The 72,089-nt window shown below is 39.6% G+C and overlaps 2 protein-coding genes across 2 annotated transcripts; one reads left to right on the top strand and one right to left on the bottom strand.

Annotated features, from left to right (window-relative positions):
• Nucleotides 1–34,517: 34,517 nt before the first annotated feature.
• On the bottom strand, nt 34,518–39,791 carry LOC139394407 (zinc finger protein ZFP2-like). The gene is made up of 2 exons (XM_071142464.1): nt 39,308–39,791; nt 34,518–35,590 (listed from the first exon to the last, which is right to left on the bottom strand). Exons 1-2 carry the CDS (start codon nt 39,687–39,689, stop codon nt 34,518–34,520), a joined length of 1,455 nt encoding a protein of 484 aa, XP_070998565.1. The 5' UTR covers nt 39,690–39,791.
• A 5,129-nt stretch (nt 39,792–44,920) lies between these two features.
• On the top strand, nt 44,921–65,649 carry LOC139394403 (zinc finger protein ZFP2-like). Its single transcript, XM_071142459.1, has 6 exons — nt 44,921–45,524; nt 52,077–52,173; nt 52,258–52,835; nt 52,920–53,243; nt 58,833–58,942; nt 65,497–65,649. The coding sequence occupies exons 1-6, from the start codon at nt 45,107–45,109 to the stop codon at nt 65,647–65,649; spliced, it is 1,680 nt and encodes a 559-aa protein (XP_070998560.1). The 5' UTR covers nt 44,921–45,106.
• Nucleotides 65,650–72,089: the final 6,440 nt, after the last annotated feature.

The raw sequence follows: 72,089 nt of genomic DNA, 5'->3' as shown, positions 1-72,089 counted from the left end.
AGATCTAGGTGATCGGTCATAATATATTAGAAAGAGTAGATCAAGCTGGTCTGTCATAATATAATTGATACATTAGATCTAGCTGGTATGTCGTAATATAATAGAGTCAGTAGATCTACCTGGTCTGTCATAATATAGCAGAGACAGTAGATCTAGCTGGTCTGTCATAATGTAATAGGGACAGTAGATCTAGCTGGTCTGTCATAATATAATAGAAACAGTAGATCTAGGTGGTCTGTCATAATATAATAGAAACAGTAGATCTAGCTGGTCTGTCATAATATAATAGATACATTAGATCTAGCTGGTCTGTCATAATATAGTAGAAACAGTAGATCTAGCTGGTCTGTCATAATGTATTAGAAACAGTAGATCTAGCTGATCTGTCATAATATAGTAGAGAGAGTAGATCTAGCTGGTCTGTCATAATATAATAGATACAGTAGATCTAGCTGGTCTGTCATAATATAGAATAGACAGTAGATCTAGCTGGTCTGTCATAATATAATAGAGATAGTAGATCTCGCTGGTCTGTCATAATATAGAAGAGACAGTAGACATAGCTGGTCTGTCATAATGTATTGTAAACAGTAGATCTAGCTGGTCTGCCATAATATAGTAGGGACTGTAGATCTAGCTTGTCTGTCATAATATAATATATACAGTAGATCTAGCAGGTCCGTCATAATATAATAGGGACATTAGATCTAGCTGGTCTGTCATAATATAGTAGAGACTGTAGATCTAGCTGGTCTGTCAAAAAATATTAGAAACAGTAGATCTAGCTGGTCTGTCATAATATAATAGAGACAGTAGATCTAGGTGGTCTGTCATAATATAATAGAAACAGTAGATCTAGCTGGTCTGTCATAATATCATAGAAACAGTAGATCTAGCTGGTCTGTCATAATATAATAGAAACAGTAGATCTAGCTGGTCTGTCATAATATAATAGATACAGTAGATCTAGCTGGTCTGTCATAATATAATATATACAGTAGATCTAGCAGGTCCGTCATAATATAATAGGGACATTAGATCTAGCTGGTCTGTCATAATATAGTAGAGACTGTAGATCTAGCTGGTCTGTCAAAAAATATTAGAAACAGTAGATCTAGCTGGTCTGTCATAATATAATAGAGACAGTAGATCTAGCTGGTCTGTCATAATATAATAGATACAGTAGATCTAGCAGGTCTGTCATAATATAATAGGGACATTAGATCTAGCTGGTCTGTCATAATATAGTAGAGACAGTAGATCTAGCCGGTCTGTCATAATATAGTAGAGACAGTACATCTAGCTGGTCTGTCATAATATAATAGAGATAGTAGATCTAGCTGGTCTGTCATAATATAATAGGGACAGTAGATCTAGCTGGTCTGTCATAATATAACAGAAACAGTAGATCTAGCTAGTCTGTCATAATATAATAGAAACAGTAGATCTAGCTGGTCTGTCATAATATTTTAGATACAGTAGATCTAGCTGGTCTGTCATAAAATAATATATACAGTAGATCTAGCAGGTCTGTCATAATATAATAGGGACAATAGATCTAGCTGGTCTGTCATAATATAGTAGAGACTGTAGATCTAGGTGGTCTGTCATAATATAATAGAAACAGTAGATCTAGCTGGTCTGTCATAATATAATAGAGATAGTAGATCTAGGTGGTCTGTCATAATATAATAGAGACATTAGATCTAGCTGGTCTGTCATAATATAGTAGAGACAGTAGATCTAGCTGGTCTTTCATAATGTATTAGAAACAGTAGATCTAACTGATCTGTCATAATATAGTAGAGACAGTAGATCTAGCTGGTCTGTCATAATATAATAGATACAGTAGATCTAGCTGGTCTGTCATAATATAATAGAGATAGTAGATCTAGCTGGTCTGTCATAATATAATAGGGACAGTAGATCTAGCTGGTCTGTCATAATATAATAGAAACAGTAGATCTAGCTGGTCTGTCATAATATAATATATACAGTAGATCTAGGAGGTCCGTCATAATATAATAGGGACATTAGATCTAGCTGGTCTGTCATAATATAGTAGAGACTGTAGATCTAGGTGGTCTGTCATAATATAATAGAAACAGTAGATCTAGCTGGTCTGTCATAATATCATAGAAACAGTAGATCTAGCTGGTCTGTCATAATATAATAGAAACAGTAGATCTAGCTGGTCTGTCATAATATAATAGATACAGTAGATCTAGCTGGTCTGTCATAATATAATATATACAGTAGATCTAGCAGGTCCGTCATAATATAATAGGGACATTAGATCTAGCTGGTCTGTCATAATATAGTAGAGACTGTAGATCTAGCTGGTCTGTCAAAAAATATTAGAAACAGTAGATCTAGCTGGTCTGTCATAATATAATAGAGACAGTAGATCTAGGTGGTCTGTCATAATATAATAGAAACAGTAGATCTAGCTGGTCTGTCATAATATCATAGAAACAGTAGATCTAGCTGGTCTGTCATAATATAATAGAAACAGTAGATCTAGCTGGTCTGTCATAATATAATAGATACAGTAGATCTAGCAGGTCTGTCATAATATAATAGGGACATTAGATCTAGCTGGTCTGTCATAATATAGTAGAGACAGTAGATCTAGCCGGTCTGTCATAATATAGTAGAGACAGTACATCTAGCTGGTCTGTCATAATATAATAGAGATAGTAGATCTAGCTGGTCTGTCATAATATAATAGGGACAGTAGATCTAGCTGGTCTGTCATAATATAATAGAAACAGTAGATCTAGCTAGTCTGTCATAATATAATAGAAACAGTAGATCTAGCTGGTCTGTCATAATATAATAGATACAGTAGATCTAGCAGGTCTTTCATAATATAATAGGGACATTAGATCTAGCTGGTCTGTCATAATATAGTAGAGACTGTAGATCTAGCTGGTCTGTCAAAAAATATTAGAAACAGTAGATCTAGCTGGTCTGTCATAATATAGTAGAGACAGTAGATCTAGCCGGTCTGTCATAATATAGTAGAGACAGTACATCTTGCAGGTCTGTCATAATATAATAGAGATAGTAGATCTAGCTGGTCTGTCATAATATAATAGGGACAGTAGATCTAGCTGGTCTGTCATAATATAATAGAAACAGTAGATCTAGCTAGTCTGTCATAATATAATAGAAACAGTAGATCTAGCTGGTCTGTCATAATATAATAGATACAGTAGATCTATCTGGTCTGTCATAATATAGTAGAGACAGTAGATCTAGCTGGTCTTTCATAATGTATTAGAAACAGTAGATCTAACTGATCTGTCATAATATAGTAGAGACAGTAGATCTAGCTGGTCTGTCATAATATAATAGATACAGTAGATCTAGCTGGTCTGTCATAATATAATAGAGATAGTAGATCTAACTGATCTGTCATAATATAGTAGAAACAGTAGATCTAGCTGGTCTGTCATAATATAATAGAGACAGTAGATCTAGGTGGTCTGTCATAATATAATAGAAACAGTAGATCTAGCTGGTCTGTCATAATATCATAGAAACAGTAGATCTAGCTGGTCTGTCATAATATAATAGAAACAGTAGATCTAGCTGGTCTGTCATAATATAATAGATACAGTAGATCTAGCAGGTCTGTCATAATATAATAGGGACATTAGATCTAGCTGGTCTGTCATAATATAGTAGAGACAGTAGATCTAGCCGGTCTGTCATAATATAGTAGAGACAGTACATCTAGCTGGTCTGTCATAATATAATAGAGATAGTAGATCTAGCTGGTCTGTCATAATATAATAGGGACAGTAGATCTAGCTGGTCTGTCATAATATAATAGAAACAGTAGATCTAGCTAGTCTGTCATAATATAATAGAAACAGTAGATCTAGCTGGTCTGTCATAATATAATAGATACAGTAGATCTAGCAGGTCTTTCATAATATAATAGGGACATTAGATCTAGCTGGTCTGTCATAATATAGTAGAGACTGTAGATCTAGCTGGTCTGTCAAAAAATATTAGAAACAGTAGATCTAGCTGGTCTGTCATAATATAGTAGAGACAGTAGATCTAGCCGGTCTGTCATAATATAGTAGAGACAGTACATCTTGCAGGTCTGTCATAATATAATAGAGATAGTAGATCTAGCTGGTCTGTCATAATATAATAGGGACAGTAGATCTAGCTGGTCTGTCATAATATAATAGAAACAGTAGATCTAGCTAGTCTGTCATAATATAATAGAAACAGTAGATCTAGCTGGTCTGTCATAATATAATAGATACAGTAGATCTATCTGGTCTGTCATAATATAGTAGAGACAGTAGATCTAGCTGGTCTTTCATAATGTATTAGAAACAGTAGATCTAACTGATCTGTCATAATATAGTAGAGACAGTAGATCTAGCTGGTCTGTCATAATATAATAGATACAGTAGATCTAGCTGGTCTGTCATAATATAATAGAGATAGTAGATCTAGCTGGTCTGTCATAATATAATAGGGACAGTAGATCTAGCTGGTCTGTCATAATATAATAGAAACAGTAGATCTAGCTGGTCTGTCATAATATAATATATACAGTAGATCTAGCAGGTCCGTCATAATATAATAGGGACATTAGATCTAGCTGGTCTGTCATAATATAGTAGAGACTGTAGATCTAGGTGGTCTGTCATAATATAATAGAAACAGTAGATCTAGCTGGTCTGTCATAATATCATAGAAACAGTAGATCTAGCTGGTCTGTCATAATATAATAGATACAGTAGATCTAGCTGGTCTGTCATAATATAATATATACAGTAGATCTAGCAGGTCCGTCATAATATAATAGGGACATTAGATCTAGCTGGTCTGTCATAATATAGTAGAGACTGTAGATCTAGCTGGTCTGTCAAAAAATATTAGAAACAGTAGATCTAGCTGGTCTGTCATAATATAATAGAGACAGTAGATCTAGGTGGTCTGTCATAATATAATAGAAACAGTAGATCTAGCTGGTCTGTCATAATATCATAGAAACAGTAGATCTAGCTGGTCTGTCATAATATAATAGAAACAGTAGATCTAGCTGGTCTGTCATAATATAATAGATACAGTAGATCTAGCAGGTCTGTCATAATATAATAGGGACATTAGATCTAGCTGGTCTGTCATAATATAGTAGAGACAGTAGATCTAGCCGGTCTGTCATAATATAGTAGAGACAGTACATCTAGCTGGTCTGTCATAATATAATAGAGATAGTAGATCTAGCTGGTCTGTCATAATATAATAGGGACAGTAGATCTAGCTGGTCTGTCATAATATAATAGAAACAGTAGATCTAGCTAGTCTGTCATAATATAATAGAAACAGTAGATCTAGCTGGTCTGTCATAATATAATAGATACAGTAGATCTATCTGGTCTGTCATAATATAATATATACAGTAGATCTAGCAGGTCTTTCATAATATAATAGGGACATTAGATCTAGCTGGTCTGTCATAATATAGTAGAGACTGTAGATCTAGCTGGTCTGTCAAAAAATATTAGAAACAGTAGATCTAGCTGGTCTGTCATAATATAGTAGAGACAGTAGATCTAGCCGGTCTTTCATAATATAGTAGAGACAGTACATCTTGCAGGTCTGTCATAATATAATAGAGATAGTAGATCTAGCTGGTCTGTCATAATATAATAGGGACAGTAGATCTAGCTGGTCTGTCATAATATAATAGAAACAGTAGATCTAGCTAGTCTGTCATAATATAATAGAAACAGTAGATCTAGCTGGTCTGTCATAATATAATAGATACAGTAGATCTATCTGGTCTGTCATAATATAATATATACAGTAGATCTAGCAGGTCTTTCATAATATAATAGGGACATTAGATCTAGCTGGTCTGTCATAATATAGTAGAGACTGTAGATCTAGCTGGTCTGTCAAAAAATATTAGAAACAGTAGATCTAGCTGGTCTGTCATAATATAGTAGAGACAGTAGATCTAGCCGGTCTGTCATAATATAGTAGAGACAGTACATCTTGCAGGTCTGTCATAATATAATAGAGACAGTAGATCTCGCTGGTCTGTCATAATATAATAGAGATAGTAGATCTAGCTGGTCTGTCATAATATAGTAGAGACAGTAGATCTAGCTGGTCTATCAACATATAATATGTACAGTAGATCTATCTGGTCTGTCATAATATAATAGATACAGTAGATCTAGCTGGTCTGTCATAATATAATAGAGACAGTAGACCTAGCTGGTCTGTCATAACATAATAGATACCGTAGATCTAGCTGGTCTGTCAACATATAATAGGTACAGTAGATCTATCTGGTCTGTCATAATACAATAGATACAGTCGATCTAGCTGGTCTGTCATAATATAATAGAGACTGTAGATCTAGCTGGTCTGTCATAATATAGAAGGGATAGTAGATCTAGCTGCTCTTTCATAATATAGTAGAGAAGGTAGATAAGGCTGGTCTTACATAATATAATAGGGACAGTAGATCTAGCTGGTCTGTTATAATATAATAGAGACAGTAGATCTAGGTGGTCTGTCATAATATAATAGAAACAGTAGATCTAGCTGGTCTGTCATAATATAATAGAAACAGTAGATCTAGCTGGTCTGTCATAATATAATAGAAACAGTAGATCTAGCTGGTCTGTCATAATATAATAGAAACAGTAGATCTAGCTGGTCTGTCATAATATAGTAGAGACAGTAGATCTAGCTGGTCTGTCATAATATAGTAGAGACTGTAGATCTAGCTGGTCTGTCAAAAAATATTAGAAACAGTAGATCTAGCTGGTCTGTCATAATATAGTATAGACAGTAGATCTAGCCGGTCTGTCATAATATAGTAGAGACAGTACATCTTGCAGGTCTGTCATAATATAATAGATACAGTAGATCTAGCTGGTCTGTCATAATATAATAGTGACAGTAGATCTAGCTGCTCTTTCATAATATAGTAGAGAAGGTAGATTAGGCTGGTCTGTCATAATGAAGTAGAGACTGTAGATCTAGGTGATCGGTCATAATATATTAGAATCAGTAGATCAAGCTGGTCTGTCATAATATAATTGATACATTAGATCTAGCTGGTCTGTCGTAATATAATAAAGTCAGTAGATCTACATGGTCTGTCATAATATAGCAGAGACAGTAGATCTAGCTTGTCTGTCATAATATAATAGGGACAGTAGATCTAGCTGGTCTGTCATAATATAATAGAAACAGTAGATCTAGGTGGTCTGTCATAATATAATAGAAACAGTCGATCTAGCTGGTCTGTCATAATATAATAGAGACATTAGATCTAGCTGGTCTGTCATAATATAGTAGAGACAGTAGATCTAGCTGGTCTGTCATAATGTATTAGAAACAGTAGATCTAGCTGATCTGTCATAATATAGTAGAGAGAGTAGATCTAGCTGGTCTGTCATAATATAGTAGAGACATTAGATCTAGCTGGTCTGTCATAATATAGTAGATACAGTAGATCTAGCTGGTCTGTCATAATATAATAGAGATAGTAGATCTAGCTGGTCTGTCATAATATAATAGAGATAGTAGATCTAGCTGGTCTGTCATAATATAATAGATACAGTAGATCTAGCTGGTCTGTCATAATATAATAGAGACATTAGATCTAGCTGGTCTGTCATAATATAGTAGAGACAGTAGATCTTGCTGGTCTGTCATAATGTATTAGAAACAGTAGATCTAGCTGATCTGTCATAATATAGTAGAGACAGTAGATCTAGCTGGTCTGTCATAATATAATATATACAGTAGATCTAGCTGGTCTGTCATAATATAATAGAGATAGTAGATCTAGCTGGTCTGTCATAATATAATAGAGACAGGAGATCTAGGTGGTCTGTCATAATATAATAGAAACAGTAGATCTAGCTGGTCTGTCATAATATAATAGATACAGTAGATCTAGCTGGTCTGTCATAAAATAATAGAGACATTAGATCTAGCTGGTCTGTCATAATATAGTAGAAACAGTAGATCGAGCTGGTCTGTCATAATATAGTAGAGACAGTAGATCTAGCTGGTCTGTCATAATATAATAGAGACAGTAGATCTAGCTGGTCTGTCAAAATATAGTAGAGACATTAGATCTAGCTGGTCTGTCATAATATAGTAGATACAGTAGATCTAGCTGGTCTGTCATAATATAATAGAAACAGTAGATCTGGCTGGTCTGTCATAATATTTTAGATACAGTAGATCTAGCTGGTCTGTCATAATATAATATATACAGTAGATCTAGCAGGTCTGTCATAATATAATAGATACAGTAGATCTAGCTGGTCTGTCATAATATAATAGAGACTGTAGATCTAGCTGGTCTGTCATAATATAGAAGGGATAGTAGATCTAGCTGCTCTTTCATAATATAGTAGAGAAGGTAGATAAGGCTGGTCTTACATAATATAATAGGGACAGTAGATCTAGCTGGTCTGTTATAATATAATAGAGACAGTAGATCTAGGTGGTCTGTCATAATATAATAGAAACAGTAGATCTAGCTGGTCTGTCATAATATAATAGAAACAGTAGATCTAGCTGGTCTGTCATAATATAATAGAAACAGTAGATCTAGCTGGTCTGTCATAATATAATAGAAACAGTAGATCTAGCTGGTCGGTCATAATATAGTAGAGACAGTAGATCTAGCTGGTCTGTCATAATATAGTAGAGACTGTAGATCTAGCTGGTCTGTCAAAAAATATTAGAAACAGTAGATCTAGCTGGTCTGTCATAATATAGTATAGACAGTAGATCTAGCCGGTCTGTCATAATATAGTAGAGACAGTACATCTTGCAGGTCTGTCATAATATAATAGATACAGTAGATCTAGCTGGTCTGTCATAATATAATAGTGACAGTAGATCTAGCTGCTCTTTCATAATATAGTAGAGAAGGTAGATTAGGCTGGTCTGTCATAATGAAGTAGAGACTGTAGATCTAGGTGATCGGTCATAATATATTAGAATCAGTAGATCAAGCTGGTCTGTCATAATATAATTGATACATTAGATCTAGCTGGTCTGTCGTAATATAATAAAGTCAGTAGATCTACCTGGTCTGTCATAATATAGCAGAGACAGTAGATCTAGCTTGTCTGTCATAATATAATAGGGACAGTAGATCTAGCTGGTCTGTCATAATATAATAGAAACAGTAGATCTAGGTGGTCTGTCATAATATAATAGAAACAGTCGATCTAGCTGGTCTGTCATAATATAATAGAGACATTAGATCTAGCTGGTCTGTCATAATATAGTAGAGACAGTAGATCTAGCTGGTCTGTCATAATGTATTAGAAACAGTAGATCTAGCTGATCTGTCATAATATAGTAGAGAGAGTAGATCTAGCTGGTCTGTCATAATATAGTAGAGACATTAGATCTAGCTGGTCTGTCATAATATAGTAGATACAGTAGATCTAGCTGGTCTGTCATAATATAATAGAGATAGTAGATCTAGCTGGTCTGTCATAATATAATAGAGATAGTAGATCTAGCTGGTCTGTCATAATATAATAGATACAGTAGATCTAGCTGGTCTGTCATAATATAATAGAGACATTAGATCTAGCTGGTCTGTCATAATATAGTAGAGACAGTAGATCTTGCTGGTCTGTCATAATGTATTAGAAACAGTAGATCTAGCTGATCTGTCATAATATAGTAGAGACAGTAGATCTAGCTGGTCTGTCATAATATAATATATACAGTAGATCTAGCTGGTCTGTCATAATATAATAGAGATAGTAGATCTAGCTGGTCTGTCATAATATAATAGAGACAGGTGATCTAGGTGGTCTGTCATAATATAATAGAAACAGTAGATCTAGCTGGTCTGTCATAATATAATAGATACAGTAGATCTAGCTGGTCTGTCATAAAATAATAGAGACATTAGATCTAGCTGGTCTGTCATAATATAGTAGATACAGTAGATCGAGCTGGTCTGTCATAATATAGTAGAGACAGTAGATCTAGCTGGTCTGTCATAATATAATAGAGACAGTAGATCTAGCTGGTCTGTCAAAATATAGTAGAGACATTAGATCTATCTGGTCTGTCATAATATAGTAGATACAGTAGATCTAGCTGGTCTGTCATAATATAATAGAAACAGTAGATCTGGCTGGTCTGTCATAATATTTTAGATACAGTAGATCTAGCTGGTCTGTCATAATATAATATATACAGTAGATCTAGCAGGTCTGTCATAATATAATAGGGACATTAGATCTAGCTGGTCTGTCATAATATAGTAGAGACTGTAGATCTAGCTGGTTTGTCAAAAAATATTAGAAACAGTAGATCTAGCTGGTCTGTCATAATATAGTAGATACAGTATATCTAGCTGGTCTGTCATAATATAATAGAAACAGTAGATCTAGCTGGTCTGTCATAATATTTTAGATACAGTAGATCTAGCTGGTCTGTCATAATATAATATATACAGTAGATCTAGCAGGTCTGTCATAATATAATAGGGACATTAGATCTAGCTGGTCTGTCATAATATAGTAGAGACTGTAGATCTAGCTGGTCTGTCAAAAAATATTAGAAACAGTAGATCTAGCTGGTCTGTCATAATATAGTAGAGACAGTAGATCTAGGTGGTCTGTCATAATATAATAGAAACAGTAGATCTAGCTGGTCTGTCATAATATAATAGAGACAGTAGATCTAGCTGGTCTGTCATAATATAATAGGGACAGTAGATCTAGCTGGTCTGTCATAATATAATAGAGACAGTAGATCTAGGTGGTCTGTCATAATATAATAGAAACAGTAGATCTAGCTGGTCTGTCATAATATAATAGAAACAGTAGATCTAGCTGATCTGTCATAATATAATAGATACAGTAGATCTAGCTGGTCTGTCAAAATATAGTAGAGAGAGTAGATTTAGCTGGTCTGCCATAATATAGTAGGGACTGTAGATCTAGCTGGTCTGACATAATATATTAGAGACAGCAGATCTATCTGGTAAGTCATAAAATAATAGGGACAGTAGATCTATCTGGTCTGTCATAATATAATAGAGACAGTAGATCTATCTGGTCTGTCATAATATAATAGAGACAGTAGATCTAGCTGGTCTGTCATAATGTAATAGAGAGAGTAGATCTTGCTGGTCTGTCATAATATAATAGATACAGTAGATCAAGCTGGTCTGTCATAATATAGTACAGACAGTAGATCTAGCTGGTCTTGCATAATATAATAGAGACAGTAGATATAGCTGGTCTGTCATAGTATAATAGTGACAGTAGATCTAGCTGCTCTTTCATAATATAGTAGAGAAGGTAGATTAGGCTGGTCTGTCATAATGAAGTAGAGACTGTAGATCTAGGTGATCGGTCATAATATATTAGAATCAGTAGATCAAGCTGGTCTGTCATAATATAATTGATACATTAGATCTAGCTGGTCTGTCGTAATATAATAAAGTCAGTAGATCTACCTGGTCTGTCATAATATAGCAGAGACAGTAGATCTAGCTTGTCTGTCATAATATAATAGGGACAGTAGATCTAGCTGGTCTGTCATAATATAATAGAAACAGTAGATCTAGGTGGTCTGTCATAATATAATAGAAACAGTAGATCTAGCTGGTCTGTCATAATATAATAGAGACATTAGATCTAGCTGGTCTGTCATAATATAGTAGAGACAGTAGATCTAGCTGGTCTGTCATAATGTATTAGAAACAGTAGATCTAGCTGATCTGTCATAATATAGTAGAGAGAGTAGATCTAGCTGGTCTGTCATAATATAGTAGAGACATTAGATCTAGCTGGTCTGTCATAATATAGTAGATACAGTAGATCTAGCTGGTCTGTCATAATATAATAGAGATAGTAGATCTAGCTTGTCTGTCATAATATAATAGAGATAGTAGATCTAGCTGGTCTGTCATAATATAATAGATACAGTAGATCTAGCTGGTCTGTCATAATATAATAGAGACATTAGATCTAGCTGGTCTGTCATAATATAGTAGAGACAGTAGATCTTGCTGGTCTGTCATAATGTATTAGAAACAGTAGATCTAGCTGATCTGTCATAATATAGTAGAGACAGTAGATCTAGCTGGTCTGTCATAATATAATATATACAGTAGATCTAGCTGGTCTGTCATAATATAATAGAGATAGTAGATCTAGCTGGTCTGTCATAATATAATAGAGACAGGTGATCTAGGTGGTCTGTCATAATATAATAGAAACAGTAGATCTAGCTGGTCTGTCATAATATAATAGATACAGTAGATCTAGCTGGTCTGTCATAAAATAATAGAGACATTAGATCTAGCTGGTCTGTCATAATATAGTAGATACAGTAGATCGAGCTGGTCTGTCATAATATAGTAGAGACAGTAGATCTAGCTGGTCTGTCATAATATAATAGAGACAGTAGATCTAGCTGGTCTGTCAAAATATAGTAGAGACATTAGATCTAGCTGGTCTGTCATAATATAGTAGATACAGTAGATCTAGCTGGTCTGTCATAATATAATAGAAACAGTAGATCTGGCTGGTCTGTCATAATATTTTAGATACAGTAGATCTAGCTGGTCTGTCATAATATAATATATACAGTAGATCTAGCAGGTCTGTCATAATATAATAGGGACATTAGATCTAGCTGGTCTGTCATAATATAGTAGAGACTGTAGATCTAGCTGGTTTGTCAAAAAATATTAGAAACAGTAGATCTAGCTGGTCTGTCATAATATAGTAGATACAGTATATCTAGCTGGTCTGTCATAATATAATAGAAACAGTAGATCTAGCTGGTCTGTCATAATATTTTAGATACAGTAGATCTAGCTGGTCTGTCATAATATAATATATACAGTAGATCTAGCAGGTCTGTCATAATATAATAGGGACATTAGATCTAGCTGGTCTGTCATAATATAGTAGAGACTGTAGATCTAGCTGGTCTGTCAAAAAATATTAGAAACAGTAGATCTAGCTGGTCTGTCATAATATAGTAGAGACAGTAGATCTAGGTGGTCTGTCATAATATAATAGAAACAGTAGATCTAGCTGGTCTGTCATAATATAATAGAGACAGTAGATCTAGCTGGTCTGTCATAATATAATAGGGACAGTAGATCTAGCTGGTCTGTCATAATATAATAGAGACAGTAGATCTAGGTGGTCTGTCATAATATAATAGAAACAGTAGATCTAGCTGGTCTGTCATAATATAATAGAAACAGTAGATCTAGCTGATCTGTCATAATATAATAGATACAGTAGATCTAGCTGGTCTGTCAAAATATAGTAGAGAGAGTAGATTTAGCTGGTCTGCCATAATATAGTAGGGACTGTAGATCTAGCTGGTCTGACATAATATATTAGAGACAGCAGATCTATCTGGTAAGTCATAAAATAATAGGGACAGTAGATCTAGCTGGTCTGTCATAATATAATAGAGACAGTAGATCTATCTGGTCTGTCATAATATAATAGAGACAGTAGATCTAGCTGGTCTGTCATAATGTAATAGAGAGAGTAGATCTTGCTGGTCTGTCATAATATAATAGATACAGTAGATCAAGCTGGTCTGTCATAATATAGTACAGACAGTAGATCTAGCTGGTCTTGCATAATATAATAGAGACAGTAGATATAGCTGGTCTGTCATAGTATAATAGATAGAGTAGATCTTGCTGGTCTGTCATAATATAATATATACAGTAAATCTAGCTGGTCTGTCATAATATAATAGGGACAGTAGATCTATCTGGTCTGTCATAATATAATAGAGACAGTAGATCTAGCTGGTCTGTCATAATGTAATAGAGAGAGTAGATCTTGCTGGTCTGTCATAATATAATAGATACAGTATATCAAGCTGGTCTGTCATAATATAGTAGAGACCGTAGATCTGGCTGGTCTGTCATAATATATTAGAGAGAGTAGATCTAGCTGGTCTGTTAAAATATAGTAGAGAGTGTAGATCTAGTTGCTCTGTCATATTATAGTAGAGACAGTAGATCTAGCTGGTCTGTCATAATATAATAGGGACAGTAGATCTATCTGGTCTGTCATAATATAATAGAGACATTAGATCTAGCTGGTCTGTCATAATATAATAGATACAGTAGATCTAGCTGGTCTGTCATAATATAATAGATACAGTAAATCTAGCTGGTCTGTCATAATATAGAATAGACAGTAGATCTAGCTGGTCTGTCATAATATAATAGAGATAGTAGATCTCGCTGGTCTGTCATAATATAGAAGAGACAGTAGACATAGCTGGTCTGTCATAATGTATTGTAAACAGTAGATCTAGCTGGTCTGCCATAATATAGTAGGGACTGTAGATCTAGCTTGTCTGTCATAATATAATAGAGACAGTAGATCTAGCTGGTTAGTCATAATATAGTAGAGACAGTAGATCTAGCTGGTCTGCCATAGTAGAGTAGAGACAGTAGATCTAGCTTGTCTGTCATAATATAATATAGACATTAGATCTAGCTGGTCTGTCATAATGTAATAAAGATAGTAGATCTAGCTGGTCTTTCATAATATAGTAGAGAAAGTAGATCTAGCTGGTCTCGCATAATATAATAAAGACAGTATATCTAGCTCGTCTGTCAAAATATAGTATAGGCAGTAGATTTGGCTGGTCTGTCGAAATATAACATAGACAGTAGATCTGTCTGGTCTGTCGTAATATAGTACAGACAGTAGATCTAACTGGTCTGTAATAATATAATAGAGACAGTAGTTCTAGCTGGTCTGTCATAATATAGTAGAGAAAGTAGATCTAGCTGGTTTGTCATAATATAGTACAGACAGTAGATCTAGCTGGTCTGTCATAATATAATAGATACAGTAGATATAGCTGGTCTTTCATAGTAAATAGATAGAATAGATATTGCTGGTCTGTCATAGTAGAGTAGAGACTGTAGATTTGGCTGGTCTGTCATAATTTAGTAGAGACAGTAGATCTAGCTGGTCTGTCATAATATAATAGATACAGTAGATCTAGCTGGTCTGTCAAAATATAGTAGAGAGAGTAGATTTAGCTGGTCTGCCATAATATAGTAGGGACTGTAGATCTAGCTGGTCTGACATAATATATTAGAGACAGCATATCTAGCTGGTAAGTCATAAAATAATAGGGACAGTAGATCTATCTGGTCTGGCATAATATAATAGATACAGTAGATATTGCTGGTCTGTCATAATATAATAGAGACATTAGATATTGCTGGTCTGTCATAATATAATAGAGACAGTAGATCTAGCTGGTCTGTCATAATATAATAACGACAGTAAATCTAGCTCGTCTGTCAAAATATAGTACAGACTGTAGATCTAGCTGGTCTGTCATAATGTAATAGAGACATTAGATCTAGCTGGTCTGTGATACTATAGAACAAACAGTAGATCTTGCTGCTCTGTCATAATGTAATAGAGACATTAGATCTAGCTGGTCTGTGATACTATAGAACAAACAGTAGATCTTGCTGCTCTGTCATAATATAGTACAGACAGTAGATCTAGCTGGTCTGTCATAATATAGTAGAGACAGTAGATCTATCTTGTCTGTCATAATATAATAGGGACAGTAGATATATCTGTTCTGTCATAATATAATAGATACAGTAGATCTAGCTGGTCTGTCATCATATAGTAGAAACAGTAGATCTAGCTGGTCTGTCATCATATAGTAGAGACCGTAGATCTGGCTGGTCTGTCATAATATATTAGAGAGAGTAGATGTAGCTGGTCTGTCATCATATAATAGAGACAGCAGATCTAGCTGGTCTGTCATAATATATTAGAGACAGTAGATCTATCTTGTCTGTCATAATATAATAGGGACAGTAGATATATCTGGTCTGTCATAATATAATAGAAACAGTAGATCTAGCTGGTCTGTCATATTATAGTAGAGACAGTAGATCTAGCTGGTCTGTCATCATATAGTAGAGACCGTAGATCTGGCTGGTCTGTCATAATATATTAGAGAGAGTAGATGTAGCTGGTCTGTTAAAATATAGTAGAGACAGTAGATCTATCTGGTCTGTCATAATATAATAGAGACACTAGATCTAGCTGGTCTGTCATAATATAATAGATACAGTAGATCTAGCTGGTCTGTCATAATTTAATAGACACAGTAGATCTAGCTGGTCTGTCATAATATATTAGAGAGAGTAGATCTAGCTGGTCTGTTAAAATATAGTAGAGACAGTAGATCTAGTTGCTCTGTCATAATATAGCAGAGACAGTAGATCTAGCTGATCTGTCATAATATAATAGGGACAGTAGATCTTTCTGGTCTGTCATAATATAATAGAGACAGTAGATCTAGCTGTTCTGTCATAATGTAATAGAGACAGTAGATCTTGCTGGTCTGTCATAATATAGTAGAGACACTAGATTTAGCTGGTCTGTCATAATGTAATAGATACAGTAGATCTAGCTGGTCTGTCATAATATAGTACAGACAGTAGATCTAGCTGGTCTTGCATAATATAATAGAGACAGTAGATCTAGCTTGTCTGTCATAAAATAGAAGAGACAGCAGATCTAGCTGCTCTATCGTAATATAGTAGAGAAGGTAGATCTATCTGGTCTATCATAACATAGTAGAGAAGGTAGATCTAGCTGGTCTCGCATGAAATGATAAAGACAGTAAATCTAGCTCGTCTGTCAAAATATAGTGCAGACAGTAGATCTAGCAGGTCTGTCATAATGTAATAGAGACATTAGATCTAGCTGGTCTGTGATACTATAGAACGCACAGTAGATCTAGCTGGTCTGTCATAAATTAGTAGAGACAGTATATCTAGCTGGTCTGTCATAATGTAATAGAGACAGTAGTTCTAGCTGGTTTGTCATAATATAGTAGAGAATGTAGATCTAGCTGGTCTGTTCTAATACAATAGAGACAGTAAATCTAGCTGGTCTGTCATACTATAGTAGAGACAGTAGATCTAGCTGGTCTGTCATAATATAGTAGAGACAATAGCTCTAGCTGGTCTGTCATAGTATAATAGATAGAGTAGATCTTGCTGGTCTGTCATAGTAGAGTAGAGAATGTAGATCTGGCTTTTCTGTCATAATATAGTAGAGACATTAGATCTAGCTGGTCTGTGATACTATAGAACGCACAGTAGATCTAGCTGGTCTGTCATAAATTAGTAGAGACAGTATATCTAACTGGTATTTAATAATATAATAGAGACAGTAGTTCTAATTGGTCTGTCATAATATAGTAGAGAATGTAGATCTAGCTGGTCTGTTCTAATACAATAGAGACAGTAGATCTAGCTGGTCTGTCATAATATAGTAGAGACAGTAGATCTAGCAGGTCTTTCATAATATAATAGAGACAGTAGATCTAGCTGGTCTGTCATAATGTAGTAGAGACAGTAGCTCTAGCTGGTCTGTCATAGTATAATAGATAGAGTAGATATTACTGGTCTGTCATAGTGGAGTAGAGACTGTAGATCTGGCTGGTCTGTCATAATATAGTAGAGACTGTAGATCTAGCTGGTCTGTCATAATATAATAGATACAGTAGATCTAGCGAGTATGTCATAATATAGTAGAGACAGTAGCTCTAGCTGGTCTGTCATAATTTAATAGATACAGTATATCTAGCTGGTCTGGCATAATATAGTAGAGACAGTAGATCTATCTGGTCTGTCATAATATATTAGAGACAGTAGATCTAGCTAGTCTGTCATAATTTATTAGATACAGTAGATCTAGCTGGTCTGTCATAATATAGTAGAGACACTTGATCTAGCTGGTCTGTCATAATATAATAGAGACAGTAGATCTAGCTGGTCTGTTCTAATACAATAGAGACAGTAGATCTAGCCGGTCTGTCATAATATAGTAGAGAGAGTAGATCTAGCTGGTCTGTTCTAATACAATAGAGACACTAGATCTAGCCGGTCTGTCATAATATAGTAGAGACAGTAGATCTAGCTGGTCTGTCATAATATAATATATACAGTAGATCTAGCTGGTCTGTCATAATATAATAGGGACAGTAGATCTATCTGGTCTGTCATAATATAATAGAGACAGTATATCTAGCTGGTCTGTCATAATGTAATAGAGACTTTAGATCTTGCTGGTCTGTCATAATATAGTAGAGACACTAGATTTAGCTGGTCTGTCATAATATAATAGATACAGTAGATCTAGCTGGTCTGTCATAATATAGTACAGACAGTAGATCTAGCTGGTCTTGCATAATATAATAGAGACAGTAGATCTAGCTGGTCTGTCATAAAATAGAAGAGACAGTAGATCTAGCTGCTCTATCGTAATATAGTAGAGAAGGGAGATCTATCTGGTCTATCATAACATAGTAGAGAAGGTAGATCTAGCTGGTCTCGCATAAAATGATAAAGACAGTAAATCTAGCTCGTCTGTCAAAATATAGTGCAGACAGTAGATCTAGCAGGTCTGTCATAATGTAATAGAGACATTAGATCTAGCTGGTCTGTGATACTATAGAATGCACAGTAGATCTAGCTGGTCTGTCATAAATTAGTAGAGACAGTAGTTCTAGCTGGTTTGTCATAATAAAGTAGAGAATGTAGATCTAGCTGGTCTGTTCTAATACAATAGAGACAGTAAATCTAGCTGGTCTGTCATACTATAGTAGAGACAGTAGATCTAGCAGGTCTGTCATAATATAACAGATACAGTAGATCTAGCTGGTCTGTCATAATATAGTAGAGACAGTAGCTCTAGCTGTTCTGTCATAGTATAATAGATAGTGTAGATCTTGCTGGTCTGTCATAGTAGAGTAGAGAATGTAGATCTGGCTTTTCCGGCATTATATAGTAGAGACATTAGATCTAGCTGGTCTGTGATACTATAGAACGCACAGTAGATCTAGCTGGTCTGTCATAAATTAGTAGAGACAGTATATCTAACTGGTATGTAATAATATAATAGAGACAGTAGTTCTAGCTGGTCTGTCATAATATAGTAGAGTATATAGATCTAGCTGGTCTGTTCTAATACAATAGAGACAGTAGATCTAGCTGGTCTGTCATAATATAGTAGAGACAGTAGATCTAGCAGATCTGTCATAATATAATAAAGACAGTAGATCTAGCTGGTCTGTCATAATATAGTAGAGACAATAGCTCTAGCTGGTCTGTCATAGTATAATAGATAGAGTAGATCTTGATGGTCTGTCATAGTGGAGTAGAGACTGTAGATCTGGCTGGTCTGTCATAATATAGTAGAGACTGTAGATCTAGCTGGTCTGTCATAATATAATAGATACAGTAGATCTAGCTGGTCTGTCATAATATAGTAGAGACAGTAGCTCTAGCTGGTCTGTCATAATATAGTAGAGACTGTAGATCTAGCTGGTCTGTCATAATATAATAGGGACAGTAGATCTATCTGGTCTGTCGTAATATATTAGAGACAGTAGATCTAGCTTGTCTTTCATAATTTAATAGATACAGTATATCTAGCTGGTCTGGCATAATATAGTAGAGACAGTAGATCTATCTGGTCTGTCATAATATATTAGAGACAGTAGATCTAGCTGGTCTGTCATAATTTATTAGATACAGTAGATCTAGCTGGTCTGTCATAATATAGTAGAGACACTTGATCTAGCTGGTCTGTCATAATATAATAGAGACAGTAGATCTAGCTGGTCTGTTCTAATACAATAGAGACAGTAGATCTAGCCGGTCTGTCATAATATAGTAGAGAGAGTAGATCTAGCTGGTCTGTTCTAATACAATAGAGACAGTAGATCTAGCTGGTCTGTCATAATATAGTAGAGACAGTAGATCTAGCTGGTCTGTCATAATATAATATATACAGTAGATCTAGCTGGTCTGTCATAATATAACAGGGACAGTAGATCTATCTGGTCTGTCATAATATAATAGAGACAGTAGATCTAGCTGGTCTGTCATAATGTAATAGAGACAGTATATCTAGCTGGTCTGTCATAATATAATAGAGACAGTAGTTCTAGCTGGTTTGTCATAATATAGTAGAGAATGTAGATCTAGCTGGTCTCGCATAAAATGATAAAGACAGTAAATCTAGCTCGTCTGTCAAAATATAGTGCAGACAGTAGCTCTAGCAGGTCTGTCATAATGTAATAGAGACATTAGATCTAGCTGGTCTGTGATACTATAGAACGCACAGTAGATCTAGCTGGTCTGTCATAAATTAGTAGAGACAGTATATCTAGCTGGTCTGTCATAATGTAATAGAGACAGTAGTTCTAGCTGGTTTGTCATAATATAGTAGAGAATGTAGATCTAGCTGGTCTGTTCTAATACAATAGAGACAGTAAATCTAGCTGGTCTGTCATACTATAGTAGAGACAGTAGATCTAGCAGGTCTGTCATAATATAACAGATACAGTAGATCTAGCTGGTCTGTCATAATATAGTAGAGACAGTAGCTCTAGCTGTTCTGTCATAGTATAATAGAGACAGTATATCTAGCTGGTCTGTCATAATGTAATAGAGACTTTAGATCTTGCTGGTCTGTCATAATATAGTAGAGACACTAGATTTAGCTGGTCTGTCATAATATAATAGATACAGTAGATCTAGCTGGTCTGTCATAATATAGTACAGACAGTAGATCTAGCTGGTCTTGCATAATATAATAGAGACAGTAGATCTAGCTGGTCTGTCATAAAATAGAAGAGACAGTAGATCTAGCTGCTCTATCGTAATATAGTAGAGAAGGGAGATCTATCTGGTCTATCATAACATAGTAGAGAAGGTAGATCTAGCTGGTCTCGCATAAAATGATAAAGACAGTAAATCTAGCTCGTCTGTCAAAATATAGTGCAGACAGTAGCTCTAGCAGGTCTGTCATAATGTAATAGAGACATTAGATCTAGCTGGTCTGTGATACTATAGAACGCACAGTAGATCTAGCTGGTCTGTCATAAATTAGTAGAGACAGTATATCTAGCTGGTCTGTCATAATGTAATAGAGACAGTAGTTCTAGCTGGTTTGTCATAATATAGTAGAGAATGTAGATCTAGCTGGTCTGTTCTAATACAATAGAGACAGTAAATCTAGCTGGTCTGTCATACTATAGTAGAGACAGTAGATCTAGCAGGTCTGTCATAATATAACAGATACAGTAGATCTAGCTGGTCTGTCATAATATAGTAGAGACAGTAGCTCTAGCTGTTCTGTCATAGTATAATAGATAGTGTAGATCTTGCTGGTCTGTCATAGTAGAGTAGAGAATGTAGATCTGGCTTTTCCGGCATTATATAGTAGAGACATTAGATCTAGCTGGTCTGTGATACTATAGAACGCACAGTAGATCTAGCTGGTCTGTCATAAATTAGTAGAGACAGTATATCTAACTGGTATGTAATAATATAATAGAGACAGTAGTTCTAGCTGGTCTGTCATAATATAGTAGAGTATATAGATCTAGCTGGTCTGTTCTAATACAATAGAGACAGTAGATCTAGCTGGTCTGTCATAATATAGTAGAGACAGTAGATCTAGCAGATCTGTCATAATATAATAAAGACAGTAGATCTAGCTGGTCTGTCATAATATAGTAGAGACAGTAGCTCTAGCTGGTCTGTCATAGTATAATAGATAGAGTAGATCTTGCTGGTCTGTCATAGTGGAGTAGAGACTGTAGATCTGGCTGGTCTGTCATAATATAGTAGAGGCTGTAGATCTAGCTGGTCTGTCATAATATAATAGATACAGTAGATCTAGCTGGTCTGTCATAATATAGTAGAGACAGTAGCTCTAGCTGGTCTGTCATAATATAGTAGAGACTGTAGAACTAGCTGGTCTGTCATAATATAATAGGGACAGTAGATCTATCTGGTCTGTCGTAATATATTAGAGACAGTAGATCTAGCTGGTCTGTCATAATTTATTAGATACAGTAGATCTAGCTGGTCTGTCATAATATAGTAGAGACACTTGATCTAGCTGGTCTGTCATAATATAATAGAGACAGTAGATCTAGCTGGTCTGTTCTAATACAATAGAGACAGTAGATCTAGCCGGTCTGTCATAATATAGTAGAGAGAGTAGATCTAGCTGGTCTGTTCTAATACAATAGAGACAGTAGATCTAGCCGGTCTGTCATAATATAGTAGAGACAGTAGATCTAGCTGGTCTGTCATAATATAATATATACAGTAGATCTAGCTGGTCTGTCATAATATAACAGGGACAGTAGATCTATCTGGTCTGTCATAATATAATAGAGACAGTAGATCTAGCTGGTCTGTCATAATGTAATAGAGACAGTATATCTAGCTGGTCTGTCATAATATAATAGAGACAGTAGTTCTAGCTGGTTTGTCATAATATAGTAGAGAATGTAGATCTAGCTGGTCTGTTCTAATACAATAGAGAGAGTAGATCTAGCCAGTCTGTCATAATATAGTAGAGAGAGTAGATCTAGCTGGTCTGTTCTAATACAATAGAGACAGTAGATCTAGCCGGTCTGTCATAATATAGTAGAGACAGTAGATCTAGCTGGTCTGTCATAATATAATATATACAGTAGATCTAGCTGGTCTGTCATAATATAACAGGGACAGTAGATCTATCTGGTCTGTCATAATATAATAGAGACAGTAGATCTAGCTGGTCTGTCATAATGTAATAGAGACAGTATATCTAGCTGGTCTGTCATAATATAATAGAGACAGTAGTTCTAGCTGGTTTGTCATAATATAGTAGAGAATGTAGATCTAGCTGGTCTGTTCTAATACAATAGAGAGAGTAGATCTAGCTGATCTGTCATAATATAATAGGGACAGTAGATCTATCTGGTCTGTCATAATATAATAGAGACAGTATATCTAGCTGGTCTGTCATAATGTAATAGAGACTTTAGATCTTGCTGGTCTGTCATAATATAGTAGAGACACTAGATTTAGCTGGTCTGTCATAATATAATAGATACAGTAGATCTAGCTGGTCTGTCATAATATAGTACAGACAGTAGATCTAGCTGGTCTTGCATAATATAATAGAGACAGTAGATCTAGCTGGTCTGTCATAAAATAGAAGAGACAGTAGATCTAGCTGCTCTATCGTAATATAGTAGAGAAGGGAGATCTATCTGGTCTATCATAACATAGTAGAGAAGGTAGATCTAGCTGGTCTCGCATAAAATGATAAAGACAGTAAATCTAGCTCGTCTGTCAAAATATAGTGCAGACAGTAGCTCTAGCAGGTCTGTCATAATGTAATAGAGACATTAGATCTAGCTGGTCTGTGATACTATAGAACGCACAGTAGATCTAGCTGGTCTGTCATAAATTAGTAGAGACAGTATATCTAGCTGGTCTGTCATAATGTAATAGAGACAGTAGTTCTAGCTGGTTTGTCATAATATAGTAGAGAATGTAGATCTAGCTGGTCTGTTCTAATACAATAGAGACAGTAAATCTAGCTGGTCTGTCATACTATAGTAGAGACAGTAGATCTAGCAGGTCTGTCATAATATAACAGATACAGTAGATCTAGCTGGTCTGTCATAATATAGTAGAGACAGTAGCTCTAGCTGTTCTGTCATAGTATAATAGATAGTGTAGATCTTGCTGGTCTGTCATAGTAGAGTAGAGAATGTAGATCTGGCTTTTCCGGCATTATATAGTAGAGACATTAGATCTAGCTGGTCTGTGATACTATAGAACGCACAGTAGATCTAGCTGGTCTGTCATAAATTAGTAGAGACAGTATATCTAACTGGTATGTAATAATATAATAGAGACAGTAGTTCTAGCTGGTCTGTCATAATATAGTAGAGTATATAGATCTAGCTGGTCTGTTCTAATACAATAGAGACAGTAGATCTAGCTGGTCTGTCATAATATAGTAGAGACAGTAGATCTAGCAGATCTGTCATAATATAATAAAGACAGTAGATCTAGCTGGTCTGTCATAATATAGTAGAGACAGTAGCTCTAGCTGGTCTGTCATAGTATAATAGATAGAGTAGATCTTGCTGGTCTGTCATAATATAGTAGAGGCTGTAGATCTAGCTGGTCTGTCATAATATAATAGATACAGTAGATCTAGCTGGTCTGTCATAATATAGTAGAGACAGTAGCTCTAGCTGGTCTGTCATAATATAGTAGAGACTGTAGAACTAGCTGGTCTGTCATAATATAATAGGGACAGTAGATCTATCTGGTCTGTCGTAATATATTAGAGACAGTAGATCTAGCTTGTCTTTCATAATTTAATAGATACAGTATATCTAGCTGGTCTGGCATAATATAGTAGAGACAGTAGATCTATCTGGTCTGTCATAATATATTAGAGACAATAGATCTAGCTGGTCTGTCATAATTTATTAGATACAGTAGATCTAGCTGGTCTGTCATAATATAGTAGAGACACTTGATCTAGCTGGTCTGTCATAATATAATAGAGACAGTAGATCTAGCTGGTCTGTTCTAATACAATAGAGACAGTAGATCTAGCCGGTCTGTCATAATATAGTAGAGAGAGTAGATCTAGCTGGTCTGTTCTAATACAATAGAGACAGTAGATCTAGCCGGTCTGTCATAATATAGTAGAGACAGTAGATCTAGCTGGTCTGTCATAATATAATATATACAGTAGATCTAGCTGGTCTGTCATAATATAACAGGGACAGTAGATCTATCTGGTCTGTCATAATATAATAGAGACAGTAGATCTAGCTGGTCTGTCATAATGTAATAGAGACAGTATATCTAGCTGGTCTGTCATAATATAATAGAGACAGTAGTTCTAGCTGGTTTGTCATAATATAGTAGAGAATGTAGATCTAGCTGGTCTGTTCTAATACAATAGAGAGAGTAGATCTAGCTGATCTGTCATAATATAATAGGGACAGTAGATCTATCTGGTCTGTCATAATATAATAGGGACACTAGATTTAGCTGGTCTGTCATAATATAAGAGATACAGTAGATCTAGCTGGTCTGTCATAATATAGTACAGACAGTAGATCTAGCTGGTCTTGCATAATATAATAGAGACAGTAGATCTAGCTGGTCTGTCATAAAATAGAAGAGACAGTAGATCTAGCTGCTCTATCGTAATATAGTAGAGAAGGGAGATCTATCTGGTCTATCATAACATAGTAGAGAAGGTAGATCTAGCTGGTCTCGCATAAAATGATAAAGACAGTAAATCTAGCTCGTCTGTCAAAATATAGTGCAGACAGTAGCTCTAGCAGGTCTGTCATAATGTAATAGAGACATTAGATCTAGCTGGTCTGTGATACTATAGAACGCACAGTAGATCTAGCTGGTCTGTCATAAATTAGTAGAGACAGTATATCTAGCTGGTCTGTCATAATGTAATAGAGACAGTAGTTCTAGCTGGTTTGTCATAATATAGTAGAGAATGTAGATATAGCTGGTCTGTTCTAATACAATAGAGACAGTAAATCTAGCTGGTCTGTCATACTATAGTAGAGACAGTAGATCTAGCAGGTCTGTCATAATATAACAGATACAGTAGATCTAGCTGGTCTGTCATAATATAGTAGAGACAGTAGCTCTAGCTGTTCTGTCATAGTATAATAGATAGTGTAGATCTTGCTGGTCTGTCATAGTAGAGTAGAGACTGTAGATCTGGCTGGTCTGTCATAATATAGTAGAGACATTAGATCTAGCTGGTCTGTGATACTATAGAACGCACAGTAGATCTAGCTGGTCTGTCATAAATTAGTAGAGACAGTATATCTAACTGGTCTGTAATAATATAATAGAGACAGTAGTTCTAGCTGGTCTGTCATAACATAGTAGAGAATGTAGATCTAGCTGGTCTGTTCTAATACAATAGAGACAGTAGATCTAGCTGGTCTGTCATAATATAGTAGAGACAGTAGATCTAGCAGGTCTGTCATAATATAATAGATACAGTAGATCTAGCTGGTCTGTCATAATATAGTAGTGACAGTAGCTCTAGCTGGTCTGTCATAGTATAATAGATAGAGTAGATCTTGCTGGTCTGTCATAGTGGAGTAGAGACTGTAGATCTGGCTGGTCTGTCATAATATAGTAGAGACAGTAGATCTAGCTGGTCTGTCATAATATAATAGATACAGTAGATCTAGCTGGTCTGTCATAATATAGTAGAGACAGTAGCTCTAGCTGGTCTGTCATAATATAGTAGAGACTGTAGATCTAGCTGGTCTGTCATAATATAATAGGGACAGTAGATCTATCTGGTCTGTCATAATATATTAGAGACAGTAGATCTAGCTGGTCTGTCATAATTTAATAGATACAGTATATCTAGCTGGTCTGGCATAATATAGTAGAGACAGTAGATCTATCTGGTCTGTCATAATATATTAGAGACAGTAGATCTAGCTGGTCTGTCATAATTTAATAGATACAGTAGATCTAGCTGGTTTGTCATAATATAGTAGAGACACTTGATCTAGCTGGTCTGTCATAATATAATAGAGACAGTAGATCTAGCTGTTCAGTCATAATATAGAAGAGATAGTAGATCTAGCTGATCATTCATAATATAGGAGAGAAGGTAGATCTAGCTAGTCTGTCATAATATAATAGGGACAGTAGATCTATCTGGTCTGTCATAATATATTAGAGACTGTAGATCTAGCTGGTCTGTCATAATTTAATAGATACAGTATATCTAGCTGGTCTGGCATAATATAGTAGAGACAGTAGATCTAGCTGGTCTGTTATAATATAATAGATACAGTAGATATAGCTGGTCTGTCATAGTATAATAGATAGAGTAGATCTTGCTGGTCTGTCATAATAGACTAGAGACAGTAGATCTAGCTGGTCTGTCATAATATAATATATACAGTAGATCTAGCTGGTCTGTCATAATATAATAGGGACAGTAGATATATCTGGTCTGTCATAATATAATATAGACAGTAGATCTTGCTGGTCTGTCATAATAGACTAGAGACAGTAGATCTAGCTGGTCTGTCATAATATAATATATACAGTAGATCTAGCTGGTCTGTCATAAATTAGTAGAGACAGTATATCTAACTGGTCTGTAATAATATAATAGAGACAGTAGATCTAGCTGCTCTGTCATAATATAGTAGAGAAGGTAGATCTAGCTGGTCTGTTCTAATACAATAGAGACAGCAGATCTAGCTGGTCTGTCAATATATATCGTAGAGACAGTAGATCTAGCTGGTCTGTCATAATATAGTAGAGACTGTAGATCTGGCTGGTCTGTCATAATATATTAGAGACATTAGATCTAGCTGGTCTGTCATAATATAGTAGAGACGGTAGATCTAGCTCGTCTGTCATAATATAATAGAGACAGTTGATCTAGCTGGTCTATCATAATATAGTAGAGACAGTAGATCTAGCTGGTCTGCCATAATATAGTAGGGACAGTAGATCTAGCTGGTCTGTCATAATATAAAAGAGACAGTAGATCTAGCTGGTCTGTCGTAATATAGTAGAGACAGTAGATCTAGCTGGTCTGTCATAATATAATATATACAGTAGATCTAGCTGGTCTGTCATAATATAATAGGGACAGTAGATCTATCTGGTCTGTCATAATATAATAGACAGTAGATCTAGCTGGTCTGTCATAATGTAATACAGACAGTAGATCTTGCTGGTCTGTCATAATATAATAGATACAGTAGATCAAGCTGGTCTGTCATAATATAGTACAGACAGTAGATCTATCTGGTCTTGCATAATATAATAGAGACAGTAGATCTAGCTGGTCTGTCATAATATATTAGAGAAGGTAGATCTAGCTGGTCTGTTCTAATACAATAGAGACAGTAGATCTAGCTGGTCTGTCATAATATAGTAGAGACAGTAGATCTAGCTGGTCTGTCATCATATAGTAGAGACCGTAGATCTGGCTGGTCTGTCATAATATATTAGAGAGAGTAGATCACGCTGGTCTGTGATATTATAGTAGAGACTGAAGATCTAGCTGGTCTGTCATAATATAATAGGGACAGTAGATCTATCTGGTCTGTCATAATATAATAGAGACAGTAGATCTAGCTGGTCTGTCATAATGTTATAGAGATAGTAGATCTAGCTGGTCTGTCATAAAATAGAAGAGACAACAGATCTAGCTGCTCTATCATAATATAGTAAAGAAAGTAGATCTAGCTGGTCTCGCATAATATAATAAAGACAGTAAATCTAGCTCGTCTGTCAAAATATAGTACAGACAGTAGTTCTAGCAGGTCTGTCATAATGTAATAGAGACATTAGATCTAGCTGGTCTGTGATACTATAGAACGCCCAGTAGATCTAGCTGGTCTGTCATAAATTAGTAGAGACAGTATATCTAACTGGTCTGTAATAATATAATATAGACAGTAGATCTAGCTGCTCTGTCATAATATAGTAGAGAAGGAGATCTAGCTGGTCTGTTATAATACAATAGAGACAGTAGATCTAGCTGGTCTGTCAATATATATCGTAGAGACAGTAGATCTAGCTGGTCTGTCATAATATAGTAGAGACTGTAGATCTGGCTGGTCTGTCATAATATATTAGAGACATTAGATCTAGCTGGTCTGTCATAATATAGTAGAGACGGTAGATCTAGCTCGTCTGTCATAATATAATAGAGACAGTAGATCTAGCTGGTCTATCATAATATAGTAGAGACAGTAGATCTAGCTGGTCTGCCATAATATAGTAGGGACTGTAGATCTAGCTGGTCTGTCATAATATAATAGAGACAGTAGATCTAGCTGGTCTGTCATAATATAATAGAGACAGTAGATATAGCTGGTCTCGCATAATATAATAAAGACAGTATATCTAGCTCGTCTGTCAAAATATAGTATAGGCAGTAGATCTAGCTGGTCTGTCGTAATATAATATACACAGTAGATCTGTCTAGTCTGTCGTAAATAGTACAGACAGTAGGTCTAACTGGTCTGTAATAATATAATATAGACAGTAGTTCTAGCTGGTCTGTCATAATATAATAGAGATAGTAGCTCTCGCTGGTCTGTCATAATATAGTAGAGACAGTAGACATAGCTGGTCTGTCATAATGTATTGTAAACAGTAGATCTAGCTGGTCTGTCATAATATAGTAGAGACAGTAGATCTAGCTGGTCTGTCATAATGTAATAAAGACAGTAGATCTAGCTGGTCTGCCATAATATAGTAGGGACTGTAGATCTAGCTTGTCTGTCATAATATAATAGAGACAGTAGATCTAGCTGGTCTGTCATAATATAGTAGAGACAGTAGATCTAGCTGGTCTGCCATAATATAGTAGGGACTGTAGATCTAACTGGTCTGTCATAATGTAATAAAGATAGTAGATCTAGCTGGTCTTTCATAATATAGTAGGGACTGTAGATCTAGCTTGTCTGTCATAATATAATAGAGACAGTAGATCTAGCTGGTCTGTCATAATATAGTAGAGACAGTAGATCTAGCTGGTCTGTCATAATGTAATAAAGACAGTAGATCTAGCTGGTCTGCCATAATATAGTAGGGACTGTAGATCTAGCTTGTCTGTCATAATATAATAGAGACAGTAGATCTAGCTGGTCTGTCATAATATAGTAGAGACAGTAGATCTAGCTGGTCTGCCATAATATAGTAGGGACTGTAGATCTAGCTGGTCTGTCATAATATAATAGAGACAGTAGATCTAACTGGTCTGTCATAATGTAATAAAGATAGTAGATCTAGCTGGTCTTTCATAATATAGTAGAGAAAGTAGATCTAGCTGGTCTCGCATAATATAATAAAGACAGTATATCTAGCTCGTCTGTCAAAATATAGTATAGGCAGTAGATTTGGCTGGTCTGTCGAAATATAATATAGACAGTAGATCTGTCTGGTCTGTCGTAATATAGTACAGACATTAGATCTAACTGGTCTGTAATAATACAATAGAGACAGTAGTTCTAGCTGGTCTGTCATAATATAGTAGAGAATGTAGATCTAGCTGGTTTGTCATAATATAGTACAGACAGTAGATATAGCTGGTCTGTCATAATATAATAGAGACAGTAGATCTAGCTGGTCTGTCATAATGTAATAAAGACAGTAGATCTAGCTGGTCTGCCATAATATAGTAGGGACTGTAGATCTAGCTTGTCTGTCATAATATAATAGAGACAGTAGATCTAGCTGGTCTGTCATAATATAGTAGAGACAGTAGATCTAGCTGGTCTGCCATAATATAGTAGGGACTGTAGATCTAGCTGGTCTGCCATAATATATTAGAGACAGTAGATCTAGCTGGTAAGTCATAAAATAATAGGGACAGTAGATCTATCTGGTCTGTCATAATATAATAGATACAGTAGATCTAGCTGGTCTGTCATAATATAAAAGATAGAGTAGATATTGCTGGTCTGTCATAATATAATAGAGACAGTAGATATTGCTGGTCTGTCATAATATAATAGAGACAGTAGATCTAGCTGGTCTGTCATAATGTAATAGAGATAGTAGATCTAGCTGGTCTTTCATAATATAATAACGACAGTAAATCTAGCTCGTCTTTCAAAATATAGTACAGACAGTAGATCTAGCTGGTCTGTCATAATGTAATAGAGACATTAGATCTAGCTGGTCTGTGATACTATAGAACGCACAGTAGATCTTGCTGCTCTGTCATAATATAGTACAGACAGTAGATCTAGCTGGTCTGTCATAATATAGTAGAGACAGTAGATCTATCTTGTCTGTCATAATATAATAGGGACAGTAGATATATCTGGTCTGTCATAATATAATATATACAGTAGATCTAGCTGGTCTGTCATCATATAGTAGAGACAGTAGATCTAGCTGGTCTGTCATCATATAGTAGAGACCGTAGATCTGGCTGGTCTGTCATAATATATTAGAGAGAGTAGATGTAGCTGGTCTGTCATCATATAATAGAGACAGCAGATCTAGCTGGTCTGTCATAATATAGTAGAGAGAGTAGATATATCTGGTCTGTCATAATATTATAGAGACAGTAGATCTAGCTGGTCTGTCATAATATAGTAGAGACAGTAGATCTAGCTGGTCTGTCATCATATAGTAGAGACCGTAGATCTGGCTGGTCTTTCATAATATATTAGAGAGAGTAGATGTAGCTGGTCTGTTAAAATATAGTAGAGACAGTAGATCTATCTGGTCTGTCATAATATAATAGAGACAGTAGATCTAGCTGGTCTGTCATAATATAAAAGATACAGTAGATCTAGCTGGTCTGTCATAATGTAATAGACACAGTAGATCTAGCTGGTCTGTCATAATATATTAGAGAGAGTAGATCTAGCTGGTCTGTTAAAATATAGTAGAGACAGTAGATCTAGTTGCTCTGTCATAATATAGTAGAGACAGTAGATCTAGCTGATCTGTCATAATATAATAGGGACAGTAGATCTATCTGGTCTGTCATAATATAATAGAGACAGTAGATCTAGCTGGTCTGTCATAATGTAATAGAGACAGTAGATCTTGCTGGTCTGTCATAATATAGTAGAGACACTAGATTTAGCTGGTCTGTCATAATATAATAGATACAGTAGATCTAGCTGGTCTGTCATAATATAGTACAAACAGTACATCTAGCTGGTCTTGCATAATATAATAGAGACAGTAGATTTAGCTGGTCTGTCATAAAATAGAAGAGACAGCAGATCTAGCTGCTCTATCGTAATATAGTAGAGAAGGTAGATCTATCTGGTCTATCATAACATAGTAGAGAAGGTAGATCTAGCTGGTCTCGCATAAAATGATAAAGACAGTAAATCTAGCTCGTCTGTCAAAATATAGTGCAGACAGTAGATCTAGCAGGTCTTTCATAATGTAATAGAGACATTAGATCTAGCTGGTCTGTGATACTATAGAACGCACAGTAGATCTAGCTGGTCTGTCATAAATTAGTAGAGACAGTATATCTAGCTGGTCTGTCATAATATAATAGAGACAGTAGTTCTAGCTGGTTTTTCACATTATAGTAGAGAATGTAGATCTAGCTGGTCTGTTCTAATACAATAGAGACAGTAGATCTAGCTGGTCTGCCATACTATAGTAGAGACAGTAGATCTAGCAGGTCTGTCATAATATAATAGATACAGTAGATCTAGCTGGTCTGTCATAATATAGTCGAGACAGTAGCTCTAGCTGGTCTGTCATAATATAGTAGAGACTGTAGATCTAGCTGGTCTGTCATAATATAATAGAGACAGTAGATCTAGCTGGTCTGTCATAATTTAATAGATACAGTAGATCTAGCTGGTCTGTCATAATATAGAGGAGACAGTAGATCTAGCTGGTCTGTCATAATATAGTAGAGACACTTGATCTAGCTGGTCTGTCATAATATAGGAGAGAAAGTAGATCTAGCTGGTCTCGCATAATATAATAAAGACAGTATATCTAGCTCGTCTGTCAAAATATAGTAGAGGCAGTAGATCTAGCTGGTCTGTGACAGAACCCAGTCACCCTGGCCCCTCCCCCCTGCAGACCGCACCAATCCCCACTGTGATCAATTCAGTGTCAATACGGCTCTAGGTCGCCTGCAACCGACCAATGATAGGTGTCTGAGTCGACTGACTCTCAGATAATCTTCCACTGCCTCGGCCCTGTTTACACCTCCAAGGTTCCCCCTCACACAGGAAAACACACTCAGAGCCTACTGCCTGGGCCCTGTTTACACCTCCAAGGTTCCCCCTCACACAGGAAAACACACTCAGAGCCTACTGACTGGGCCCTGTTTACACCTCCAAGGTTCCCCCTCACACAGGAAAACACACTCAGAGCCTACTGACTGGGCCCTGTTTACACCTCCAAGGTTCCCCCTCACACAGGAAAACACACTCAGAGCCTACTGACTGGGCCCTGTTTACACCTCCAAGGTTCCCCCTCACACAGGAAAACACACTCAGAGCCTACTGACTGGGCCCTGTTTACACCTCCAAGGTTCCCCCTCACACAGGAAAACACACTCAGAGCCTACTGACTGGGCCCTGTTTACACCTACAAGGTTCCCCCTCACACAGGAAAACACACTCAGAGCCTACTGACTGGGCCCTGTTTACACCTCCAAGGTGCCCCCCTCACACAGGAAAACACACTCAGAGCCTACTGACTGGGCCCTGTTTACGAGGCTTTTATAAAAACTACACTTAGCGTGTTTAGATCACCTCTTTTTATTTAAACCAGGTTTGAGATGTGGTATCCACTCGCCTCGCTGCCTCTCAGATCAAAGGTGCTCCAGGTGCTCCATCTGCTCCGTTCCCAAAGTGTGGTGTCCCTGAGATCCCAAGTTAGAGGGATCCCTGGTGTACCATTTACCCAGGTCGTCAGGAGCGGTCACCAAGTGAAGATTAACATCCCCAAATGTGGTTAAGTTCTTTAATATCAAATGAGGAAACAAAGTTATCACACAATTAAGTGTTATTCTTAAACTAAATCTTTATTCACTTAATAATAAGGGAGCAGGTCAATACAACGCATACATAAAGAGAATCAATTGAGTGCTCTACGATAATGATGCCTGGTCGATGAATCACCCCCAGATTACTCGTTGAGAGCCCCGAGACAAAAGTACAAAGGTCTTTTATAGCTAAGATACACCCCTTTCAACCTATATGACCAACAACAGATGTATAGAACGGGTCACAAGGTTAAGATTTGTATGAAAGATACTTATAATTCTCAGCAGACAGTGTCTGCTGTAAAAACAGTACCCTGTGTAGAAACCAGGGTCTGGCCCTGGGGTCATCTCTCCCTGGCACCATAGAGAACATAAACATTAACTCGTGCTCTGGAATGCGGTCTCTTTAGGTTTTATCACACAAAAGACATTGGAAATCTCCTGTCAGTGTTATCTCCCAGAGGCCCATCCTCAGTAGAACACAGACAGTATAGTTCTAAGAACCCTCTATTCTGTTGCATAAAACAACCATTTGATCCAATAAAAGTATTATAACATATTGTTGAAGTTTTGCTCTCAGTGTCCACTGAAAGTTGACGAGTAACAACAACTGGGACCTAAAAGACACCCACCATGAGACCCACTAAATCTGCCCAAGAAGAGGCAAACAAGAGAAAAACCCGCACCAAACTTAAAAACAGGAAGCAAACCAAAACGTTAGTGCAACTGAAGGTGTTGATTTGTCTGGACCAGCTCAGGTGAAACACCTTCCCACTAATGAGATGGACAAGCCAGCACAGGTGTAACACATACTGACTAACGAGGTGACACCAATCAATCTCTTCCATTTCAGAGCCTGGATTTTTCCCCTGAGGCTAATATCCAAATTATGTTGAAATCAATTGATAAGGGGGCAAACGTTGAGGCTTCTACATTTTGACACTATTAAAATAATCCTAAAACAATGTTAAAACATTCTACATTGTGACATTAATTCGTTGAAATCATGAAACAACTACTTCATGTATGTATTTTCTAATATTTGATCAGAGATCATTTATCAGATTATCTCTGGTCACAGCTATGAGCTTTCTCTCCTGTGTGTGTTCTCTGGTGAAGAGTCAGAGAGCCAGATGAAGCAAATCTCTTCCCACATTGACCACAGCTATAAGGTTTGTCTCCTGTGTGTGTTCTCTGGTGTTGAGTCAGGTGGACAGATCGAATAAAACCCTTCCCACATTGATTACAGCTATAAGGTTTCTCTCCTGTGTGTATTCTCTGGTGTTGAGTCAGAGAGCCACATGTAGTAAAACACTTCCCACATTGACCACAGCTATAAGGTTTCTCTCCTGTGTGTATTCTCTGGTGTTCAGTCAGAGAGCTAGATGAAGAAAAACTCTTCCTACATTGACCACAGCTAAAAGGTTTCTCTCCTGTGTGTCTTCTATGGTGTACAGTCAGAGTGCTAGATGTAGTGAAACTCTTCCCACATTCACCACAGATATAAGGTTTCTCTCCTGTGTGTATTCTCTGGTGTCGAATCAGATGGCCAGATGTAGTAAAACTCTTCCCACATTGACCACAACTATAAGGTTTCTCTCCTGTGTGTGTTCTCTGGTGCACTGTGAGCACTCCAGATCCACCAAAACTCTTCCCACATTCACCACAGCTATAAGGTTTATTTCCTGTGTGTGTTCTCTGGTGTTGAGTCAGAGAACCAGATGAAGTAAAACACTTCCCACATTGACCACAGCTATAAGGTTTCTCTCCTGTGTGTATTCTCTGGTGTTCAGTCAGATTGCTGGATGTAGTAAAACTATTCCCACATTGACCACAGCTAAAAGGTTTCTCTCCTGTGTGTGTTCTCTGGTGTACAGTCAGAGTGCTAGAGGCAGAAAAACTCTTCTCACATTGACCACAGCTATAAGGTTTCTCTCCTGTGTGTGTTCTCTGATGAATTTTAATGCCTGATGAGGTGAATCTCTTCCCACAGTCAGAGCAGCAGTGAGTTCTCCTCCCTGTGGATCTCTGCAAGTGTTTCTTGAGGTGTTCTGATCTGGAGAGACTATTCTCTGCCTCTTCAGCATCACAAGGTTGTTGAGGCTCCCCAGAGGACCCACGATAGTCAAGTATATCTCCTGTGTGAACAACAAAGTCAGACTGATGATTAAAGGCCCACAACAGCGGTAATCCACTGTAAAAGGTGATGCCAACAGCATAGCCATGATGTTGTACAACAATTGATGTCTGTAATGAATGTTAAAACTATTTGACAATTGTCTTAAACAAGCAAGAATAGTCATATTTTGTCTTGTTTTCACATTAGTAGTAACATCCATGATTGTAGGCTAAAATTGCAGCACGAGGGCAATGTGACTGCAGAAACTCCTCCCTGCTAATGAGGAAACCGATAGTTATGGATGTACTATATCTGCCTGGAGCAAAAATGGTGAGCAAAGATTTTAGTTTTTCACAATGTATTCTGAATGTGAATGGGGGAAAACTCAGGGGAGTAACCTCCATTTCCAGGTTGCTTATGAGAGCATTGCACACTACTTTGGATTATACATTTAAGGCTCATTTGAATGTCCTGCTTAATATAATGTTTGCTACAGTATTATGAATTATGTGAAATTATTGAAGAACCGCGTTAATGACAGTATCCATTTGGGTGTCAAGAAAGTAAAGATTCTATTTTTTATTTCACCTTTATTTAAACAGGTAGGTCAGTTGAGAACAAGTTCTCCTTTACAACTGCGACCTGGCCAAGATAAAGCAAAGCAGTGTGACAAAAAAACAACAGAGTTACACGTGGAATAAACAAACATGCAGTCAATAACACAATAGAAAAATCTATATACAGTGTGTGCAAATGGAGTACGGAGGTAAGGCAATAAATAGGCCACAGTAGAGAAGTAATTACAATTTAGCAAATTATCACTGGAGTGATACATGTGCAGATGATGATGTGCAAGTAGAAATACTGGTGTGCAAAAAAGTAAATAAAAACATGGGGACGTGGTAGGCAGTTGGATGGGCTATTTACAGATGGGCTATGTACAGCTGCAGCGATTGGTAAGCTGCTCAGATAGCTGATGCTTAAAGTTAGTGAGGGAGATGTAAGTCTCCAACTTCAGCGATTTTTGCAATTCGTTCCAGTCTTTGGCAGCAGAGAACTGGAAGGAAAGGCGGCCAAAGAGGTGTTGGCTTTGGGGATGACCAGTGAGATATACCTCCTGGAGCACGTACTATGGGTGGGTGTTGCTATGGTGACCAGTGAGCAGAGTTAAGGGGGAGCTTTCCCTAGCAAAGACTTATAGATGACCTGGAGCCAGTGGGTTTGGTGACGAATATGTAGCGAGGGCCAGCCATTGTAAGTCAGAACCGTCCAGAGTAGTGATGCTAGTCAGGCGGGCGGGTGCGGGCAGCGATCGGTTAAAGAGCATGCATTTAGTTTTACTTGTGTTTAAGAGCAGTTGGAGGCCACAGAAGGAGTGTTATATGGCATTGAAGCTTGTTTGGAGGTTTGTTAACTCTTGGATCTACCCATCCCGGATCCGGGAGAATTGTCATCAACTGACACTAAGTAGCATAACGCAACGGACAAAAAAATCTTACTAGAAAATATTCATATTCATGAAATCACAAGTGAAATATATTCAAACACAGCTTAGCCTTTTGTTAATCACCCTGTCATCTCAGATTTTGAAAATATGCTTTACAGCCAGCAAGACAAGCATTTGTGTAAGTTTATCGATAGCCTAGCATAGCATTATGCCTAGTTAGCAGCAGGCAACCTGGTCACGAAAATCAGAAAAGCAATCAAATTAAATCGTTTACCTTTGATGAGCTTTGGATGTTTTCACTCACGAAACTCCCAGTTAGATAGCAAATGTTATTTTTTTCCAAAAATATTATTTTTGTAGCCGAAATAACTCTGTTAGTTCTTCACGTTTGGCTGAGAATTCGACCAGAAATTGCGGTGATGACTTCGCCGAAAAATATTCCAAATTAGCTCCATAATAGCAACAGGAACATGGCAAACGTTGTTTATAATCAATCCTCAAGTTGTTTTTCAAATATCTATTCGATAATATATCAACCGGGACTGGTGGCTTCTTAGTAGGAAAGAGAGAAACAATGGCCGCATTTGTCTTTTACGCACAAAACACTCTGAGACCTACTGTAGGACCCATAACTTCACTAACAATAACATAGACCTACTGTAGGCCCCATAACTTCACCTAACAACAACATAGACCTACTGTAGGGCCCATAACTTCACCTAACAATAACATAGACCTACTGTAGGACCCATAACTTCACGTAACAACAACATAGACCTAGGACTATAAATCATTTCATATTTCAGGTGATACATGGAAACTAAAATGTCTTTGTCATGACATTTCATAACCTGATCACCAGATAATTTTGTCAATAATCCCACTAAGCTACTCTGTAATGTGTTGTCATTCTAAATGTCCTGAATAAAGGAAAATAGCTCTGTGTGTTGTTCAATAGCCTATCCATCAAGGAACAGTGCTCTACACATTATGAGCTAAGTATCTCTGTGTCCAAACAGACTAACGAGACCCTACTGTAAATCAAGCAGACAATAACACATTATAAACACCAATTTGTTAGGGATGTTGGATCCAACATGGAGCACGGCATAACTGTCTTTACCAGAGTAATGAATGAAGAAGCACTTTGGTTGTTGTTGCATGTCGTGATGTTTGTCATTTGACTGGAATTCAGAAAATTATTTCCTGGATCAGCTGATGATAGTTGAACATGTGACTGTAACTAAACAGCTACAGTATTAAGAATGATGTGTAATTATTGAAGAACCGCGTAAGTGACAGTATTGATTTGGGTGTTGTCAATAAAGTTAAGGTGACTCTCGGTTAGAACCACTGGATTTTGCAAACTCAAATGATTTATAATTTCTGTGCCCATGAAAACTGTTTTCCCAGCGTAATATAAGGAGACACTAAATGTTACGTAGGTAGAGTGCATTTCAGAGATCTGACTCCCAAAATATGTACTAACAGGACAATAACCTAAACCACAAGGCCAAATCTACACTGGAGGAGCTTACCAAGATGACATTGAATGTTCCTGGGTGGCCTAGTTACAGTTTGGACTTAAATCGTATTGAAAGTCTCTGGTAAGACTTGAAAATGGCTTTCTAGATCAAAAACCGACTTGACAGAACAGGAAGGATTTTAAAAAGAATAATGAATTTCACATGAAGATCAGTCGCCTATTGGATGACATCACGACTTCCCATCAAGCCAACTCCTTAAATACCTTACTATGACATCACTCACTCCTTCTAGTTTCCAGTTGTCTAAAAAAACACTATTTTGCTCAAAACATTTATTTTGTTTCCCTTTAGTGTGTTTATACTTTAGTGTATTTGTATATCACTTTTCAATAGGAAAAGTTAAAAATCACTGGAGGACGTCATGAACAATTCATACAATACAAAAACATATTCAAGAGTAGAACGCCCTTTTAAAATTCACACATTAGTTCAACAACTGCAGAGTTTGTGTCCCTGTTTTATAAGATAGTACTCACTGTATTTACTGGTGTTAATCAGATCAATGTCCCTGTTTTATAAGATAGTACTCACTGTATTTACTGGTGTTAATCAGATCAATGTCCCTGTTTTATAAGATAGTACTCACTGTATTTACTGGTGTTAATCAGATCAATGTCCCTGTTTTATAAGATAGTACTCACTGTATTTACTGGTGTTAATCAGATCAATGTCCCTGTTTTATAAGACAGTACTCACTGGTGTTAATCAGATCAATGTCCCTGTTTTATAAGATAGTACTCACTGTACTTACTGGTGTTAATCAGTTCTCCAGTCTTCTCTTCTTCGTCCTCCTCTAATGTGACAGTAATCTCCCCCTCTTCATCCTTCATTAAAAAAACGTCTTCATCTTCTTTCACTGTCACAGTAACCTCCTTCTCTCCAAAACCTGCATCCTCCTCTTTCTCTTCCTCCTCTTCTTTTACTGTAACATCCACCTCCTCTTTCACTCTGAACGCGTCTTCCTCGTCTTTCACTGAAACGTCTTCCTCCACCTCTTTCACAGTAACAGCCTCACCCTCTACTTGTTCTTGTATTGTAACAGCCTCCTCTTTGACGAGAGCTTCTTTCTCCGTCCAGCAGATCTTCTCTTCTTTATCAGGAGGAGAGTAGCTTAGTGAACTCATGGTCGGGGATAACAGCTAGTTAGCATTAGCGACTAGACTAGTGCTAACTTGACCAGACAGCTAATTGACTTACAACGTAAATATTAAATTAAATGAGGTAGCTAGTTGTTTACACATAAGTATGTTTAAATCATAGTGTTAAATAAACTAGTAAATTGTCTAAAGAGCTTGAATGTTCCGACTTTGTTGTCCAGCGAGCTACCGAGGTGACTGCAGTTGTTGAAGAAGCTTTCCGTCCACTAGATTATACGTCACAGTAGAAACATCGCCTGAAAGAACCATATCGCCATCTGCTGTCTGGGGGGAGGAAACGCAGTTGAGGAGGGAAAACTTTTTTTCTTCTTCATTGAATTATATTATAAAGCAGTTTAGATAAACGTTTTTTTCCTCTCCATTAAATAAGAATATTATGTCAACACGTACAAAGAGCAACAAGTGTTGTTTGATTAGTTCAGGTTTTTTATGAGATTCTAAAACAAACTCTACATCAACTCCACATCTATATTTCTGATTCAGTCAAATAACTAGATTTCAAAAAAAGCACCTAGTTATTGATACCCTTGATAAAGATGAGCAAAAATTACTGTATGAAATAAATAAATAAACTTTACCCACTACCAGGATATTTTAGCCCAAAACCTGGATACCTCTCTGCTAGGAGGCTGACACTTGGCCATAAGTGGATCTTTCAGCAAGACACATCAACACCCACGAAGAAATGGTTACTTGGGCACAAAATCAACATTTTCAACGGCCATCTCAGTCTTCGGACTTGAACTCCCTTGAACACCTGTGGTTTGAATTGAACAGGGCAGTCCATAAGCGCAGACGAAATAAATCAAAGACCTGGAGAGATTCTGTATGGAGGAATGGTCTAAGATCCCACCCAATGTGTTCTCTAATCTCATAAAACATTTTAATGTCATTATCTTTTTCAATTGTATCAGTATAAAATAATATTATTTCCCTTTTATTGTTGGTGTAACAATACATCATGTAGATGTATATAATGAACAGACTAGGTCTATACTGCTCCTACATGGTTTAACATCATGTAGATGTATATAATGAACAGACTAGGTCTATACTGCTCCTACATGGTTTAACAATACATCATGTAGATGTATATAATGAAAAGACTAGGTCTATACTGCTCCTACATGGTTTAACATCATGTAGAGGTATGCTACCGTTCAAAAGTTTGAGGTCACTTAGAAATGTTCTTGTTTTTGAAAGAAAATCATATTTTTTCATGTATCATTTATAAAAACCTGTTTTTGCTTTTTCATTATGGGGTATTGTGATGTCATTTTGGGGTATTGTGATGTCATTATGGGGGTATTGTGATGTCATTATGGGGTATTGTGATGTCATTATTGGGTATTGTGTGTACATTGATGAGGGGAAAAATGATTTAATCTATGTCAGAATAAGGCTGTAAAGTAACAAAATGTGGAAAAAGTTAAAGGGTCTGAATACTTTCCGAATGCACGGTATATATAGGGGCAGTACTCAGTGACATCACTTCCTGAAACAGGAGGTACAAATATATAACATAGGTTCAAAATATCAACATTCAATGTATCAAAAATATATGACCACGCTGAAAGTGGAAACGCCAGCCCAGCCACAATCCTAGAGGTTCACTGATGATCAACCTCCTCCTTCACATCTGACTCCTAATTATCAACCTCTTCCTTCACATCTGACTCCTGGTCATCAACCTCCTCCTTCACATCTGACTCCTGATGATCAACCTCCTCCTTCACATCTGACTCCTGATGATCAACCTCCTCCATCACATCTGACTCCTGATGACCAACCTCCTCCTTCACATCTGACTCCTGTTGATCAACCTCCTCCTTCACATCTGACTCAAGTGATCAATCTTGAGCGTCTTCTTTCTTGGGGAATCCCGATGGACGATGTCATCGAATAGGCCGTCATCACCACCGCCGCCCACAAGTTAATTGTCATTCAGGTTATCAATGGGAAGAGCATCAGCAATATGTCCTGTCTGGTAACTTGTCTCATTTAATGGATCTGGACAACATTCACAAATTCAACAGCACAACGGCAGAGTCATGTCTTACGTGTAGACAACTAACAATGACTCAATAATCCTTCTGGGAATGTTATGACGTCATACAGTTATGGGAGGAGTTAGAAAGTTGGCTGTCAGAAGTACAGTTATACAATGTAAAATTACTTTTGATCCGTCTGTCTGCAAGAAAGAAAATAAATAGTTGAAAGTTAGTGGGCGACGGAGAGAAATAAAATGGTGCTGATGCGGCGCTGGAGACGGGGGTGTGTTCTAGTGGGTCTGGGCAGGTGTGATGCAGTTAATGGAGACGGTGTGTGTTCTAGTGGGTCTGGGCAGGTGTGATGTAGTTAATGGAGATGGGGGTGTGTTCTAGTGGGTCTGGGCAGGTGTGATGTAGTTAATGGAGATGGAGGTGTGTTCTAGTGGGTCTGGGCAGGTTTGATGTAGTTAATGGAGATGGGGGTGTGTTCTCGTGGTTCTGGGCAGGTGTGATGTAGTTAATGGAGATGGAGGTGTGTTCTAGTGGGTCTGGGCAGGTGTGATGTAGTTAATGGAGATGGGGGTGTGTTCTAGTGGGTCAGGGCAGTTGTGATGTAGTTAATGGAGATGGAGGTGTGTTCTAGTGGGTCTGGGCAGGTGTGATGTAGTTAATGGAGATGGAGGTGTGTTCTAGTGGGTCTGGGCAGGTGTGATGTAGTTAATGGAGACGGGTGTGTGTTCTAGTGGGTCTGGGCAGGTGTGATGTAGTTAATGGAGATGGAGGTGTGTTCTAGTGGGTCTGGGCAGGTGTGATGTAGTTAATGGAGACAGGTGTGTGTTCTAGTGGATCTGGGCAGGTGTGATGTAGTTAATGGAGACGGGGGTGTGTTCTAGTGGGTCTGGGCAGGTGTGATGTAGTTAATGGAGACGGGTGTGTGTTCTAGTGGGTCTGGGCAGGTGTGATGTAGTTAATGGAGATGGAGGTGTGTTCTAGTGGGTCTGGGCAGGTTTGATGTAGTTAATGGAGATGGGGGTGTGTTCTAGTGGGTCTGGGCAGGTGTGATGTAGTTAATGGAGATGGAGGTGTGTTCTAGTGGGTCTGGGCAGGTGTGATGTAGTTAATGGAGATGGAGGTGTGTTCTAGTGGGTCTGGGCAGGTTTGATGGAGTTAATGGAGAAGGAGTTGTGTTCTAATGGGTCTGGACAGGTGTGATGTAGTTAATGGAGATGGGGGGGTGTTCTAGTGGGTCTGGACAGGTTTGATGTAGATCATGGAGATGGAGGTGTGTTCTAGTGGGTCTGGACAGGTTTGATGTAGATAATGGAGATGGAGGTGTGTTCTAGTGGGTCTGGGCAGGTTTGATATAGTTAATGGAGATGGGGGTGTGTTCTAGTGGGTCTGGGCAGGTTTGATGGAGTTAATGGAGAAGGAGGTGTGTTCTAGTGGTTCTGGGCAGGTGTGATGTAGTTAATGGAGATGGAGGTGTGTTCTAGTGGGTCTGGGCAGGTTTGATATAGTTAATGGAGATGGGGGTGTGTTCTAGTGGGTCTGGGCAGGTTTGATGTAGATAATGGAGAAGGAGGTGTGTTCTAGTGGTTCTGGGCAGGTGTGATGTAGTTAATGGAGATGGAGGTGTGTTCTAGTGGGTCTGGGCAGGTTTGATGTAGATAATGGAGATGGAGGTGTGTTCTTGTGGGTCTGGGCAGGTGGAGATGGAGGTGTGTTCTAGTGGGTCTGGGCAGGTGTGATGTGGTTCATGGAGATGGAGGTGTGTTCTCGTGGTTCTGGGCAGGTGTGATGAAGTTAATGGAGATGGAGGTGTGTTTAACGTTTGCAAGCTTGAGCTTGATATCGACCTAGTGTGACCTTCCTGGTCCCGTCTCTCAAGTCAGTGAGTCAACACAGGAAGGTGCAATGGATGGATAGTTCATTTATTTCCAAAGCTGCAATGATGGGACACACACAGTATGGATGAATGATCAGTAGTGACGGGATATAAATACCACTCCCACAGCAATTCTACATTAATCTGCCCTGTAATATACTAACAAAAAAAACAGTTGAAATGTCTATCAAAGTTGTTGTGATCGTATAGTGGATTTAACAATTCCTACTAATTCCTCATTTACTATAATAAAAATAAATACATTATTTCCATGTGTCTCATATTCACTACATCAGAATACACTGTCATCCATTTTAGTATCAAAAAATTATCAAATTAACCTGAAATATTACTCAAAGTCCCCCTCTGGTGGCGAAGAAGTATAATACACCTAAACTAACAAAACCGGGCTGATAAACTGGCTGGTGTTCATGAGTTTATAAAACATATACTTTATACATTTGTCATAAATGACCTGCATTGATGAGACACACAGTGTGGATGAATGATCAGTAGTCGACAGGGTAAAAATAGCACTCCTAAAAGAAGATGCATTTTCCAGTTAGATACCAACTTGAAAGAGGGATCTTTAGCATAAAACCCACATGGAAAACAGAGATTTGGCAAATAACATATAAAGAGAGGCTGACTTGACACCAAACCAACAACAGTAGTTACTAAAACATAAATTGCTAATGTATGATTTAAAACGTGGATTTTATGATGTAATGTCAATTTTATACCTTTCTATCCCAGGACCACTCAATTTTCAAGTTCTCCATAAATCTGCTGTGGATTACCCAGAATCCCATACCTTTATCACACGAGCGGGGCAGCGGTCTAAGGCACTGCTCTCAAATGAATTGCCTAGTTAAATAGAGGATACAAATATTTTAAACATGTTCGTTACACCGTTACACTGGCAAACAAACTCAGTAGCACAGAGAAGATCATCCATATGACGTTGAGAAATACTGCATTGTGGGTAGTTTGGAAGAGTCACAAAATAAGTTAATAAATATGTAATAACGCAAAACCATAACTGTTTGTTCTTATAGGTAACCACATCGTGACTACAACTAGCTTACTAAGTCTTTAACCACACTGTATTGTTACACTGGTGAGTAAAAACTCATGCTTCCTACACTTTAACTTGTTATCCGAAGATAAAATCTACATTTTACTCAACTGCGTTACCCACTCCAGTCAGCAGATGGCGGTCTGGGAATTTAAAGTTATGCTGCTGGTGTGACGTATAATGTAGTGGACGGAACGCTTCTTTCAACATCAACAACAGTTCGTCAGCCACCTCGGTAGCTTGCTAGACAAATAGCCGAACCAATAAAGCTCTTTAGACGCTTTAGTGTATATTAGCCACTGTGTTTTAAACCTACTTCTGTCGTCTAGTTAGTTATCCGATTTAATTTCATATTTATGGTGTTGTTGTTATTAGTCAGCTAGCGGGCTGGTTAAGTTAGCATTAGCCTAGCTAGGTAACATCCCCGACCATGCGGTCACAAAGCTACTCTCCTTCTAATGAAGAGAAGGATATCACAGTAAATCAAGAAGTAGAGAGTGGGGCCTTTACTGTGAAAGAAGAGGAGGACGCGTTCAGAGTGAAAGACGAGGAAGATATCACAGTAAATCAAGAAGTAGGGAGTGGGGCCTTTACTGTGAAAGAAGAGGAGGACGCGTTCAGAGTGAAAGACGAGGAAGATATCACAGTAAAAGGAGAGGAAGATGCAGTTTATGGCGTGAAAGAGGAGAGGGAGGGGATTACTTTTACATCGAAAAAGGAGGAGGAAGAAGAGGAGGAACCTGGATATCTGGGCCCGGTTTCCCAAACGCATCTTAAGGCATCCAATGGTTCTAACGATGAATTTAGCCATAAGATGGTTTTTAGAAACCGTTCCCTGATTAACACTAGTAAGTACTGTCTTAACAACAGAGGCACAAACTCTGCAGTTGAACTGATGTTTGGTGTTACGGTGGAAATCTGCAATCGCTACATCCATATTGTGACTTTTAAATTATTTATTTACAGCCATTGATTCTTAAAGAATATAACACATGCCTCATGAGCGGAGTTCAACTGTTGTACCCCATCAGAACCCCAAATAAGCTTTTTTTACTATAATGTTTAGAAACAATGTAAATCAACACTGTATAGCAGTTAAGAACAAATTCTTATTTTCAATAACGGACTTGGAACAGTGGGTTAATTGATTTGATTTGATTTGTACCATGTCAGCTCGGGGATATGAACTTGCAACCTACTAGTCCAACGCTCTAACCACTAGGCTACCCTGCCGCCTCAACATGGTTAAAACTATAATGTTGATATCATGGATGGTCAGTCCTTGCATCCATAGGTCTGTCTGTAGTTACATTTATCCAACCCCATAATCTTTTATTACCAAAATAGTGGTGGAATGACAGATTTGTTATTGTTTGTACTGCAGATTGCTGGGTTTTGTGTTGTTTTTTTAAACAGCAACAAAATGGCTGCCCAGAGACTTGGTTAACAGCTGAGGGATGGGGGAAGGAGAAGTGTAACCACTCTCAAATTCATAGAGAACGATATTGAAGAAACCTTAACCCAACACCTAGCGACCTCGTCAATAAGTTCAGACATCTTGGCGTAACAGTTATAAGGTGTTGATTTGACAGTCGCTGGACCCAGGTTTGAGTTCAGCTCAGGGCTACCCCCTGAATTCAATACACTATGAATACAAGGACTAGCCATCCATGATGTCATAATGATAGTTTAACCAGGTTTCTAGGATATATAGTATATTCTAGAATTCATCCATGATGTCATAATGATAGTTTAACCAGGTTTCTAGGATATATAGTATATTCTAGAATTCATCTATGATGGCATAATGATAGTTTAAAGGTTTCTAGGATATATAGTATATTCTAGAATTAATCCATGATGTCATAATGATAGATTAACCAGGTTTCTAGGATGTACAGTGGGGCAAAAAAGTATTTAGTCAGCCACCAATTGTGCAAGTTCTCCCACTTAAAAAGATGAGGCCTGTAATTTTCATCATAGGTACACTTCAACTATGACAGACAAAATGAGAAAAAAAATCCAGAAAATCACACTGTAGGATTTTTTATGAATTTATTTGCAAATTATGGTGGATATGTATCTCCCTCATTTTTCAGAGTAAAAGCCTGAAACAATGCCTAAAGAATGACCACATGTAGAAGAAGCCATAGAGATTGTGACCTGGGTCCTAAGTCTTTGTATGGTGGATAGGCTTTCAATGGAAAAACAGCCTTTCAAAATAATAGTACTTCCTGGATGGATTTTCCTCAGGTTTTCGCCTGCCATATCAGTTCTGTTATACTCACAGACATTATTTTAACAGTTTTGGAAACTTTATATTTTCTATCCAAATCTACTAATTATATGCATATCCTAGCTTCTCGGCCTGAGTAGCAGGTAGTTTAATTTAGGCACGCTTTTGATCCAAAATTCTGAATGCTGTCCCCTACCCTAGTGAAGTGAAGCATTCTGTTTAATTAAATAATGAAGACACACAAATTACTCGACGTCATAACTAGAGGGAGCCGCTCGTCAACATAACCTGACCGGAGGGAGCCGCTCGTCAACATAACCTGACCGGAGGGATCCGCTCGTCAACACAACCTGACCAGAGGGAGCCGCTCGTCAACATAACCTGACCGGAGGGAGCCGCTCGTCAACACAACCTGACCGGAGGGAGCCGCTCGTCAACACAACCTGACCGGAGGGAGCCGCTCGTCAACACAACCTGACCGGAGGGAGCCGCTCGTCAACACAACCTGACCGGAGGGAGCCGCTCGTCAACACAACCTGACCGGAGGGAGCCGCTCGTCAACACAACCTGACCGGAGGGAGCCGCTCGTCAACACAACCTGACCGGAGGGAGCCGCTCGTCAACACAACCTGACCGGAGGGAGCCGCTCGTCAACACAACCTGACCGGAGGGAGCCGCTCGTCAACACAACCTGACCGGAGGGGGCCGCTCGTCAACACAACCTGACCGGAGGGGGCCGCTCGTCAACACAACCTGACTGGAGGGAGCCGCTCGTCAACACAACCTGACCGGAGGGAGCCGCTCGTCAACACAACCTGACCGGAGGGAGCCGCTCGTCAACACAACCTGACCGGAGGGAGCCGCTCGTCAACATAACCTGACCGGAGGGGGCCGCTCGTCAACACAACCTGACCGGAGGGAGCCGCTCGTCAACACAACCTGACCGGAGAGAGCCGCTCGTCAACACAACCTGACCGGAGGGAGCCGCTCGTCAACACAACCTGACCGGAGGGAGCCGCTCGTCAACACAACCTGACCGGAGGGAGCCGCTCGTCAACATAACCTGACCGGAGGGGGCCGCTCGTCAACACAACCTGACCGGAGGGAGCCGCTCGTCAACACAACCTGACCGGAGAGAGCCGCTCGTCAACACAACCTGACCGGAGGGAGCCGCTCGTCAACACAACCTGACCGGAGGGAGCCGCTCGTCAACACAACCTGACCGGAGGGAGCCGCTCGTCAACATAACCTGACCGGAGGGGGCCGCTCGTCAACATAACCTGACCGGAGGGAGCCCCCCCTCCGCTGCTGGACTTTGTCAATTCTGCCATTCTGCTCCTGAAGTTTGCAGTAATAGACTAATAGACTACAGATAGACTAGTAATAGACTACACCAGCAGTATGCAACCTTTTCCAGTTGGAGTGCAAATGTATCTGACCATTTCTACCAATCTGTGTACCAGTTATGATTTTCATATGCACGTTTTCGTGGAACAGTTTCATTTAATTTATAATAGTATCTCAAAATTATTGTCTGTGATTAATATCTATATCTAAATGAAAATTATAGATATCTAAGAGTAACTTTTATTGCCATTGCCAACTATGTAAAAAAAAAAGCCTACATAAAGCCAACAAATAAAAACATTGCTTTCTGCAGGTAGAAAATATCCCGATAAATGGCCTGTCTACAACAAACTTGAAACATTGTATCAACTATCAACTGGGTCAGGAAACTCGTATAGCAAGCTTGCAACATTGTATACAATATTCTAGGCCCTCAGTTTCCTGCTCCAATGAGTTCTGGACAGACACAGTAGGTGTAGGCTATTTGTGAAAAGGATAAGAAGTAAATCAGGTTTTTTATGACATTTCCACTGGATCAGAGCATTACATTTTTCCCTTTTATGCCGAGTGGTTATCGAAAGGGCGAGAGCTAGAAATATTTTACAAAAATACTTTGAGGAACTATTGTCATTTGCAATTGATTCTGGTTAGACTTTGTTTACTTGCTGTTTGAGGTGAATTAAGCATTACTTTGAGAAGCTCTACAACTCATTAGTGTTGGTGCGTTAAGACAATCAGAAATACTATCGGACATCCCCAAATGGGCACATTTATAGGCCTACATTTGTGTGCAGGCCAGATAGATTATTCCTACTTCTAAATGGGTAATCAGGTGTAGGGTCAGGTCTGGGTGGTCTGCCAGGGGATGTTTCGTTTAGTATCCTTTTGGGTCGGCTGGGGAATGATTTTATTTCCCCATAGTATGTTGTACCGAAGTTGACCGACTGAAAGGGAGTGTAGCTTTGATTATAATTACACTTTCCTGAAGGAGGGAATCGAGGTTCAACACCTGTTCGTCCCCACCCTTTCCTGGGTTGATGTAGAGCGGCATTACATTTTAAGGAATAAATCCAAGCCTCACTCATCACCTGTAGAAGGCGGGGCTTCCAGCGAGGCGTGGATTTAATAGTATGTTGTACCTAGTTTCCCTCCTTCAGGGAACAGTAGTTATAGTCATAACGTTATTCTTGTCATATGATGAACTTCAACTTAAATAAGGGATCTTGCTGTCAGACAGTTGTTTTGTATTCTGAAATGCACTCGAACTATGTATCATTTAGTGGCTCCTTATGTTACGCTGGGAAAACAGTTTTCATGGGCACAGAAATACTAAATAGTTTGAGTTTGCTAGATCCAATGGTTTTTAACTGAGTCATTTTGTAATCCAAGATGGCGTAGCATTAAGACGTGTTTGTTGTAAATGGTAAGTTTTTTTCATCTTTTTTGTATATATTGCAATATATTTCAATCCTTTTCATTTTTAAATTAAATATACCTTCCGGAAACCGGCCTCACCCAATATGATATGGATCTGCTGTTTTTGTTAGACCTTATAGCTAGAACCTCCATCAGATGCTAGCCATCAGAACATAGAACATCGCCTGTCGTAGACAAAATCACTTCTGCAAGCAGGCCTTTCTAATCGACCTGGCCCGGGTATCCTGGAAGGATATTGACCTCATCCCTTCAGTAGGGGATGCCTGATTGTTCATTAATTGTAATTTCATTAATTGTAATTTCCTCACCACCTTAAATAAGCATGCCCCTTTAAAAAATGTACAACTAGGAACAGATATAGCCCTTGGTTCACTCCAGACCAGACTGCTCTTGACCAGCACAAATACGTCCTGTGGCCTACTGCACTAGCGTCAAATAGTCCCCGCGATATGCAACTTTATTAGAGAAGTCAGGAACCAATACACACAGTCAGTTAGGAAAGCAAAGGCTAGCTTTTTTAAACAGAAATTTGCATCCTGTAGCTCTAACTCCAAAAAGTTTTGTGACACTGTAAAGTCCATTGAGAATAAGAGCACCTCCTCCCAGCTGCCCACTGCAATGAGGCTAAGAAACACTGTCACCACCGATAAATCCACGATAATCGAGAATTTCAATAAGCATTTCTCTACGGCTGGCCATGCTTTCCTCCTGGCTACCCCAACCAACAGCTCCGCATCCCCCGCAGCTACTTGCCCAAGCCTCCCCAGCTTCTCCTTCACCCAAATCCAGATAGCTGATGTTCTGAAAGAGCTGCAAATCCTGTTCCCGTACAAATCAGCTGGGCAAGACAATCTGGACCCTCTTTCTAAAATGATCTGCCGCCATTGTTGCAACCCCTATTACTAGTCTGTTCAACCTCTCTTCCACAGTCATCCCTCTTCAAAGGGGGTGATACTCTTGACCCAAACTGTTACATCCATCCTGTCCTTCCTTTTCTAAAGTCTTCGAAAGCCAAGTTAACAAACAGATCACTGACCATTTCGAATCCCACCGTACCTTCTCCGCAGTGCAATCCGGTTTCCGAGCTGGTCAAAGGTGCACCTCATCCACGCTCAAGGTACTAAACAATATAATTTCCGCCATCGATAAAAGACAGTACTGTGCAGCCGTCTTCATCAACCTGGCCTGTTGTCCGGACCTCTGGCAGTCTTTATGGAGTTACCACAGGGTTCAATTCTCAGGCCGACTCTGTATATATCAACGATGTCGCTCTTGCTGCGGGTGATTCCTTGATCCACCTCTAGTCAGATGACACCATTCTGTATACATCTGGCCCTTCTTTGGACAATGTGTTAACAAACCCCCAAACAAGCTTCAATGCCATACAACACTCCTTCTGTGGCCTCCAACTGCTTTTAAACGCAAGTTAAACTAAATGCATGCTCTTCAACCGATCGCTGCCCGCAACCGCCCGCCCGACTAGCATCACTACTCTGGACGGTTCTGATTTAGAATATGTGGACAACTACTAATACCTAGGTATCTGGTTAGACTGTAAACTCTCCTTCCAGACTCCTATTAAGCATCTACAATTTGCTTCCTATTTTGAAACAAAGCCTCCTTCACTCACGCTGCCAAACATACCCTCGTAAAACTGACTATCCTACCTATCCTTAACTTCGGCGATATCATTTACAAAATAGCCTCCAACACTCTACTCAGACTGCATCCAGTTTGCTATCACATATTTGTCGCCAAACCCGCTGGCTCCAGGTCATCTATAAGTCTTTGCTAGGCCGCCTTAACTCGGCTCACTGGTCACCATAGCAACACCCACCCATAGCACGCGCTCCAGCAGGTAGTACAGGAAGTATATCTCACTGGTCTACCTGGTTAAATAAAGGTTAAATAAAAAATTAAATCGTAACTTTATTGACAACACCCAAATGCAGAATACATTGTGAAAAACTAAAATCTTTGCTCACCATTTTTGTTCCAGGCAGATATAGTACATCCATAATTATCGGTTTCCTCATTAGCAGGGAGGAGTTTCTGCAATCAAATTGCCCTCGTCCCACAATTTTAGCAAACACAGAAGGGGGCCTTGGAGAACAAAAGTCGTCTGGCACACTGTTTAGAGTTTCAACAACATGAATATCCTATTTCTAGCCTACAATCATCGATTTTACTACTAATGTGAAAACAAGAAAAAATATGACTTTTCTTGCTAATTTTAAGACAATTGTCAAATAATGTTAACATTCATTACAGACGTCAATTGCTGTACAACATCATAGCTACGCTGTTGGCATCACCTTTTACAGTGGACTTCTGCTGTTGTGGGCCTTTAATCATCTGTCTGACTTTGTTGTTCACACAGGAGAGATACGGGACTATCGTGGATCCTCTGGGGAGCCTCAACAACCTCATGATGCTGAAGAGGGAGAGAAGGGTCTCTCCAGATCAGAACTCCTCAATAAACACCTGCAGAGACCCACAGTGAAGAGAACTCACTGCTGCTCTGACTGTGGGAAGAGATTCACCTCATCGGGCATTACAATTCATCAGAGAATACACACAGGAGAGAAATCTTATAGCTGTGGTCAATGTTGGAGGAGTTTTACAACATTAATCTCTCTGAAAGTACACCAGAGAACACACACAAGAGAGAAACGTTATAGCTGTGATCATTGTGGGCAGAGTTTTGTTTATGCTTGCCATCTGACTCAACACCAGAGAACACACACAGGAGAGAAACCTTATAGCTGTAATCAATGTGGGAAGAGATTTGCTTCATCTGGCAATCTGACTCAACACCAGAGAACACACACAGGAGAGAAATCTTATAGCTGTGATCAATGTGGGAAGAGATTTACTTCATCTGGAGATCTGACAGTGCACAAGAGAATACACACAGGAGAGAAACCTTATAGCTGTGATCAATGTGGGAAGAGATTTGCTACATCTGGCAACCTGACTCTACACCAGAGAACACACACAGGAGAGAAACCTTACAGCTGTGGTCAATGTGGGAGGAGTTTTAGTCGATCTGAAGTTCTGACAGTGCACAAGAGAACACACGCAGGAGAGAAACCTTATAGCTGTGATCAATGTGGGAAGAGTTTTACTACATCTGGCAGTCTGACTCGACACCAGAGAACACACACGGTAGAGAAACCTTACAGCTGTGGTCAATGTGGGAGGAGTTTTAGTCGATCTGGAGTTCTGACAGTGCACAAGAGAACACACGCAGGAGAGAAACCTTATAGCTGTGATCAATGTGGGAAGAGTTTTACTTCATCTGGCAGTCTGACTCTACACCAGAGAACACACACAGGAGAGAAACCTTATAGCTGTGGTCAATGTGGGAGTAGTTTTAGTCGATCTGGAGTTCTGACCATGCACAAGAGAATACACACAGGAGAGAAACCTTATAGCTGTGATCAATGTGGGAAGAGTTTTGTTCAAACTTGCCATCTGACTCAACACCAGAGAACACACACAGGAGAGAAACCTTATAGCTGTGGTCAATGCGGGAGGAGTTTTAGTCGATCTGGAGATCTGACAGTGCACAAGAGAACACACACAGGAGAGAAATCTTATAGCTGTGGTCAATGTGGGAAAAGTATTGGTCTATCTGACTCAACACCAGAGAACACACAGGATTGAAATCTCATAGCTGTGACCAGAGATAATCTGATAAAAGATCTCTGATCAAATATTAGAAAATACATACATGAAGTAGTTGTTTCATGATTTCAATGAATTAATGTCACAATGTAGAATGTTTTAACATTGTAGTAGGACTATTGTAATGATTTCACAATGTAGAAGCCTAAACGTGTGCCCACTTATGAATTGATATCAACATGTTATGGATATTAGCCTAATGGGGAAAAATCCAGGCTCTGAAATGGAAGAGTACTATTTATGTGATTTAACAAATATTGACAAACAATAAGAGTTTGGATCAAATCAAATTTATTTATAAAGCCCTTCTTATGTCAGCTGATATCTCAAAGTGCTGTACAGAAACCCAGCCTAAAACCCCAAACAGCAAGCAATGCAGGTGTAGAAGCACAGTGGCTAGGAAAAACTCCCTAGAAAGGCCAAAACCTAGGAAGAAACCTAGAGAAGAACCAGGCTATGAGGGGTGGCCAGCCCTTTTCTGGCTGTGCCGGGTGGAGATTATAACAGAACATGGCCAAGATGTTCATAAATGACCAGCATGGTCAAATAATAATAATCACAGTAGTTGTCGAGGGTGCAACAGATCAACACCTCAGGAGTAAATGTCAGTTGGCTTTTCATAGACGATCATTAAGAGTATCTCTTCCGTTCCTGCTGTCTCTAGAGAGTTGAAAACAGCAGGTTTGGGACAGGTAGCACATCCGGTGAACAGGTCAGGGTTCCATAGCCGTAGGCAGAACAGTTGAAACTGGAGCAGCAACACGGCCAGGTGGACTGGGGACAGCAAGGAGTCCTCGTGCCAGGTAGTCCTGAGGCCTGGTGCTAGGGCTCAGGTTCTCCGAGAGTGAGAAAGAGAGAATTAGAGAGAGCATACTTAAATTCACACAGGACACCGGATAAGACAGGAGAAGTATCTCAGATATATCAAACTGACCCTAGCCCCCTGACACATAAACTACTGTAGCATAAATACTGGAGGCTGAGACAGGAGGGGTCAGGAGACACTGTGGCCCCATCCGATGATACCCCCGGACAGGGCCAAACAGGAAGGATATAACCCCACCCACTTTGCCAAAGCACAGCCCCCACACCGCTAGAGGGATATCTTCAACCACCAACTTACCATCCTGAGACAAGGCCGAGTAAAGCCCACAAAGATCTCCGCCACGGCACAACCCAAGGGGGAGCGCCAACCCAGACAGGAAGATCACGTCAGTGACTCAACCCACTCAAGTGATGCACCCCTCCTAGGGACGGCATGAAAGAGCACCAGTTTGCCAGTGACTCAGCCCCTGTAATAGGGTTAGAGGCAGAGAATCCCAGTGGAGAGAGGGGAACCGGCCAGGCAGAGACAAAGACTTAAAGGTTGAGACCGAGTCTGCGTCTCTCACATGGATAGGCAGACCATTCCATTCAAATGGAGATCTACAGGAGAAAGCCCTGCCTCCAGCTGTTTGCTTAGAAATTCTAGGGACAATTAGGAGTTGTGTTACACTTACCACGTTGGTGACCCACTTGAATCAAAATGCAACACTTCAAAATGTGGCGTGCTGTTTTCTACAAATTGTCCTCTAACCAGGGATGTACTCCCAGGGATGTACTCCCAGATTCCGTGTGGTTTTTGAGCTGTTAGTTTTAACAGGACGTGCAACCTCATCTCTCTCCTCTCTCACAATTTTTTTTAGCATGATATCGATGAGTGATGACAAATAAGTGTTGCATTCCCTTGTTTAGCGACCCCTAAATTTAATGCATCACTCCCAAATGTAGCTGACTCTTCTGCAGGTTGTCCTCTAACCAGGGAGGTAAAATATATCTCCCATTTCCATGCGTTTTGTTGTGTCAGTTTCAACAGCACGTACAACCTAATTTCCCACCTAATCGATATCAGTGATTTATTGCTATTTGTCAAAACAACAGTGTTTCTGGTGCTTGTGCAGTTTATAAGGAGCTTGTTTAAAAAATACAAGTAATGTGATTATTGTGGCAGATGTTTGTGTAAATAGCACATGTTATGTTTAGGTTTTCAATTTATCCCCAAAGTGTTCCTGCATATTGGTTATTTATTTTTGACATGTTAAAACTGTGTTTTGACATTGGGCTATCCCATCAAGCAAAATTATATTGAAAAGACGTTGAAAATATGACTATGCAATCAAATATTTCATATTTACATTTCATGTAACATTTGGTAGTGATATTTATTCATGCAACCAACATGACCATTTTTTGGTACAATTATATTGACATTGTTGCCCTGTTTTTAGAATATCAGGGTTAATTCTCACATGTGCCAAACCAAATGTTCTAGAGCATGATATTGGGGACTGGGCCCAGATCCAACAACATGCCTATCTAGTGAACCCTAGAGAGAGAGAAGCTCCGCAGTGAGGTGGAAAGTTATTACGGATATCGCAGGAGTTTTCTCTTGAAATCAGTCCGTGGTAAGGACAACTTGGTTGCTGATTATCTCTGGGGTGGGCAGTCAAAAATATTTGTGTTTTGCTTTGAGCCAGTGTGTTTATTTGGAGTTTTATCTCTTATTCTTTTCTGTATTGAAACTGCACTGTTGGTTAGGGGCTCATAAGGAAGCATTTCACTGTTGTATTCGGTGTATGTGACTAATACAATTTGATCTGAGTTTTGTTTGGGCTCGTTCCAAGGGGACGAGAGTCCTAGAAGCTAGTGAGTTTTAGGAAGACGAGAGTTCTAGAAGCTAGTGAGTTTTAGGAAGACGAGAGTTCTAGAAGCAAGTGAGTTGTAGGATTCTATAGAAAGAAAAAGGAGAAAAAAATAACATGATTTGTTTATTATTATTTAGGAATAGGTGTTTTTTCTTGTTTTTAATTGTTGACAGCCAGTAGACACCATGTTTATATTGGTGAGGGTGAAGCATTGTAGTTGATTATAATGTGAAATGGAAGTTGTTTTCTGTTGGTGGTGAGCAAAAGTGTCCAACAAAAATATAGGATATGTTTGTTGTCTTAAGGGGGAAGGTGATACAGGCTTTGGTTTTTCCATTTATGTTTTGAGGTTGGACTTTAGCACGTCTATCTCGTTAGCATGTTGGACGCACTGATTGGTGTCACCTCGTTAGTCAGTATGTGTTACACCTGTGCTGGCTTGTCCATCTCGTTAGTGAGAAGGTTTTTCACCTGAGCTGGTCCAGGTTCTATTTAAGAGTGTCTGGCCCAGTGCTCCAGTTGTCTTGATAGATGTGACAAATCAAAACCTTTAGTTGCACTACCGTTTTGGTTTGCTTCCTGTTTTTAAGTTTGTTGTGGGTTTTTCTCTTGTTTGCCTCTTCTTGGGCAGATTTAGTGGGTCTCATGGTGGGTGTCTTTTAGGTCCCAGTTGTTGTTACTAGTCAACTTTCAGTGGACACTGAGAGCAAAACTTCAACATTATGTTATTGTACTTTTATTGTATCAAATGGTTGTTTTATGTAACAGAATAGAGGGTTCTTAGAACTATTGTGTCTGTGTTCTACTGAGGATGGGCCTCTGGGAGGAAACACTGACAGGAGATTTACAATGTCTTTTGGGTGATTAAAACCTAAAGAGACAGTATTCCAGATTAAGAGTTAATGTTTCTGTTCTATATGGTACCAGGGAGAGATGACCCCAGGGCCAGACAGCAGATACTGTCTGCTGAGAATTATAAGTACCTTTCATACAAATCTTAACCTTGTGACCCGTTGTATACATCTGTTGTTGGTCATATAGGTTGAAATGGGTGTATCTTAGCTATAAAAGACCTTTGTACTTTTGTCTCGTGGCTCTCAACGAATCATCTGGGGGTGATTTGTTGACCAGCCAATATTATCGTAGAGCACTCAATTGATTCACTTTATATGTGTGTGTTGTATTGACCTGCTCCCTTATTAAGTGAATAAAGATTTAGTTTAAGAATACATCTGACTTGTGTGATAAGTTTGTTTCTCATTTGATATTAAATTAACAACCACATTTTGCAATGTGAATCTTGACTTGGTGACCGCTCCTGACGACCTGGGTAAATCGTCCTCGAGGGATCCCTCAAACTTGGAATCTCATGGAGACCACACTTCGGGAACCGAGCAGATGGACCCACCTTAGACCTGAGAGGCAGCGAGCAGATTCTATACACCTAGTTTTTTTTAAAGTGAGTTTTTAGAATATCCTCGTAGGCTCTGAGTGTGCATTCCTATGTGAGGGGGCACCTTGGAGGCGTAAACAGGGCCGAGTCAGGATCTGAGTGTGTACTCCTGTGTGGGGGTGTAAACAGGGCCCAGTCAGGAGGCTCTGAGTATAAATGTATGAGTTGCATTATCCTAGGAACTAACCATAAACTAGAAATGTGAAAATATTCCTGCAGGTAAAAATATTGTTGAAAAACTAATTGATTAGGTATGTTTGGGAATAGCATTGTGTGACTGATATGAGAGTTGTGTGGATGTGGAAATGAGTCTTAATCTGACGTTTGGATAGTAACATATAGAAATATGATTACTCAGATTATTGAAAATTGGATAATAAACGAGATGATATTTTAGAAAGCAGCGGAAGATTTATAGTTCCTGGGAGGCTTGATTTTGCCGTCGTCTCTGGGAGGTTAGAGAACTGTTGAGGATCCTATGGTCTTTGTCTGGGAGTATGTTTGGAGAGTTGCTTCTTAGCTATGGAGAGTCCTTGAAAAAGCAAATTGAATGGTTTTCGTGAGTAGCTAAGAATTTATTTTTATATGGATTCTGTGAATATATGAACATATGATGAATTGTATGAGAGGAGTTGCTAGATTTATTGAATAAACCTTTTTTCCATCAAGTTTGAGTGAACCAAAGTGTCTGACTAACTGTTGATGTTGAAGGAGCGTCCCATCCACTAGATTATACGTCACAGTGGCAGAATCACCTGAAAGACACACATCGCCATCTGCTGACTGGAGTTGGTATCGCAGTTGAGAAAATAACTTTCAGACAAAAAGCTAAAAAAGTTATTTGAAGAACCTTTTGTGGGAACCCCTATATGTCATTTGAATAACCCCTTATCATGGTTCCTCAAAGAACCTTTGGGGTTCATTTTTTAACTCCCTGTCCACCTTCCCTCCATTATAAAAACATATTATAATAATATTGACAATATTGACTTAAATAATTAATTGTATATTTAGTGGCACGACAAATGTGAATTAATATTTACAAAACAATTTACCCAACAACATTTTTTTTAAATGATGATGTACAATAAAAACAACATACATTAAAAATGAATCATAGGTAAACTAACAACATTGTAGACTTGGTAATAAATGCAGATTTTTCAGCTTTAGTGTGTATATCATATTCACCTAGTTATGTTAGGAAGTTTGCCATCTTTATGACCGGCCCTGGTGGCTTCACCCAACTTCTCCTATCCCCAGAACACAGTAACATAAGTGTTTTTCTGACATTTTTGGGAAATTTAAGGGAAATTTTTAAAAATACAGCCGAAGCAGAGCCCCAAGTCCCATGGAGACGTCCTCGAGGGCGTGGATGTTCTCCCCATCAAAGGCCAGCGGGATTTCAGCCGATGTGCAGTAAAGGAGTGAAGAGCGGTGAAATCTGTGTCAACAAAAGTAAGAAAAGATTAATACACATACAATTAACAAAGACCATAACAAATGTTCAGCTGTAGTTTTATATAAGCATGCACACCTATGTTTATGAAGAAACAGATGAATGGTGCATAAGCACACCATGTCACGGACATAAAGGCCACTCGGGTCCTGAAGAGGTAGGGCAAGAGCAGAATCGCTGCTGTGGTCTCCAGTCCTAGTAAAGCATTGATCTTACTACACTTGCTAATTTTATTACAAAATACATTAGAGAAAGGGAAGGAATAAGAGCAAATCCCTCTTCTGTATTTTCCTTCAGGGACTGTCAAAATAGCAGGATGATGTCCTCACCCCTGCCTCGCCACTCTACCTCTGCTAGTAATTGAATTCTCTTTTTGTCTATATCCATTCCATGGACTTGATTAATTTCTGAGAAGTTCTGAAAAGATAATTAAGATAATTAACGCGGACATGTAACGTTTCCAAAATGGGACAGTATTGTCCATGTAACGTTTCCAAAATGGGATAGTATTGTCCATGTAACGTTTCCAAAATGGGATAGTATTGTCCATGTAACGTTTCCAAAATGGGATAGTATTGTCCATGTAACGTTTCCAAAATGGGATAGTATTGTCCATGTAACGTTTCCAAAATGGGATAGTATTGTCCATGTAACGTTTCCAAAATGGGATAGTATTGTCCATGTAACGTTTCCAAAATGGGATAGTATTGTCCATGTAACGTTTCCAAAATGGGATAGTATTGTCCATGTAACGTTTCCAAATGGGATAGTATTGTCCATGTAACGTTTCCAAAATGGGATAGTATTGTCCATGTAACGTTTCCAAAATGGGATAGTATTGTCCATGTAACGTTTCCAAAATGGGATAGTATTGTCCATGTAACGTTTCCAAAATGGGATAGTATTGTCCATGTAACGTTTCCAAAATGGGATAGTATTGTCCATGTAACGTTTCCAAAATGGGATAGTATTGTCCATGTAACGTTTCCAAAATGGGATAGTATTGTCCATGTAACGTTTCCAAATGGGATAGTATTGTCCATGTAACGTTTCCAAATGGGATAGTATTGTCCATGTAACGTTTCCAAAATGGGATAGTATTGTACATGTAACGTTTCCAAAATGGGATAGTATTGTACATGTAACGTTATGCCCCCTTGTGAGTTAATAGTATTGCATGCTGTAGCAGGCTATATAAAGAGAAAGACCTCCATTGACTATTCAGTTTGTTGTAACATCTCGTATTGTTGATTTCAAAAATTTTCATCTTCAACAAATGCACTAAATGTAAACTTTTTCATACTAAGATGGAGCATGAGTCGATTGGTTGGTCATTGGTTTCATTTATTTTGCAATATGTTCAAACCAAGCTTGAATAATACAGCACATTTCAGACATGGATGCAACACAATGCATTTCACAGGAAGAATAAATAAAACATACACAGCAAACAGAACTGAAAGACTAATGACTAACAAGAACTGGATGCTACAACCCAAAATATAAACTTGTTTTACTACATTGTTTGTTACATTCCCCAGCAAGAAAACCATAAACGTCACTTAAATAGAAGAGGGAACTAACAAAGTCACTGACAACAAAAACTAAACAGGTTTTAGGAGGGATTTTGAATGACACTATGAGGGTGTCCACTGAAAGGTGACTAGTAACAACAACTGGGACATAAGACACCCACCATGAGACCCACTAAATCTGCCCAAGAAGAGGGAAACAAAAGAAAAACCCTCACCAAACTTACAGACAGGAAGCAAACCAAAAAGGTGGTTAAAATAATTTATTACAATCAATACCATTCATACTATTACAAAATCATAATTCTCATTCATTCTTAATTAATTGTATTTACAAAAACATCAAACAAAAACAAACCTCAGGGGAGCATCGTCCCTCCCCGTCATACCTAACCAATACCTAACCCTTTCCCTATCTCCCCTTCCCTAATCTATCCCCTTACCAAACTCACTCTAACACTCCCAGCCCTAAACCCCCTTTCCACCTCTCCCGTGCCGCATGCTTCCCCCACTTCCTTTCCTCCCTCTTCATCTTCCCCCTCAAATCACCTTCCACCCTTCTCACTATCCCTTCCACCCCCCAATCTCTCCCTGTCTTGACTAAATTCTGCCTGGCTTCCCACAGTCCCTTTTTAAAGAGACTCATGAGAAGCCAGAGCAGAAACCTGTCCCTATCCGTTCCCTTTGCTCTCCCTACGCCTCTCTCTAGCCTAGCCCATGTCAAAACAAAATCACTCCTAACCACACCTAGCATTACCCGTGCCCTAGCCCAGACTAGTCCGGCAAAGGCACAGTCCCAGAAGGCATGGCGCACAGTCTCCTCCCTGCCACAAGAGGATCTTGGACAGGTGGGGGATTGCACCAAACTATACCGGTACAAGATGGCACGTACCGGCAAGCACTTATGGAGGCCCAACCAATTCAGGTCCTTGAGCCTGTTGTCCAGGCCCCGCGCCTGCACTCCCTCCCAGACCACTGACGAGATGCCCGCTACAGGCGCAGGACTCCCTGCCTGCCTGACCTCCTCGTACAGGTGCCTGTGGTCTAAACCTACTCGGGCAACTTCAACCTCGGGGTGCGCACCAAGCCACTTGGCCGCATGGCCAAAATGCCACGGCAGCTGTTCCGCCCGAGGACCCGCGTTAGACCACACCATTACGCTTCTCGCCTTATACGAGAAGAACACCCGCAGGAGGTAACCGGACGGGTGTATAACCGGACGAGCAAGCTCCGTCAACAAGAAAGAAACAAAAATGGCGTCCAGCTTGAGGGGGAAATGTGGTACCCCCCTACCTCCCTCCCCGATGGGACAGATCATGCGTGCCCTGGCGACCCACTCGCACCTGCCACTCCACATAAACTGAAACACAAGCCTCACTAGAGGCCTCCTCAGACAAGCCGGCAATGGATAGATGCATGCCACATACAAAAGAGACGGCAACACATCCACCTTTAGGACCAGGACTTTGCCCATAAAAGACAAATACCTAGCCTTCCACATTGCTAGCTTCCTCTGTACCACTGCGATACGCATGTTCCAGTTTAGCGTCGCTGAGCCGGAGGTCTCAAAATGAACCCTGAGAATCCTCAGGGCCCCTTCACAGAGAGATAACCCCCCCAGGCACATCCGTTCTACCGCGCCATCTTCCGAAAAACTTGACGAAAGACTTTGCATGGTTCAGAACTGCTCCCGACGCTCGGGTGAAATCCCCAAAGATGGCAAGGGACCTTGTCAGGCACGAGTCCTTGCAAAACAGCAAGGAAGTGTCGTCGGCGTACTGCGTCATCTTAACACGCAGCCCACCGCTTCCAGGGATCAACAAGCCTTCCACCCCTGTGTCTGCCCTAATGGCAGCCCCCAGAGGCTCCATGTACAGAACGAAGAGGAGAGCCGACATACCTGCCTGACCCCAGACGAGAGGTCAAAAACGTCACCTAAGTGACTATTTACACTAACTCGACACCCCGCTCCGACATATAAAGTACGGATCCATCCTATAAACTTCTCCCCAAATCCTAATCTATCTAACACCCTGAATAGAAAATATCTATTCACGCGATCAAAAGCTTTCGCCTGATCTAGCACTGCTACCATTAAAGGCAGCCCTCTATCTTCAACCCAAGCGATGGAATCCCTGATCAACTGTAGGTTCCATCTTATAGAGCGGCCCTCTACCCCGCACGTCTGATCCTCGTGGACGACGTAGGGAAGGGCTGTGCGCAACCGGTCTGCTAAAACCTTTGCAAGAATCTTGTAATCTACGCACAGCATGGTCAATGGCCGCCAGTTGCCAAGGTCAGTTGCTTCCCCCTTCTTATAAAGAAGTGACAGCACACCAACAGCCATTGATCTTCCCCGGGACCCCCGTCTCAAGGATGGCCTTCAAGACTTCGAGAACCACTGGTCCAAGTATACCCCAAAACTTGAGGTAAAACTCAGCCGGCAGCCCATCCATCCCAGGCACCTTCCCTTTTCCCATCCTCCTAAGAGCGCTCTCAACCTCTTCTAGTGAGATCTGGGCCTCCATCACGTCTCTATTGTCCTCTGGCAACCGCCGGGACAAGTGTTCTAAAAACACGTTTCCCTGCTCTACATCTATTTCCCTTTCCTTAAATAAACCTTGGAAATGATCAGTTGTCACCCTGACCATTTCCTCTGGTTTACTTACTATACTACCATTTTCTTCCCTAACTCCCTTCATTACCTTCCTACTCTGTCTGGCCCTAACCGACTTAAAGAACATAGCAGAACAAGTCTCATTATGTTCTAGAAAGCCACTATGCGCACGCTCCAGGAAAGCTCGAGCCTTCTGCTCTTGCAGCTCCCTGAGCTGCGCCTTTAGGGCTGCGAATCTCTCCCAGTCAATCGACCCGCCGAGGTTGCCTGCCTCGTACTCGAGTTCAATTAACCTTTGGATACGATCCACCTCCCTCCTTTCCTCCCTTTTTTTCCTTCTACATTATCCTATTATAAAAGCCCTTATCCTCCCCTTGACTAAATCCCACCACACTAACACCCCCTCGCACATGGACCGGAGGCCGTCAAGCCTCCGAAAGAAACAAAAAAATGCGTCAACGAAAGCCTGCTCCTCCAGTATATCCCGATCTAACTTCCAGTACCCCCTACCGAAGAGGCAGACTGGCGACCCCACCTGCAGGAACACCCCGTCGTGATCCGTGAAGAAAACAGGCAACAGCCGCCCAGACAACTGACCCAAAGACCTGGATACAAAAATGTAGTCGAGCCTCCGCGCAACCCCCCTGTAGTTACGCCATGTAGGACCGACCATTGCCGGAGTAGTGTGCAGGCCACCATCAACCAGACCATGGCAAGCCATTAGCCCAGAGATGGCACCTGCACTGCTATCACCGCCTACCCCTAAATCTATATTAAAGTCTCCTCCTGTCACCAAGTGCCTGTTTGTAACACACAGGGGCGCCAGACAGTCCACCATCTCCCTCCTGTCTGCCGCCGCCTGTGGCCCATACACCCCAATTAACCTATATCTAGCTTCTCTAAACTTAACATCTATCCCCAAAACTCTACCCTGCATTATTACAAAAGTGTTCTCTATTTTAACCTCTCTATGCCCACACAAAATCCCTACTCCTGTTGAGTGCACCCCTCCTATGCCCCAAAAAGATTCCCCCTTATCCCACTCCCTCTTAAATCTACACACATCCCCACCATCCCTCAGGTGAGCCTCCTGTAAAAAAACAGAAATCAAACCCCACACCCTCTAAATAACAAAAAACCGCCCTCCTTTTAACATTATCCCTTAACCCCCTAACATTTAGACTAAAAAAAGAAACAGAACTATTCATTTAATTATTTACAACAAATAAAAACCCCAAAACCCAAAGAAAAACCAGGAGACTCACCCGATGCTCCCCTGGTCCATCTCCACCGGCGGGGACGTCCTCTCCTCTCCTGACGCCCCCCCGTTCTCCATCCCAACCCATGATCCAGGCAGTGTGTTTGGTCCTCCCTCCCCACCCACCATCCCCCCCCCCCTGTTTGCCTCGGGGCTGCATATAGGGGACCCCATCTCCCCAAACAGGAGTTGGGATCCCTCTAGCAAACAACCCACCGACCCCTCACTGGAGTCATCCACTAAAATGCAAGGGGCTGAGGCAAACCGGGAGGACAAATTACCCTCCCCTCCCCCCCCTGCCACTCTCTTAACCCCCCCCTCCACACCCCCCTCGCTCTCACTTCCTGCAAAGCTCCCCCTCTTTATCCCTTTCTTCTTTGGTGAAGGAGGTAGCGGGGAGACACAACGTCCCATACCCGCTAACCCCTCCACCAAATCCCTCATTTCGACCTCGAGGAAGCCTGGCAGGCTGTCTCCCCACTCCTTCCCCCCATCTCCCCCCCCTCCCCTCCCACCTCCACTCCTCTCTCCTTCTCCGTCACTGTCCCCGTTCCCTCTTCCACTCCTTCTCGTACCACTGTCCCCTTCTCCCTCTTCTCAGCTCCTCCACCTTCTTCCGTCCCCTTTTTCTTCTCTCCTTCTATTCAATTCTTTTCTTCTCCTCGCCTCTTTCTTCCCACCTCATCCTTCTTCCCATTTTCTTCCTGCGCCGTCTTTTCCCCTGTGCCATCCATGCAATCCGCACGCGTCCTTTCTTTCCTCCCCCCATCCCTCGCTCCCCCCCCAGCTGCAGACGCGTATGACCTGTGACGAGCCGGGCAATCACGCCACAGGTGTACTTTCGAGCCACACCCGTGGCAAGCCTTGGGCTCGTCACACTCCTTGGCCTCGTGCTCTTCCGACCCACAAAAACGACATTTCTTGGCGCTGCACGAGGCCAGGATATGGCCGTAGGCCATACAACGCCTGCAGAACGGGGGCTGACGTGCATAGTAGAGTGTTCCCCTGTCAGCCCCCAGGGAAAACATCGCCGGAGGATGGAGGTCGCCATCCACACTCTTCGGGGACTCCCTGAGTAACGCCTGGAAACCTCTCCTCCCGTTCCAGAAACCCAGGGAGTCCCTGAGGTACCTCGCTGAGGAGACATTGTCCATGTATCTCCCCAGAAAGGCCCTCACTTCTTCATCCTTCACGTGCGGATTGTACATGTTTACGGTGACCACCCTGAAGTTGTTCTTTGCCAGGCTGGTCACCGCATAATGGCACAGGGGTCCTTTTCTTTCCGCTTCCTTTGCCATCTTCAATACATCATCATGTTTCTCTTGCTTGTGAAACGTCACATCAAAACCTTTTTCATTTGGGTTGCCTTGAAGGCAGAGTACTTCCTTCACCTCTATCCTGAGGCATCCCATCAATATGGTCCTTCCAAAAGTTTCCCTGCCCCAAGGTTCCATCTCCTTTTCAGTCCATGAAAATCTTACGGTATTTGCTATACCAATCCCCGGAACCGACCAGGTTTGCTTGTTTGTATTCATTTTTCTTCAAAAAAAAAAAAAAGCTCTCTTCAGAAAGAAGCTTCAACCTGAAATGAAAACATCTTTAACCAAAAAGGTGGAGCAACTAAAGGTGTTAACTCTCCACATCTATCAAGACAACTGGAACACTGGGCCAGACACTCTTAAATAGAACCTGGACCAGCTCAGGTGAAACACATACTGACTAATGAGGTGGTACCAATCAGTGCACCCTACGTGCTAACGAGCTATACGTGCTAAAGTCCAACCTCAAAACATAAATGGAAAGACTAAAGCCTGTAACACCTTCCCCCTTTAGACAACAAATATATCCTATATTTTTGTTGGACATGGTTGCTCACCCCCAACAGAAAACGTCCATTTCACATAATCAACTACAATGCTTCTACAATATAAACATGGTGTCTACTGGCTGTCAACAATTAAAAACAAGAAAAAATACGTATTTCTAAATAATAATATACAATCGTATTATTATTTAAAAAAAATCATTTTTCTTTCAATAGAATCCTAAAACTCACTCAAAGACAGGAATTTGATCACCTCAAAGACATTCATACCTAAACTGCACATTAATTTGCCAAGGTAGAGTACATGATCAGTGAATATATTAAATGTACAGGCTACAATGTGGGGATCTCATGCATAGTAATAACTACATGTATATACGACTTGCATCCTTGGTACAACATGATCATATATTCTTCTCAATCCATAGGCTTCATTAATGTCATTCAGGCTGTTTTGAAGTTGATACAACTAGCTATGATAGCTGAGGTTCATAGCTAGGTTCTGAACTAATATGTATACCAAACATTTGGGTCCATACACAGATCGGCTAGATAGCTAGCTACACATCCATGGGCATTCAGGGATTTTAATCATCCACTGCATAATAAGCAAGAACAAGAATAACAAGAACATAGCAATCTATGCGATTTCATCTATCTGCATGGCAAATATCAGCAAGTTAAGCTTACAAAATTGCACATTCAATTTGCAGTACATTTTTCAGCTAGCTAGATTCTATACATCCACTGTTTTACAAAATGACAGCCTGGTGTGCTGGCCATCTTTGATCCATTTCTTGTCTGTGTAGGGGTACCCCTCTCTCCTAGTATTTCTGTCTGCCATCTTTGCTGAAGAAAGTCTAACAGTCACTAGTGTAGCAGCAGCCTCCCCCGGTCCTAGTGCCGAACCGGTAGGACTTTTAAAATGCGATGGAACGGTTGACGAAAAAAAGAAATCACAGAAAAAATATATGGACTGATATTGATTTATTTAGTGGGGGCTAATATATATTTTAGTTCTAGCGATGTCCCTGATTCCTACCCTTTAACTTTTTGTCTGATAATAAAATATACATTTTACTCAACTGCGTTACCCACTCCAGTCAGCAGATGGCGGTCTGAGACTTTAAGGTTATGCTGTTGGTGTGACGTGTAATCTAGTGGACGGAACGCTTCTTTCAACAGCAACAGTAAGTTATCCACCTCGGTAGCTTGCTAGACAAAAAAGCTGAACCAGTAAAGCTCTTCAGACGCTTTCGTGTTTATTAGCCACTGTATTTTAAACACACTTCTTTTGTCTAGTTAGTTATCCGATTTAATTTAATATTTACGGCGTTGTTGTTATTAGTCAGCTAGCAGTCTGGTTAAGTTAGCATTAGCATAGCTAACATCCGCGACCATGCGGTCACTAAGCTACTCTCCTTCTGCTAAAGAAGAGGTGGATATCACAGTAAAACAAGAAGTAGATATCACAGTAAAACAAGAAGTAGAGGCCGTTACTGTGAAAGAAGAGGAAGACGCGTTCAGAGTGAAAAAGGAGGAGGATGTTACAGTAAAACGAGAGGAGGATGCAGTTTATAGAGTGAAAGAGGAGGAGAGAGAGATGACTGTTACATCGAAAAAGGAGGAAGAAGAGGAACCTGGATATCTGGGCCCGGTTTTCCGAATGCATCTTAAGGCATCCAATGGTTCTAATGATGAATTTAGCCAAAATGTGATTTTGAGAAACCGTAACCTGACTAACACTAGTAAGTACTGTCTTAAAAACAGAGGCACAAACTCTGCAGTTGTTGAACTGATGTTTGGTGTTAAAGCAGTGGTGTTAAAGCAGAAATCTGCAATTGCTACATTCATGTTATGACTTTTAAATAATGTATTTATAGCCATTGATTCTTGAAGAATATAACACATGCTTCATGAGCTTAGTTCAACTGTTGAACCCCATCAGAACCCAGAATAAGCTTTTTTTACTATAATGTTTAGAAACAATGTAAATAAACACTGTATCGCCTCAACATGTCAGCTCGGGGATATGAACTTGCAACCGGTTACTAGTCCAACGCTCTAACCACTAGGCTACCCTGCTGCCTCAACATGGTTAAAACTATAATGTTGATATCATGGATGGTCAGGCCTTGCATCCATAGGTCTGTCTGTAGTTACATTTATCCAAACCCATAATCATTTTATTACCAAAACAGTGGTGAAATGACAGATTTGTTATTGTTTGAACTACAGATTGCTGGATTGTGTTTTTTTTTAAAAACCACAACAAAATGGCTGCCTAGAGACTTGGTAAACAGCTGAGGGATGGGGGAAGGAGACCCATTGCTAACCACTCTCAAATTCATAGAGAACGATATTGTAGAAACCATAACCCAACACCGAGCGACCTCGTCAAGAAGTTCAGACATCTTGGCGTAACAGTTATAAGGTGTTGACTTGACAGTCGCTGGACCCAGGTTTGAGTTCAGCTCAGTCCCTCCCCCTGAATTCAATACACTATGAATACAAGGACTGGCCATCCATGATGTCATAATGATAATTTAACCAGTTTTCTAGGCTATATAGTATATTCTAGAATTAATCCATGATGTCATAATGATAGTTGCTGACTTTTGCCTTATACCTGCAGCAAATGCCTCTACCCCGTCTTCTGGCTGGGCAGAGGACTTTAGGATTTTAGTTACTGCGGTGTAACAAGGGCCTAGCCGTGCGGCCCTACCAACCCTTCTATTTCTTCGTAATGGCCCTTCGCGTGAGTTGGGTTTGTTCCTTCGTTCACGTTGTCACTCCCTTATTTTCCGGTCTAGTATGAGGCCTTGGATAGATATACTCCCATTTAAATATTCAGAGTGTTATGGATTCTTCCTATAATTCCTTACCTTCAAGTTTCTTTTACCTCTGTATATATCAATACCTAATAACTTCTTCTATTGGTTATTATGCTCGTCAGCTAGTAGTCACTTGGAAACTAGTATTGGTATATATTTTGACACACAATGACAGTTTTTTATTTTACCTTTATTTTACTAGGCAAGTCAGTTAAGAACAAATTCTTATTTTCAATGACGGCCTAGGAACAGTGGGTTAACTGCCTGTTCAGGGGCAGAACGACAGATTTGTACCGTGTCAGCTCGGGGATTCGAACTTGCAACCTTTCGGTTATTAGTCCAACGCTCTAACCACTCGGCTACCCTGCTGCCCCAAATATTCTTTAATTGGTAATTGGTATTCTCACAGCACTAACGCTAGATTCCAAATTCCAATATCCTAATACACTTCCAACTCTGTGTATGGACTCAATATATTGTAACCGGTACTTGGCTGTGTCCTTGTATTGCTAATCACATCTGTACTTGATGTCTCACTGTTTTACTGCCGCTTTGTCTGTGATCAAGAGGTGTCAAGACCCCTGTGTTTCAAATATTGTTCTCGTCTAACAAAAAGCGTATAGTGCAATAGTAAATTTACCTATGAGGATTCTCCATATGAAGTCTGTCTCATATGTCAGTGAGGATCATGCCTCTCTTATGATCTCTATTCTCTTTATATACCTTTTTACAGGGGAAGTTCTCAAGTTTCTGGAGCTGTGGCTAAACCACTTTCACACTGACACTGCCCTGCTGCTTGCACCGGCCGCTTACTCGGGAACTGTAGATTGCTTACACTGAGCGCTTACTCGGGGACTGTAGATTGCTTATTACGTCATCTTAGACCTGTGTCTAAATGGAAGCTTCTTATTCTAAATCTAGGTCATGCACTACTAACTCCCATTCTGCTGCTTCCGTGTTACTGTTGGCTGATTCTACTTAATGATACCAGCTGGTTGTTTCTACCACTTGAGGCGGCGTAGGTGGCATGTCAAGCGTCAGCTTGGAGAAGTCTATGATAGGTATCTCCTCTGCTTCCCCCTGTTGTCCAGTTTCTGCAGGTGTGGTCCATGGTTCCATGAGGTCCCGTGAATGCCCTGTGTTGCTGTCCCCATTGCTTGATGGAGTGGGCAGATTCTTTTCATTCATCTTGTCACACCAGATACACGACATCCATAACTAGTGCTTTCCTCATTAGCATGGAGGAGTTTATGCAATCAAATTGCCCTCGTGCCGCACAAACACAAAGGGGCCTGTATTGTAGACCAAAAGTCTTCTACCACACTGCTTAGAGTTTCAACAACATGAATAACTTATTTCTAGTCTACAATCTTAGATGTTACTACTAATGTGAAAACAAGACAAAATATGACTTCTTGCTCATTTTAAGACAATTTTAACATTCATTACAGACATCAATTGTTGTACAACATCATGGCTATGCTGTTGGCATCAACCTTTACCCTGGATTATCGCTGTGTGGGCCTTTAATCATCTGTCTGACTTTGTTGTTCACACAGGAGAGAGACGTGACTATCGTGGATCCTCTGGGGAGCCTCAACAACCTCATGATGCTGAGGAGACAGAGAAGAGTCTCTCCAGATCAGAACACCTCAATAAACACCCACAGAGACCCACAGGGAAGAGAACTCACTGCTGCTCTGACTGTGGGAAGAGATTCACATCATCAGGCATTAAAATTCACAAGAGAACACACACAGGAGAGAAACCTTATAGCTGTGCTCAATGTGGGAAGAGACTTACTACATCTGGAGATCTGACAGTGCACAAGAGAATACACACAGGAGAGAAACCTAACAGCTGTGATCAATGTGGGAAGAGATTTGCTACATCTGGCAAACTGACTCTACACCAGAGAACACACACAAGAGAGAAAGCTTATAGCTGTGATCAATGTGTGAGGAGTTTTGTTCAATCTAGCCAGCTGACTTCACACCAGAGAACACACACAGGAGAGAAACATTATAGCTGTGATCAGTGTGGGAGGAGATTTGCTACATCTGGCAACCTGACTCTACACCAGAGAACACACACAGGAGAGAAACCTTATAGCTGTGGTCAATGTGTGAGGAGATTTGCTACATCTGGCAACCTGACTTCACACCAGAGAACACACACAGGAGAGAAACCTTATAGCTGTGATCAATGCGGGAGGAGATTTAGTCGATCTGGAGATCTGACAGTGCACAAGAGAACACACACAGGAGAGAAACCTTATAGCTGTGGTCAATGTGGGAAGAGATTTGCTTCATCTGGCTCTCTGACTCTACACCAGAGAACACACACAGGAGAGAAACCTTATAGCTGTGGTCAATGTGGGAAGAGATTTGCTTCATCTGGCTCTCTGACTCTACACCAGAGAACACACACAGGAGAGAAACCTTATAGTTGTGGTCAATGTGGGAGGAGTTTTTGTCGATCTGGAGATCTGACAGTGCACAAGAGAACACACACAGGAGAGAAACCTTATAGCTGTGGTCAATGTGGAAAAGGTTTTAGTCAATCTGGCTCTCTGGCTCAACACCAGAGAACACACAGGATTGAAATCTCATAGCTGTGACCAGAGATAATCTGATAAATGATCTCTGATCAAATATTAGAAAATACATACATGAAGTAGTTGTTTCATGATTTCAATGAATTAATGTCACAATGTAGAATTTTTTAACATTGTAGTAGGCGTATTGTAATGATTTCACAATGTAGAAGCCTAAACGTGTGCCCACTTGGATCAAATCAAATTTATTTATAAAGCCCTTCTTATATCAGCAGATATCTCAAAGTGCTGTACAGAAACCCAGCCTAAAACCCCAAACAGCAAGCAATGCAGGTGTAGAAGCACGGTGGCTAGTAAAAACTACCTAGAAAGTCCAAAATCTAGGAAAAACCCTAGAGAGGAACCAGGCTATGAGGGGTGGTCACCGTAAACATGTACAATCCGCACGTGAAGGATGAAGAAGTGAGGGCCTTTCTGGGGAGAT

The sequence above is a fragment of the Oncorhynchus clarkii genome, unplaced genomic scaffold, assembly GCF_045791955.1.
Source record: "Oncorhynchus clarkii lewisi isolate Uvic-CL-2024 unplaced genomic scaffold, UVic_Ocla_1.0 unplaced_contig_390_pilon_pilon, whole genome shotgun sequence".
Taxonomy (NCBI): Eukaryota; Metazoa; Chordata; class Actinopteri; order Salmoniformes; family Salmonidae; genus Oncorhynchus; species Oncorhynchus clarkii.
The sequence above is the reverse complement of the archived record's forward strand: the minus strand, read 5'-3'. Positions and strand labels throughout refer to the sequence as shown.

Excerpts from the sequence above, each read along its gene's own strand:
- LOC139394407 (XM_071142464.1), bottom strand. The coding sequence starts at position 39,689 with ATGAGTTCACTAAGCTACTCTCCTCCTGATAAAGAAGAGAAGATCTGC. Across the intron at positions 35,591-39,307 it reads GATTAACACCAGTAAGTACA|GAGATATACTTGACTATCGT; the intron begins GTGAGTACTATC and ends TTGTTCACACAG.
- LOC139394403 (XM_071142459.1), top strand. The coding sequence starts at position 45,107 with ATGCGGTCACAAAGCTACTCTCCTTCTAATGAAGAGAAGGATATCACA. Across the intron at positions 52,174-52,257 it reads TCCAGATCAGAACTCCTCAA|TCATCAGAGAATACACACAG; the intron begins TAAACACCTGCA and ends GGGCATTACAAT. Across the intron at positions 58,943-65,496 it reads GGGATTTCAGCCGATGTGCA|AAACCCAGGGAGTCCCTGAG; the intron begins GTAAAGGAGTGA and ends CTCCCGTTCCAG.